General features: G+C 50.9%; 2 protein-coding genes across 3 annotated transcripts in view; both read right to left on the bottom strand.

Moving 5' to 3' along the window:
- Positions 1-23,558, bottom strand: part of ATP2C2 (ATPase secretory pathway Ca2+ transporting 2) — a 62,633-nt gene extending 39,075 nt beyond the window's left edge. Inside the window, exons 1-6 of the mRNA XM_079800161.1 lie at positions 23,348-23,558; positions 7,726-7,836; positions 5,478-5,594; positions 2,410-2,499; positions 1,042-1,077; positions 877-938 (exon numbers count right to left, since the gene is read on the bottom strand). Coding sequence (XP_079656287.1) covers positions 877-938; positions 1,042-1,077; positions 2,410-2,499; positions 5,478-5,594; positions 7,726-7,836; positions 23,348-23,446 — 515 coding nt within the window. The 5' untranslated portion in view covers positions 23,447-23,558. The remainder of the gene's footprint in view (positions 1-876; positions 939-1,041; positions 1,078-2,409; positions 2,500-5,477; positions 5,595-7,725; positions 7,837-23,347) is intronic.
- A 24,335-nt stretch (positions 23,559-47,893) lies between these two features.
- WFDC1 (WAP four-disulfide core domain 1) lies at positions 47,894-70,640 on the bottom strand. Of its 2 annotated transcripts, none has more exons than XM_079799575.1 (7): positions 70,397-70,640; positions 60,048-60,231; positions 56,235-56,318; positions 55,122-55,259; positions 51,576-51,614; positions 50,341-50,411; positions 47,894-48,313 (listed from the first exon to the last, which is right to left on the bottom strand). In XM_079799575.1, exons 1-6 carry the CDS (start codon positions 70,610-70,612, stop codon positions 50,353-50,355), a joined length of 720 nt encoding a protein of 239 aa, XP_079655701.1. In that variant the 5' UTR covers positions 70,613-70,640; the 3' UTR covers positions 47,894-48,313; positions 50,341-50,352. The 2 variants fall into 2 exon arrangements, with proteins under 2 accessions (XP_079655701.1, XP_079655700.1); XM_079799574.1 differs by having other exon boundaries at positions 51,576-51,617; positions 70,397-70,637.
- Positions 70,641-70,964: the final 324 nt, after the last annotated feature.

The raw sequence follows: 70,964 nt of genomic DNA, 5'->3' as shown, positions 1-70,964 counted from the left end.
ACACGCGCGCGCACTACTGGTTCCTTGAGAGGTGGAACTCTGTTTCACAAGATCTTTCTATCCGCCAGCCCTGTGGCTAATGGTGCCATATATACTCAAATATATGCTAAGGTTCTTTCCCCAGAATTATCCTTCAGAAAACAGGTACTGTATGCTGAAGTCCTTCTAAAATACCCCAGGTCATGTAATGCCTGCCCCTGCCACATTTTAAATCCTCAGTAACCATATTTGACTGGACATGTACTGGACAGCACAGGTTACAGAACATTCCAGAAAGTTCTACTGCCCAGCACTGTGCTAAGCAGAAATGCCCACGAGGTATTGACAGATATTTTTGTCGTTTTCCTGTTTAAATATCGTTGGTAAGGGCTGCGTGATCACAAGCAGCAACGTGGAAATGCCTGGACAGGAGAGAGGCTGGTGGGCTGCTAACCAAGTCCCTGGAATTCATTCTCATGTCGTCCGACCCTTCAACCAAGGTCCTGATGCCTCAGCTTGATAAAGCCCTGCATCTCAGCCTGAGTCCTCCCTTTGAGAATCCGGTGAAACCTCTGAACGCTCTCTTTTGGGAAAATGCACAGTTTTGCACAGCGTATGATGGGTTTCATGGGCACCCTCTTCCCGGGGCCATTTCCATCATCCGTGGCCCCCAGGCCAGGAACCCTGATTAGATGCTAATGACAGACTGGAAGCCCAGGGAAGCCGAATGATGCGCCCAAGGACTCAGATAACCCACTGGCAGGACGACCAGCCCAGAGCCCCAGTACGGCGTGGTTTTCCCATGTCACCCTACAAGGGATACAAATTGTGCCAAACTCACCACCAGCCCACCGGCTCCACTGATGAACCAGAAAGTCCCAGGGGTCTCTGACTTACCAGTTACATTCGGGAGGTACCAGCTTGGTCAGCTCTTCCAGAGATTTCTCCGACCTGTACTCCTGGCAGGAAGCACATCACACATGGTTTTCAAAGGTGGGGATTCCACAGAGCTCCCGCCACGCCCGGCCACCCCGCCCGGGACCTCGGGAAATAAATACACACCTGGATGAAGGCGACAGTGACCACGATCAGCACGGCCTAAGGAGCAAACGGAGGGGCGTTAACACCGGCGGCACAGCGCACGAGTCCATGGGAGTGAGGGGAGGTCATCGTCTTTCAAAATATATTTCTTTTTTGTTTGCAAAATAAGTGTACTGTGCAGAAACTCAGAAAAGAGATAAGCCAAAAAAGAGCAGCAAAACCACCCCAAGTCCTACCATGAGAGGTTCAGGTTGTGGGGTACCCCTTTAGATTTTCCTTCACAGACACACTTATCACACAGGGTCCTAGAGTGGAGACATGTTCTTTTACAAACTGCCTCTTCACTCAACAGCATCCTGTAAACACCATTCCACATCAGAAGGTGTGGCTCTAACCCCAGCCTTTTAAACAGAAGCAGCAAATTTCACGGTGTGGAATGAGTCCGTGTTTGTATTTTAGGAGTGCCTGACAGGTAGAGAAAGCCGGAATGACATCCATCACAAGGTGACCGGTAGAAGCCAGGCATAAGAGGTCACATATTGTGTGGTTACATTCGTATGAAATATCCAGGATTGGTGACTCCACAGAGACAGAAAGCAGACTGGTGATTGCCAGGGGCCGAGGAGGGGAGATGGGGGGCAACTATAATGGGCATGGGGTTCCCTTTTAGGACAAGGAAAATGTTTTAGAACTGGATAGAGGTGGTGGTCATACAACATTGTGCATGTACTACATGCCACTGCATTGTTCACTTTAAAATGGTTGGTTTTTTTATGTGACTTTTCACCTAAATTAAAACAAAATTTTTCTTAAGGCGCTCAGTGGTTCTCTCTAGGTAACAGATTACAAACAATTACTCTTTTAAAAAAATATATTTTTATTGACTTCAAAGACGAAGGGAGAGGGAGAGATAGAAACATCAATGATGAGAGAGAATCACTGATTGGCTGCCTCCTGAATGCCCCCTACTAGGGATCGAGCCCACAACCTGGGCATGTGCCCTTGACCGGAATTAAACCCGGGACCCTTCAGTCCTCAGGCCGATGCTCTTTCCACTGAGCCAAGCTGGCTACGGCTGCACGCACAGCCAGGATCGAGCAATTCCACCCGGGTCATGGGAGAGGAACTCCTTGCAACAGAGTTCCAAACGGCAAAGAACAGAAGCCACCTGGGCATCCACCAACGGAGGAATGGCCACATAGATCCCGACACCCCCTGGGGGCAGCGAAGGACATGGATTTGCTTCTCTTTCTTTCTGCTGCATTTTCCTTTTTTTCTCAACAGCCAAGCTCTTTTTTCCTTGCATAGTAAGTAAGCAAACCCCCGGCAATCCCCAGGGCAGCCGCGTCTGGGGGCTGGTGCTACCCCGGGCGGGCGCCGCGCACTCACCACGGTGATGCTGATGGCGTCCTCATAGTTCTTCGTGAGGATGCTCACCAAGGCAGAGGCCAGCAGCAGCAGGATCAGGGGGTTCTTAAACTGAAAAATGAAAGCAGGTGGGTGGGCTCTTCTCTGGGCTTCTAACCGTGCAGCAGCGCGTGTGACCCGGTTCCTCACTCAGAGCCAGGCTCCTAAGCCAACAACTGCAGAGACCCAGGGCTGGGGGAGAAAGACCACCGCCACCCAATGGTCCTCCTCCTGGAATGGCCCCCCTGCATTTTCATTGACATCGGCTTCCGAGGGCCACACAGCAAACAGGCAAGAGGCCCAACGGGAAGCACACACCACGTGCCCCCTGTGCCGCCCTGGCCGTGGACGATTGGGCTCTTCCTGGCTCCGGGAGCCCCTTCCAAGCCCACACGGTCAGGGAGAGGCAGCCAGGGGCTTGTGGGAACCTCCCTCTGCAGGGGAGCTGGTGATCCACTGGACAAACAGCAACAATAAAAACAACCACCATTGAGTGGGCACACGCACCTGTTGCTACTCCTGCTTGGTAAGTGAGCGACCAGAGGCTCTGAGAGGAACCGAATTTCCCCAGGGTCCAGTTAGGTCAGACGGACTCCTTCACCTGTGCACTTACCTGCTACGCTCCCATCAGGGCCAACTTATACAGGACAGCCGTTACTGAGCAACTCAGTATGTGCTAAGCTGCTGCTTATGTAAAACTCAGAACAGTGTTTATTAGTCCCATTTTCGAGATGGGAAAAATTGAGGCTCAAGGAAGTCCAATCCCTTGCTTAAAGTCACAAGGGGGGGAAAGTGGGATTTGAACCCTGAGAGCCTGACTCTAATACGCCTTCGCCTCATGATTCCAGGGCAGCGTGTCGTGGGTCACGCTCAGGTAGAGTTCTAATGGTGAGTCTCCTGAGTTGGAGAAGAGGGGCTGCCTTGTGAAGGGGTGAGTTCCCCGTTACTGGAGGAGACAGACAGGAGAAGCACAACGTCGGGCACACGGCAGGTGCTCGGCGAGTGTGAAGAGTTAATACGTGAGTGCAGATGGGCTTTCTGTACTCAGCAAGGGGGTGGGGGCGGGGCAGGGCCATCAGGAGCTGCTTTCCGGGGATTCCCACAGATGGGCCCGGGGACAGACAAGGCGGAGATGAATAAACATGTCCCCTCTTAGAACGTGAGCGATTTCATTTCTGGAAAGGCCCTGGCCGGAGGCTGGAGGCAGTGGTCGGCAAACTCATTAGTCCACAGAGCCAAATACCAACAGTACAACGATTGAAATTTCTTTGGAGAGTCACATTTTTAAAACTTAAACTTCTTCTAACGCCACTTCTTCAAAATAGACTCGCCCAGGCCGTGGTATTTTGTGGAAGAGCCACACTCCAGGGGCCAAAGAGCCGCCTGTGGCTGGCGAGCCGCGGTTTGCCGACCACGGGCTGGAGGAGAACCCTTGGTATGAGGTTGACAGGGCACAGGCAGGAAGGAGGATGGCTGGGGAACTATGGGCCGGAGGTTTGGGGGAGGGGGGGTCCTAGTGGAAGGGGCAGGCAGGGCAGAACTGAGGAGGCCCGACTGTAGGAGGAAAATGCCCCCCCGCAGCCAGTGTGTCCGCTTCCTTCCCTGAACTCCAACTTCTAGGAACCTCCGCTACCTCCTTCCAACACTGGGGTTCCAGGAAGCTTCTGGGCAGCCAGAGCCACCTGCACGCAGAAGACCCTTTTGCTGCCAACACGCACCAGTGAATGGCATCCCAGTGCACTGAGAACCAACCAATGAGCAGGGTGGGGACTGGAGGAGAGTGTGAGGATGCTGCAAGGAGTGCTGTGATTGGTCCCCGAACCAACCAATCAAGAAACCTTTAAATGCCGAGCCAATAGAACACGGCTGAAGCCTGGATGGGGGTGGGGTGGGGATTAGGGTTAGGAGAGGCAGGTGTCAGGGGTGGGAGAAGGGGTGCAAAAGGCCAGGGAGAAGAAACCAAGGCATCCTGAATGCCTTCAGGGATCTGGGGAAATCTGCCTGCTAATTGGGGCAGATTTCTGAGCTGGTACTGGGTGGGTGATGGGGATCTTAACTTCTAAACTTGGAACTTGCAGCCATGTCCATTTCCAATTTTTCTTTCCTCTTCCCAGTGGTTTCCAGGCATTTGATTTGTGCGCCCTCCATTCAGCACCCTGCCTGCACCAACGGCATCAGTTAAGGGGGCAGGGGCCCTGCAGCTAGGTGCCTGGCTCACTGCCCAGCATTGCCACTTACTGCTGTGTGACCTCAGGCTCCAGTTGCCAGATACACAATAAGGCACCGAGTAAGATCTGAATTTCAGATAAACAAAAAACTTTTTTTTTTTTGTAGACGTAGGTCCCATGCACCATTTGGGATCTACTTATACTAAAATATTGGTTTTTGCTCATCTGTCTAAAATTCAAATTTAGCAGGACATTCTGTGTCTCTGTTTGCTAAATCTGGCACCCTTACACAGTCTGGAAGATATTTCCATTTCTTTGTATTCACCCTCCTCATCTCAAAATGGAGGTTAGGAGGAAGATAAAGTAAGTTAATGTTGACTTACTCACTCAGCTAGCATGGGGCCTAGCCGGTGGGAAACCCTCTGTGAATGTAGCAACTGCTGTTCCTGATCACGGCTGCCTGGGGAGTTAGTGAAGTCTCGTGTCTGTCCCTCCTGCTGGCTGAGAGCAGCCTGAGTGTAGGAGAGCCTTTTTATTTTTGTCGTACAGATGCCCCATGCCCTGGGACTGGCCCAAGGACACCCTCGGTGAATATTTAAAGAGAGACTGCCCAGCCGGTGTTGCTCAGTGGTTGAGCATCGACCTATGAACCAGCACATGCCGGGTTGCGGGCTCAGTCCCCAGTGGGGGCATGCAGGGGGTAGCTGATAGATGTCTCCCTCATCAATGTTTCTTTCTCTCCATCCCTCTCCCTTCCTCTCTCTCTCTCAAATCAATAAAAAAAAACACACATAGTTTAAAAATTTTTTTTTTTTAAAAAAGGAAAGACTGCCCACCCTCCCCATTAGACATGCAGGGAAGGAATGACGCCTATGGTCCTACCTGATCAAGATATTTCTTCCACACGGGTTCAGTGTTGTCAGCGACAAACTCGTTCCAGCCGTGGACCAGCCTGCGCTGTGTCACCGAGAACTCTGACAGCCCATTCTGTAAGTCCACCTGCAGGGAGACGGTCCAGCCCCCGCTCACCGGTGGGCCAGGAAATGCCGAGGAGCCCAAGCCACAGAGTCCCCACTCTGCACCCAGCCACTTGCACCATCAAAGACCGCAAGCGCGTAAGGGCAGAGAGAAAAGGAAACCCACAGCCCCAATTCTTTTTCAATTAGACTGCACTCCTGCCCTACAATTACAGCACAAAACAACAACCCGGGGCCTAAATGTGTCACAGGGAAATGCAGAAACACATCTCCTTCTTGGAAAAAAAAATATAGGCCTTGGGAATGTAAAATGGTACAGCGACTGTAAAAAAAACAACAACACAATATGGAGTTTCCTCAAAATATTAAAATAGAACACCACACGATCCAGCAATTTCACTTCTGGGTGTGGCTATTCCAAAAGAGTTGGAAGAGGATCCTGAAGAGATATTTGTGACGTGTGTTCATAGCAGCATTATTCTTAATAGCCAAAAGGTAGGAAGCAGCAGAAACGGGGAGAGATTGTCCAATGAGTGCCGAGTGTTGCAAGATGAATGAGCTCTGGAGATAGGTTGCACAGCAATGTTAATGTACTCATCACCACTGAGCTGTACACTTGCAAATTCTTATGATGGGAAGGTTTATGTTGTGCATTCACCACAGTTAAACATAAAAGTAAAATAACAGAAAGAAGGCCTGTCCCTAAACACAATGCTAGCTAAAATTATTATACCATGCACGCATTGTGCCAGGCACAGCTTCAAGCTCTTTACACAAACTAACATTAAAATAGTTCATTTGAGTTGGTAATTGTGTAAGGAAACTGCACTGTTCTGGTTGCAGCAAAGGTACCCTTGTTTTTAAAAAGTTGACAAGACAGCTCTCCCAGGTGGTAGTGGTGGCAGGGAACGCTGAATTGGTTTCTAGATTCCTTTCAGTAAAGAAAATCAAGCTCATTTTCCAGGTGTTGTAAAAAGTCTAGGCAAGGAAAAAATATTTCCTTTCCTCTCTCCAAATACTAACAAGCAGAACTTGAATTTAAACAGACTTTTGAATTCTTCTCCAGGAAAGCCTGGCATGAAACACGGACATCCAACTTCCCTGAAATTGTGGCACATGCCATTTATTAGTAATTTTTTTTAACCAAGTGTGGTGGGTTATGAGTGAACAAACAAACACAACATGATATTTGCTCAGTTTTCTAGGTAAAGAAAATTAAACACATGGAGCAAGCCACATCCTTCAGCCTTAGAGAAGAGTTTCATAGAGTGGCGTGTTCCTTTTCATTTCTTTCTTTTAGTTTTGCAATGGCCAGGAATTCAAATTCACTTGAGAAATGTAAGAATTTGGTTTCTGGAATTGGCAACATCATAGATGATAAAAGATGAAGGGTGTGAAGAGGAGGTGGTTAAGAATTGAGCTTTGGCCCTAGCCGATTTTGCTCAGCAGATAGAGCATCGGCCTGTAGACTGAAGGGTCCTGGGTTTGATTCCAGTCAAGGGCATATGCCCGGGTTTCGGGCTCGATTCCCAGTAGGGGGCCTGCAGGAGGCAGCCAATCAATGATTCTCTCTCATCATTGATGTTTCTCTCTCTCTCTCCCCCACTCTCCTGTCCTCTCTGAAATCAATAATTTAAAAAAAAAAAAGAATTTGAACTTTGATGTCAAAGCACCTGGATTCACCACTGGCTGTGCTACTGTATAGCTGTGTGGATTATGACTTCTCTATGTCTGATCAAGAGAAACAAGTAATTGAGCATCTGGGAGAGGGGGGTGCCAGTCCTCTGGTAAGGGCCTCATGGGAAATCAGAACAGTTCAACTTGGAGGGAGAGAGGGAGATGGAGAAGGAGGGAGGGAAAGAGAAACATAGATGTAAGAGAGAAACATCAATGGGTTTCTCCCACATGTGCGCTGAGAATCGAACCAGAAACCTAGGTATGTGCCCTGACCAGGAATGGAACCCGAAACCCTGTGGTGCACGGGATGACGCTCCATCCAACTGAGCCACCCGGCCAGGGCAATAGCATTTTTAAACAATGATAACAAAAGTGTCAGCACAGAATTCTAGAGCAGCTTTCAGGACACCGTGTTCCTCTCTGCTTCATCTAAAACCTTTCCCACAACTGGCATCAAGTGCAAATCCAATGCTTACGGAAAATGCTTCGGCCAAATCTTCTCTGTGGCATTTGCTCGCCTCCTTGGGTGGCAGGGCGACCACTGTCTTCTCTTTCTCGATGGCTTTCAACTCACATTGTTCATCAAACTGTGAAAAAAGCAGATTGCTGCTAAGCAAGTTGAGGTTTTGTACTTACGCGTCTTTTGTTTGTTTTTGTTCATCCTCACCCGAGTATATTTTTCCATTGACTTTTATTTTTTTTAAATATATTTTATTGATTTTTTTACAGAGAGGAAGGGAGAGGGAAAGAGAGTCAGAAACATCGATGAGAGAGAAACATCCATCAGCTGCCTCCTGCACACCTCCTACTGGGGATGTGCCCGCAACCAAGGTACATGCCCTTGACCAGAATCGAACCCGGGACCCCTTAGTCCGCAGCCCGACGCTCTATCCACTGAGCCAAACCAGTTAGAGCTCCATTGACTTTTAGAGAGAGTGGAAGACAGAGGGAAAGACAGGGAGAAACATCGATGTGAGAGAAACGCATCGATTGGTTGCCTCCTGCACGTGCCCTGATCAGGGCCCGGGCCAGGGAGGAGTCTGCAACCGAGGTACGCAGGCCGACGCTCTATCTACTGAGCCAAACCGGCTAGGGCCTGATGCGTCTTTTTAAAGTATGACATACACATAGAGAGTGGGCGTATCTTAACTGCACAGATCAAAGTCTCACAGACGATCCAGATAACCAGCCTCCAAATCACGAAGCGGACAAGCCAGCCCAGGAGCTCCTGCAGGCAACCTAACCCCCTGGAGGGGAATGGCGCCATGGTCTCGCCACCATGGATCAGTTTTACTGGGGTTTGAACTTGATATAAATGGTTACGTGTAACACATACTCTTTCCCACCTGGTTCCCCTCTATTCAGTGTTGTTAGTGAGAGTCACAAAGGATGTTGCATGCAGCAATGGTTTGCTAATTCTCATGGTTGTATAATATTCCACTGAATAAGCATAGCAGCCTCGCCTCCCCATCCATGGTTTCAGTTATCCACTGTCAACTGTGGCCTGAAAATATTAAATAGCGAAGTCCAGAAATGAAAAATTTACAAGTTTCCAATTGCTCTCTGTTCTGAGCAGTGTCATGAAATCTTGCCCCCACCAATTCCATCCTGGCTGAGATGGGAACCATCCCTTTGTCCATGTACCCATGCTGTGCACACTCCTCGCTCGTCCGTCAGTTACCGCTGTCTTGGTTATCTGATCGACTGTCACCGTATGGCAGTGCTGTGTTCAAGTAACCTTTATTTTACTTGGGAATGGCCCCAATGCACAAGAGGAGTGATGCTGGCAACTCAGATATGCAAAAAAAAATTAAAATAAAAAGTCATGCCCGGCCGGCGTGGCTCAGCGGTTGAGCGTCAACCTCTGAACCAGGAGGTCATGGCTCAATTCCCCGTCAGGACATGCCCAGGATGTGGGCTCAATCCCCAGTGGGGGGTGTGCAGGAGGCAGCCAATCAATGATTGTCTCTCATCACTGATGTTTCTATCTCTCCATCTCCCTTCCTCTCTGAAATCAGTAAAAATATATATTTTTAAAAAGAGTCATAAAGTGCTTTCTTTAAGTAAAAAGGTATGTATGTACAGAACAAAACCCTATAGTATATTTAGGGTTCAGTACTATCTGACGTTTTAGGCATCCGCTGGGGGTCTTGGAACATATGCCCAGCAGATAAGGGGGACTACATACATCACGAGGCATGTATCTGTTCTGCTGTTGTTGGACATTTGGGCTGTTTCCCGTTGTTGGCTAATACTGACACATCTGTTTTTTAAAGCAACCATATTTAATAGAATTGGAACTCACAAGGCTGACAGAGCAGGGCCACAGTTTACATAGTTAGAACCCTGAACCTTGACCCTCCGGGATTCTCAATCCAGCTTGCAGCCTATTGTAGAGAGTGTCCCTGATGGAGACAGGGGTCTCACAGCCTGTGGAAGAGCCCAAGAAAGGGGGAGCCCCGCTGAGTCTGGGTGTCTGACAGGCCTGGGAAGAAGCACAGGAAACACCTGGAGGGCATGGGAGGCCATAACACAGGAAAACCTCAGACCCAGACAACATGAAGTGTCTGCAGAATTATTCTGAGAACTCCTGGGCCCAGGACATGATAACCATCTTTTCCTTCCCACCAGGTTGTCGGGCCCGGGAAGGAGGAAGGGGAGGCAGCACTGGCTCACCTCTTCCCTCTTCCTGCAGCTGGAACAGAGGAGCAAATGCCTCTTCTCCTTCTCGCCAGCCCCCCGGCAGCCCCCTCCCACACCCAGCACACCCCACCTGCCTGACTTGCTTAGAAATGTTCTACTAACCACATCGGTCCCCGGGGGGTGCTGCCCTCTTAGGCAGGGGCCAGGAAGCACGCAGTGATGGCACAGGCCACTCGGCAGGCTCCCCGGCCGTCGTGAGCTTTCCTTGGGCCACCGTCACGGTCGCTGTACGAGACTCACTAAGAAAACTGTGCCTCACAACATGACACAGAACGCTGCTTCTGTCCTCAAGAGCTGGCTCCACGGGCCGGGTAAAGGGCTCCATTCTGGCTCACACCACAGACAGAGGCGTGCTGGGGTTTTAGGGCCTGCTCCCCCGGCTGGGCTCGGTCTTGCCATTTCTTTCCGGCATGACCATACCTGATTCACTTCTTGTACCGCATCCCGAGTGGCCCTGGAAAATGTGAAGCCAGGCCTCCCCTCCAACCACCACCTCTCTGCCCTTCTCTCTCACACACACCATGCTTGGAACACCTGGGAGATTCCAGTTGCTCTGAGGAGGAAAACCCAACGGCCATCAGGGGGCTTCAGCAGACCCACATGCCCACCCCCAGAAGCCTGGTACTTTGGGGCAGCAGCACACCAGCAAACAGCCTGCTTCCGGGGCCCACGAGACACATGCTGTCCATGGAGGAGCCCCGTGTCCCCCAGGAATGGGCCTTGCCAGTGGCCCTAAAGGAGTCCCATGCACATTGTGTGGCCACCACACCAGACTCTAAAGCAGGATCCTCAGCCAGGAGCGGTTTGCCCCCAGGAGACTTGGGCAACATCTGGAGGCACGTTTGGTTATCATAACTGGGGGGCGAGGGTGCTGCTGGCGTCTGGTGGGTAGAGGCACACATGCTTCCAAGCACCCCCCAATGCACAGGACACACACACCCCCCAAAAAAAAAAGGAATGATCTGGAACAGAAAGGTCAGGAGTACTGAGAGTGAGAAACTCTGCTTTGAGATACAGGGATTATTCTGTCTTGACATCTTCCCAAATATATTAGTCAACCTGCTCTGCCCTCAGCATCCTGACTTTTTCGTGATGCCACCTACGCAATCACCAGCGAGTGGCTGTCATTAAACGCCTTCATCCGCTCACAGCGCAGCCACTCCAGAAGGCGGGACCAATGTCTGGTACCCCGGGCTGCTCCCCAAGTGTTTGTCAATCAGAGCTCAGGACACTACTGGAAATGTGCATGCAGTTAGTTCTCCTGGCTATGTGGAACGAATACAGGCTCTCAGCCACAAACCTCAGTTTACCCGGCTGTAATTTCCTCATCTTCAAAATGGGGTCAATGATGTCTTCCGGGTCATGCTGTTGCAGAGTCAAGCAAGCGCATGCGTATCGATGGCTTAATGCAGCCCAGACCCACTGCGCGCTCCCAGGAAGTGCCGGCTCAGTGCCTGCTGTGGGGACCAGGCCTCCAGCACTTGGCGGGAAACACGGCGATGGGGCATGGCCTGGTGGCTCAGCTATGTTTAGGAAACTCAAGAACAGGAAGGAGCAGAGGGCAACAAAAGGAGCACAGCGGTTGGAATGGCACAGACCGGGTTTCCATCCCGCTCTGTCACTGGCCAGCCCTGTAGGGATGAAACAAATTCATGGAGACAGGAAGGAGCATGGTGGCTGCCAAGGGCTGGGGAGGGGAAGGGCAGTTAATATTTAACGGGGACAGAGTTTCAGTTAGGGACAATGAAAAAGTTCTGGATGCCGACAGTAGTGATGGTTGCGCAACAATGTGAATGTACCTAATGCTGCTGAACTGTACGTTTAAAAATGGTTAAGCCCAGCAGGCATGGCTTGGTGGTTGAGTGTTGACCTTTGAACCAGGAGGTCAGTGTTCAATTCCTGGTCAGGGCACATACCTGGGTTGTGGGCTCGATCCCCAGTGTAGATTGTGCAGGAGACTAATCAATGATGCTTTCTCATCATTGATGTTCTATTTCTCTCTCCCTCTCCTTTCCTCTCTGAAATCAATATATATATATATATATATATATATATATGTATATATATATATATATATATATATATATATATATATATATATATTAAGTGGTTAAGATAGTAAATGTTATCTATATTTTACCACAATAAAAAAAATCCAGAAAAACAACAAAACAACTCCCCTGCCTTTGTGGGTCAAGGTTAGCAGGAGTCACCCTAGCCCAGTGGTCGGCAAACTGCGGCTCGCGAGCCACATGCGGCTCTTTGGCCCCTTGAGTGTGGCTCTTCCACAAAATACCACGTGTGGGCGCGCATGTACAGTGCGATTGAAACTTCATGGCCCGTGCGCAGAAGTCGGTTTTCGGCTCTCCAAAGAAATTTCAATCGTTGTACTGTTGATATTTGGCTCTGTTGACTAATGAGTTTGCCAACCACTGCCCTGGCCAGGGCTGCTCAATGACTGGAGCATTGGCCTGCAAACCAAGGGGCTCAGGTTTGATTTCTGGTCAAGGGCACGTACCTGGGTTGCAGGTTTGATCCCCTGCCCCAAGGAGTGCGTGGGGGAGGCAACCAACTCTGACATCAAAGTTTCTCTCTCTTCTCTCTCCCTCCCTTCCTTCCCCCCCACTCTCTCTCTCCCTCCCTTCCCCCCACTCTCTCTCCCTCCCTTCCTTCCCTCTCTATCTCTCCCTCCCTTCCTTCCCCCCCACTCTCTCTCTCCCTTCCATTCCCTCTAAAAATCAATGGAAAAATTATCCTTGGGTGAGGATTAACAAAAAGGCTAGCAGGAGTGCCCACCGTTTCTCAGGAATTGGGGGGCTCTGACAGGTGCAGGGCAGGGCTGCCCAAGCTCTGAGAACCAGGCAAGTGGCTGAAAGAGGCCTGTGGGGCTAAGGGGGGGGGGGGGGAGGGGGGCAGGGACAGGCAGCCTGGAGGGGAGGTCTGGCTGAGGACACGCCTATCAGGGGGCAGAGTCTGAGACCCAGTGGGAGGGCACCCGGCCTTCAAAGTAAAAGCCATCCACACACTCCCAGGTACGTGACCACGGGAACGGAAAGCAAGGACTCACATGAAGGCATGTTCATGGGTGACCACAGCCGCACCATCCACAACAGCTGGTGCCCAACCACGAGTGGGGGACAAACACAATGGCTCCAGCCACACAGCGGGACCTTAGTCAGCCACACAAAGGCAGGGGGTGCTGACACATGCTATGCTGTGGGGTTGAATCGTTTCCCCTCAAAACAACGTATCTTGAAGTCCTAACCCCCAGGGGAGAGGGGTGGGCGTGACTGCTAATGGGGTGAGGCTTCCTTTAGGGGGTGACACAAATGTTCTGGAACCCTCTATTGGGGTCCCACTAGAAGTCGTGGTCACACAGTGTTGTGATTGTCCTAAATGCCACTGAAAATGGTTAATTTTATATTATGTGAATTTCACCTCCATAAAATGAAAAAAAGAGGAAGCCATTATAGGTCACAGATAGGAACTCCCTCCACAATCTGGAACCACCTGGAGGTCTCAGACCTCCGCCCCGCCACCCCCTCGGCCTCTCATTTCCGCTGTCCCCACTCTCTCCCCAGAAGCATTTCAATACACTTTTAGGTTTTTCACCTGAATCAGCGCCTCCTGCCTGGGCTCACAATGGAGATGTCCACACTTCCTTCTCTCATTTGCCACACTCAGGCTCGGTAACAAGTTGTCTACACTCGCTGTCTCCAAGTTTTCACCTCCCATCCACTTCTCAACCCACTTGGGGGGTCTCCCAGGTCCCTCCTGTGGTCCGAGGCTGCTAGGATGTGGCCCGGGACCCGAAACATCACCCGTGAAGGCTCACTCCGTCTCATCCGCAGAGAGCGGAGCCCTTGGGCTCGGGACTGAGCACGCGGCCCCGGCCCCTGCCCGCATGGGGGTGACTTCTGCACAGGGTCACGTGTGGCCTCCTCGCTCCCTTAAGGACACACATACTTTGTCGGCGTCTGTCCAGCTTGAGTCAGGACATGTTCCATTGGTAACGAGAGTGGCACGTCCTGATCGAGGTCAGACGCCCTGTGGGGCACCCCTGATTCTCGCTTCCTGTCAGACCTGATTCTGGGGGAGCCACCCCTTCCTTCTCCTTTGTGTCTCCTTTTTTTTTTTAAGTTCCTTTTTATTAAGGTGAGATCCACATAACGTAAAATTAACCATTTTAAAGCGTTCAGTGACATTTAGCACATTCCCAATGTTGCCCAACCACCACCTGTATCTAGTTCTGAGACATTTCCATCACCTCAAAAGGAGACCCCATCCCATTATCAGTCACTCCCCATTCTCTCCCCGCCCCCCCCCCCCCCCCCCCCCCAGCTCCTGGCAACCACCAATGTGCTGTCTGTCTCTATGGAAAGACCTACTCTGCACATTTCGTATACATGGAATCACACAGTGTGTGACCTTTTGTGCCAGCTTTGTGACCCCCAAAGTATTGTTTGCCCACAGCCAACAGATCCATGCTGGCATCCCAGGGCAGGCGATGGTGAGTGGGGCCGTCCTGAGCCCCAAGGAAATAGTCTGGAACGAGGATGTTGAGTGTTTTCCCAAGCAAAGACAGCTCAGCGCCCATATTTAACCTAGCGGAGCTTCCGGAGGGAACCGCACAGGGCAAACATGACATTGCTGAGCGATGAGCTGGCTGAGGGAGCGAGCACGTGGCACCCGGGGGTGGACCAGCCTCCCGAGCCAGAACGGGGCTCTCTCTGCCCTTCCTCCCGGCTCAGAGTCAGTTCATGTCAAGCACCGACTGGCTTAGACCCCAAGGATTGCTTCCCTGTCCAAGGACTGATGCGAACACTTATTTCTTCAACGTATTTGTCAAATCCACCCCTTGGCTGCCTCCGTTTCCCCTCCTGAAAGCGGGGGTTATAACAGCAGCGACTCCAAAGTTGAGGAGCCTCTGGGATCTTGTAAAAATATACCTGCCACGGCCTATCCTGATGGCTAGGTCAACAGAGTGGGGCCTGCTTTTCAGGGTTCCTAAAAGCTCAGGTGATTCTAATTTGCAGCCAGAGCTAAGCTGAGGCTACCTGGCTGGAGAGGCATTCAAAGACCAATTCCATAGGGTCCTGTTCTTAAGAGGCCACCACGTTGGAGGACCGAAAAGCCCATGGCTCGCAGGCCAAACACCAGGTGGGGAGTGCCTGGGCCCTGGAGAGCCATGGGAGTCCAAGCCGGGAAGGGTCCTGCCGCTTCCTGGGGGAGAGGGGAGGGCAAGGCCCAGGGCAGCAGGTGCCCCCAAGACTTTCTAGAAGTTGGACAGTCAAGGGAAGGAGCTGGACAATAAAGGGGTGTCCAAGGACAGCTAACAGGCCATAATGATGACAGGACAATACAGCCCATCTGAGGTGTGTACCTGGGTGCCGTTCTGCACATGTGCACCTGAGGAGCCCCACCAAGACGCAGCCTGGAACCTCTCCAGCTCCCGGAAGTTTCTCTCGTGCCCTTTCACCCTGCGAAAGCTGACCAACGTTTGGACTTCTATCAACACGGATGTGTTCTGCCTATTTTGGGACCCCACATACATAAAATCGTATTAGGTACTCTTACGTCTGGCTTCTCTCAATCAATGTCATTTTGCTGAGATTCATCTGTGTTATTCCATGAACATGGTTTCATAGCTGTGATTCATTCTCTTTCGTTGCTGTGTAGTATTTCAAGTATCCCATTGCATGGATATGCCATAATTTATTTTACTACTGGAGGCCCGATGCACAAAATTCGTGCAAGAATAGGCCTTCCTTCCCCCAGCTGCCGGCACCGGCTTCCCTCTGGCACCCAGGACCCGGTTTTCCCTGGCAGCCCCAGCTTCATCCGGAAGGTTGTCTGGAAGGATGTCCGGTCTAATTAGCATATTATGCTTTTATTATTATAGTTAGATTTGCATGTGATTGGGCACTTAGTCCAGTTTGGCCTATCAGACATGTCACTGCTTTGAGCAGATTTAAGCCCTCATTTCTCCTGGGCACATCCCCAGAAGTGGAACCGCTGGGCTGCAGGTATACACCCCTTTGGTTATAGTAGACACTGCCCATCAGTTTTCCCAGGAGCGGTACCAGTAGCAATAGATTGGGAAGAAAAAGACGTACAATATTGTAACACATTAGCCTATGTAACACAGAAAGGAGAATGCGTATTTGCTTGTTTATTAGGCACAGCTCACACCAGGCTGGGAGACAGAGGCAGTGAGAGGCTCCTAAGGACACCCTTTTGTACCTTTTTGAATCCTGCACCACCATAAGAATTGATGATTCAAAGAGGGAAAACCCCGTCCTGACCAAGCGTGGGGGCAGAGCCCGTGCAGGAGGGAGCGTCCTAGTAAAGGGATGCTCAGAAAATGGAAGACAGAGCAGATGAGCAGATGTTAACTCAGGAAGGTGGGGGAAGAGAGCCCCAGGCAGGGCACAGTGTGGGCAAAGCTGTGCACAGAGGAGGCACGAGGAGGCCGGCTCTCTGCGGAGCACAGGAAACAGGAGGCTGGATCCTCGGGCAAGAATCACAAATGAACTCAAGAGGACCTGCCCAACACCTTTCAATGTTAGGGGGGAACCCCTAAATGTAGCAAGCTGGGGGAGGGAGCATCACTAGGCCCACATCTCACGAATCTCGGCTTTAAATCTAGTCCCCCTGGCTACCAGCTGTGTGACCCTCAGCAAGTCCCCCACCTTCTATGAGCCTCAGTTTTCTCCTCTGTCAAATGGGAATAAGGTGATCCATACGGAGGATTGCTGAGGCAGGGCTTCTTCAACTCCAGTCTCAGGTCAAGATGGGTTCAGAGGTGTTTCCCAGTCCTTGAAATTATAGCTAGGTACTGGGTGTGAGAGTGTGTGTGTGTGTGTGTGTGTGTGTGTGTGTGTGTGTAATGGTGGTGTGGCCCCAGTATCAAAGAGCTACAATAGGATGAAATGTGACATCCAGAGTACATATCTTGTTTACAGGCAGTCAGTGCAGTCAAGGCCCAAGTGAGGAGATGGCCAAGCTAGGTGGTGGCCAGTTCGACCTGGAGCCAACAATTGGCTGGCAAGGTAAGGAGACTGCTTACAGACAGGGAGGTTGTGCAATAAGTAAATATACTGCGGATAATGGGAGCTGCTGTTGGTGAAGGGAGTTACACATATAGAGAGCTGGCACTGACCCTGTGGAATTTATTGATTGCAATCTATGGTTTCACACACACACACACACACACACACACACACACACACACACACACCCTCCTCTGAGAGGGCCTAGAAGCTACGACATCCACTAGCATGCGCACACCTGGCCCCAGATCTGGTTCTCCATACCACTCTTCCAGCAAACAGAGCCGAGAATCCTGGGAGAATTGGCTGATCCAGGGCTGGGGCAGGGAAGGTACCGAACGAGGCTGGAATTTCTTATTGTGCCAGAAAGTAGGAATGTGCTCAAAGAATGATGAAAAAAATGTCCAAGATTCAAGATGTCACCATGGAGGGGCTCTTGTTGGCCAAATCTGGGACGATCTGAGCATCAAAGTGAGAGATACTAACAAAATTTCACACCCTTAATAAAATAGGAATCCATGAGTTGACAATGTTACATGAATGAGTAAATAAATGACCAAATACGCAGAGGAAAGGGGAAGCTCTTCCTCATGCCAGAATGCCAGGTAACCCAGTGGGGAGGAATGACAGAATTAGAAAACCGCCGTTTCTCAGATGCTCTAAGAGCAATTGATTCGGGCAAAGATCATCAACGGATGCTAAAACTAAAGAGTGAAAACGGTCTGAGGAACAGGCTACTGACAACCTCAACACGTCTCTCCATAAAATACTTATTAATGACAGTGGGGGAAACAGCAACGTATAGAGAGAAACGAGGCCAGGAGAGAGAAAACTCCAGCACAGAATCCAGGCAGCCCTGGGTTCCAACCCTGGACAGGTCACTGCACCCTCAAATCCTTACAGCGGGGACGTTTGTAAGGATTCAAAATAACATGGTGCCTCCACAGATGTCCATTGGGACTCTGTTCTAATCATTAAAACAGGAAACCATCTGAATGCCCATCCACAGAGGTGGGTTAAATAAAAACGCCTACACAGCAAGAACCCTCTCCTGAACTGTATAAACTTCAGAAATGGGGAGGGTGCAGGTGCACAGAATTACCCTATGTATATTTTTAAAAATATAAGTTTTTTTTAAAAAACATAGGTTTGCTCCATGGTAGGAGTGTCGGCCTGGTCAAGGGCATGTTCTTCGGTTGCAAGTTTGATCCCAGGTCCCAGTTGGAGTACGTGCAGAAGGCAACCAGTCGATGTGTCTCTCTCACATCAATGTTTCTCTCTCTCTCTCTCTCTCTCTCTCTCTCTCTCTTCCTTCCTCCTCCCTCCCTTTATCCTTCCCTCCCTCCTCTCTCCCTTCCACTCTCTCTAAAGATCAATTGTGAAAATATCCTTGGGTGAAAATTAAAAAAGAAAAGAAAAGAAAAGAAAAGAAAAGAAAAGAAAAGAAAAGAAAAGAAAAGAAAAGAAAAAGCATGAGTTGGGTGTGAATAATAAATACTGTGGTCAGGTGCTGCCCTAAAAGCTTTCCGCGACCATTCCGCTCCACAACAGATCTCTGCCGTGTGTGCAGTCATGACCTCACATCCAGAAGGAAAACCAGGGGCATGGCAGACTGAGGAATGTGCTCCAGGTCTCACTGCTGGCAAGCGGCAGGACCAGAATGCGCATCTAGGGAGCCTGGACCACAGGCTCCGGTGCTGCTAACCACAGCCTTTCAGGAACGGCAAGGACAGGGGCCAGGGCCGCCCATGCAAACAGCCATCTGATTACTGCACACCGATTTGGTGCAGACAGTGCGCACAACCTCCACGCACACCAAGGAGGAAAGTGGGAGCACAGTGGGGCCGTGAAGGAGAATTCCACATTGTGCACGTGTTTCTTGTGGTTTTTGAAAATAACCACGACAGGTTGAGAAAAGAAAAAGAAAGGGAGGAAAAATATATATAGTTCCTGGTTCATAAAAAATAGTAGATTAAAAAACAACTACTAATAGGAGCATAATTCAATGAAGGCAAAACTGTCCCTCAAATGTCAATATGCTGGTATTTGGGGGGGTGGGGGGACAGTCACAATTGCACTAGGGACAATAATCATGACACGCTGAAGGGATGAGAGTTTCTCAGTGGCTCGGAGAGAAAACCAATGGAGTCCTCATGCAGCAGGTGCTCGAGGCATCGGGGAGTTAACCCTAAAGTGTCGAACCATTGAGAAGTGCCATCGCAGTGCTAGTGGGGCTTCGTGTGAATCCAGTCTTTGTACACAGCTGCCTGCCTGCCACAGTGGATGAGCGGCAAGTACGGTAATCAAGCCCAAGTGAAGAAATATTCTTTCCACAATGGCCGCCGCTCACCTCTTCGTCCAGCGACTCAGCCAGTTCTACAGTTACCCACTGACAGCCTTCCAAGTGGACGCTCACAGGCTGCTGGTCCCACACTACACTAGCAAACACATTTCTGAGACATTTAAATGCCATTTTGTACAGGTAAGTAGACATTCTCAGCCTGAGCATTATCAAAATCAAATTTAAAAGAGTCTAAATAAATAGAGCTCAAGACTAATAAAAACACTAACAGAACTAGCTAACTCTGAAACACACCATGCAGGTGGTTTTTATGTGAATGATCTCATTAAAAAAACAAGTTCTTCCTACCACTTGTAGACAGAGGCCTCTAAGACAGCCCCCAACCATCCCAGCCTCCCCGTATTCACACCCTAGTAATCCTGCCCCCTTGAGAGTAGGCTAGCCGCTAGACCATTCATCCTTGGGGAAGCATTCCTGAGGCAGCCCTGGGGAGAGGACCATCGTGCCTGGCTCAGAGACCTGCAAAGCAACCACGGGAGTGAGCCTGGGAGCCGATCTTCCTCCTGCCGTTACACGAGTCTGCTGGAACCCAGCCTTCCCCCTGCAGAGTCCCAGGAGGAAAAATCCGCTCACCAACCAGAAGGCAGTGCAGGTGGAGCCACGCAGTCTCAGTTAAGAGGTGGGAGCCCTGAGGGTCCAAGACAACTTTCACAGAGTCATCCTGGAAGCAGGTATTTCTGGTCCAACATTCTCCTTACCCAACCATCAGGTCAGCAGAGAGAAGCTTTTTTCCCCAGTAATTAAGGGGGTTTCTCTTATACTTTTTTTTTTTTTTCATTACAATAGAAATACAGCCAGAGTGAGATGTCCTAGGAGCCATGAGAACTGTGTTTAGTTCCTGCCTCTGATGCGTCTAACTTGCTCCACGCTAGTCCCATCTCAACCACTTGTCCCCCACCCAGTCACTCTGTTCTTTATTCGCCGTCATACCCGAGACCTCTGGATGTTAAACATCTTGGTTTCTCTGTTGGCTGTCAGCCTCCCCCAAGAACTCTGTTTTGTACAGAAGTATCGTTAGCACCTGGCCCCACTGTGAGCCTTAACACCCTCATCTCTCACGGTTACAATAAAACTTCTCTTTTCCTCCTGAAGAGACCCAGGAGGAAATGCAGCAAGTTCTTAACAGTAACCATTATAACTGGGTGACTGGGCAAAGTGGTTGGGAGGGCCAGAGACTGCCCAGCATGCCGCATACAACAGCCTATCTAATAAAAGAGTAATATGCAAATTGACTGTCACTCCAACACACAAGATGGCCACCCCCATGTGGTCAAAGATGGCTGCCCCGATGTGGACACAAGATGGCTACCACAAGATGGCCGGCAGGGGAGGGCAGTTGTGGGTGATCAGGCCAGCAGGGGAGGGCAGTTAGGGGCAACCAGGCCTGCAGGGGAGGGCAGTTGGGGGCAACCAGGCTGGCAGGGGAGGGTAGTTAAGGGTGACCAGGCCAGCAGGGGAGGGCAGTTAGGGGCAATCGGGCTGGCAGGGGAGCAGTTAGGCATTGATCAGGCTGGCAGGGAAGTGGTTAGGGGCAATCAGGCAGGCGAGCAGTTGGGAGCCAGCAGTCCTGGATTGTGAGAGGGATGTCTGACTGCCCGTTTAGGCCCGATCCCATGGGATTGGACCTAAACAGGCAGTTGGATATCCCTTGAGGGGTTCCCAGATTGGAGAGGGTGCAGGCTGGGCTGAGGGACACACACACACACACACACACAGACACCGTGCATGAATTTCGTGCACCGGGCCTATAGTGTGCTCATAAGAGTTAGGACTATTGTGGAAACATGGCTTCTTTTTTCAAAATTTCTTGAGAGAAAAAGAGTTCCAACTGGAGGGCATAAATGTGAGAGCAAAGGAGCTGTTCGGGCTCTGAGCTGAGCTGGCAGTAAGCAGGTCGCCTCACGGGGGTGGGCTGGCCTCCCTCCCTCATCACACTCCCCATTTGCCTTTACACTGTGTTTCTCAGCCTGCCTTTGATGCTGGCTGCCTGGGTCACGCTACACTGACAATCATCCCTTCAGGGTGCAGCTGAGAACACAGGTCCACAGCCCAGAGGGTGAGCCCCTGCCCCTCCACACCTACAGACAGGCAGAAGCCCTGAGGCCCCTTTAAAAATTTGGGGGGGTGGGAATGAAGTCCACTTTGGTGCAGAGATCAAGCTCACCCCAGCAGCTCTATTCATGCTATTTCATCCCCATGCCTGGCACACCTGGATCATACTTGGGGCACCTGGACATCTCATAAAATCTGATAACCAACTACATACACATCAGGAGGGTTTGAAAAATACCAAGCGTAATGCAAAAATCAAACAGTGGAAAGAAAAAGAACATAGAAAAGGCAACCATGTTGGCAAACCAACTTCAAACTTCTTTAACAAAACGCATCACATGGCATATAAGTAGAGAAATGGATTTTGGCAAAATAATGGAACTCTTTACCCCAGGGGTCCTCAAACTTTTTAAACAGGGGGCCCGTTCACTGTCTCTCAGACCGTTGGAGGGCCGGACTATAGTTTAAAAAAAACTATGAACAAATTCCTATGCACACTGCACAGATCTTATTTTGAAGTAAAAAAACAAAACGGCAAAATCACCCGCATGTGGCCCGTGGGCTGTAGTTTGAGGACGCCTGCTTTACCCAATCCATGTTTAACACACACAGTGCTTCAGAAAAATAAATGTGAGAACTGCTAGTTACACAGCCCTGTGGTCCACCACCCTAGTGCCAGAATATTCACGTGCTAATATCCTATATAATAAAAGGCTACTGTGCAAATTGTCCCCTCAACTGGGAGTTGGGGGAGGAGGGGCAACCGCCTCCAGTCCCTCCCTCTCAGCTGGCCCCGCCCCAATCACTCCCCCCATGGGGGGGGGCTGCCTGCATCCCTTTCCCTCCCGCCACCACCAGGGGCCTGATGGCCCGGATGGGGGCTGGCCGGACCCCACCAGCGCATGAATTCCAGCACCGGGCCTCTAGTCCATTTATAAAATGCCATTTTAATATGCACCAATATTTAGGAATCCTACAACCAAACTGTTTGACTACTTTCATTCTTTGGGAGGAAATTAAATATTTTAAATCAAGTATTTCCAGCTGATCTCTTTCGTTACAAAGTAAACAACTTTCAGGTTTCCCTTCACCTGTGGAAAGGCAGGGTTGTAGTCTCATGAGCGCCCCCCAGGGGACTATTTCAGGATTTTACTTTTCAATGACTGGTGAAGCTTAGAAATCGGGTGCCCTCTGCTCTGGTATCCTGCTGTGAGTTCTGATTACAAGCTCAGGAGAAAGTAGTAAAGCCACCGGTCACCACTGTCACCTCTGGCTCCTCCAAGTGGAAGGGCTTTTTGGGGGACAGCTCTGTCTCAGTGTGTGGGCTAGCAAACACTCCCCTCCCTCAGAATCCTGTTGGTTTATTCTAGAGAGTCTCCTGAAGGTTGCAAAGTCAACATACAAACCTGAGTGGTTTTTTTTACAAGGGCACTGGAGACAAGGGGAGCAAAGCTGGGAGGCCTGGCTCCTACTACCTTGATTTTCACCATTATTTCTATGATTGCTAAAACAGGTGCGCAGTTTTCTGTTGTGGTTGGTTTTACATCACTCCTCCCCCACCCCCCAATTCAAGCAGCTTTTAAAAATCCATAGAGCAGCCTAGGTGTGGAGACCCGGGGATTTCATTTCTCCGGAGTCGGAGAAACCTAGGCTAAGTTCCCAGCGAGGTGGTTTTCTGGGCGGGTGCCCTTTGAGGGACGTCTTTGCCGTGCCCCGCGCTCAGTTTCGCATCCGCAAAGTGGGGTTACGCGGCAGGAGCGCTGGGCCAGCGCAGAAACGCGAGCTGGCGTTGCTACGAAGACGCTTTTCTCCAGAACCCGGCGGTGGAGGGCGGGTTGGAGGAGCGCACCACGCGGACGGGATCGGGGCGTGGGGTGCGGAGGGTGGAGGGTCAGGTCCCACGCTCCGCGCCCGGGCGTCCAAACTCACCGAGGTTTCCAACTCGCCCCTCTCCAGCCGCTCGTACTGATGGCCCGCGCCGGAGAAGCCGAGTTTCTGCAGGAACCTGGAGAAGCGTGTCTTGACCATGGTGAGCGGGCGGGGGCCCCTCGCCCAGCCTCCTGTCCCGCCGCCGGCGGCCCCTGTGTGCGTGTCCGGATCCCCGGGGAGGCCGAGGCTGGCTGCGCGCGCCCGAGCCTCCTGGGCCGGGGCCAGGTTACCGGGGAGCCGCCTACCTGCGGCCGCAGGTGAGGCCCCGCCCCGGGGCGGAGCTGCGCACCGGGCGGCTCGGGGCGCACCTGGCTCCACCCGCCCCGCGAGCTCCCGGGACTTTCAGGAGAGGCCCGGGGGCTGCAGCTGCGCCTCAGCATCCCGGCTGTTTCCTAAACTTGCCAGATCTGAGAGCCACCTGGAGCAGGGGACGGGGAGCGAGAGGGCGAGCAAACGCTTGTTTAAAGTGCGCATTCTCTAACCTTGAGTTCTCGGGTCTGGAGCGGCCCCAAAGCCGGACTTGAACAAGCCCAGGTGACTCGCCTGCGGGCAGTGGTTAACCCCAAGGTGCCAAGAGCACGTGGACAGGAGCCGAGTGAGGCTCCTGCCGCTGCCGTGGCCCCTGGACCAGCCACGGGGCCTCTCTGAGCAGAGGCTCCCCGGTCTGGGGTGGGAAAAGGCCAAGACCTCACCTCGAGGGAGGGCCTTGAGGCCCCCACAGCCTTTGTGCTGTGTGTGGTCTTGGGTGACCTCTGAGCCTTTTAGTCTCATCTGCAGGATGGGTTTCTGCACTTGCCCATTGAGGGATCTCGGGCAGTTTTCTTAAAATTTCAGAGCCTTAGTTTTACTGCTCTGTAAAATGGTCACCGTGATAGTGCCTCCTTTTAAAAATCCATATAGCAGCCTGGGTGTGGATGTATGAAAAAGTGTAAGGGCTTTGGCTTCATATGGGACTGGAATCCATAACAAGGCGCACCACCTAGCGGGGTGGCTTTGGGGAAGGCTGTGCCACGCCTCTATGCCTCCGTTTTCTGTTTTATAGAGTGGGGTTACTTAAGGAATGTAGGACATGGCATGTGTATGTGTCCATTACATCGGGCTGCCCCTTTTGAGCAAATATTTGCCACCTACCTCAACTGCAGGGAGTGGCCACCTCAGCCCCATTCGACCTGCCGGGAAGTTCTGGTGGCCCTTCGTGTTTATCCTGACTCCCTCCCCTTTACAGAAATAAAAGAGCCTACCAAGACTGTACTGTCTGGCTCCACCCATTTCAACAAAGGCCCAAGGATAATGGAAAAAGCAGAACTCTGGTGTGAGTCCGTCCAGATTTGAATCCAAGGCCTGTTCCTTTCAGATGTGTGACCTTAAGCAAGTTTCTTCACCTCTCTCCACCTCAGTTTACTCATCCACAAAATGGGGATGACACAACCTACCTGGCCACGATCCCAAGAGAAACAGATGCCACCCTCAAACTTAGTGTTCCGGGGAGAGTTGGATAAACAGGATATTTACAAAGGGGTGGGCAGGGTATAGAGAAACCAGAGGGATTCTGCAATTTCCCAAGGTTAGCAGCCGTGAAAAAAATGCTACCATCCAAGGCCTGGGTGGAAAGGGGAGAAAGCAGTGACTTGGAGGAGGTATCTGTGTGGAGCTGAGAACGTAGGAGAGGGAAATGGCTCTGAAAGGAAGCCAGGGGTGCAGCCTCCTGGACCAAAAACCCGAAGAAGCAGGGAGGAGAGTGAGGAGTGGGTCTGCAGGAGCCCAGGGGGGATATCGGAGCCTACTTCACAGCCCTGTGTATACGGGTCTGAGCTAATGTTTGTGTAGGTAGAGTAGCTAGTTAGGTCTGACACTAGTAGCTCCTCAGGAAATTCCATCTCTATATATAAAAGGCTAAGTGATCAACCGTTCATCCGACTGACCGACTGACTGACCGGCCGGCCAGTACATATGACACGCACTGGCAATTTAGAAATAAACGTGGATTCACGTGATACATGTAAAGGTCTCGCTGGCACCAATCGCACGCATGTGTTTCCATCTGCCATTGTCGATCGTGAATTTGGTTGACACTTCTATTACGGAGAAAGGGTGAATAGCGATATTAAAATATTTCTTCTAGTTAATTTCCTTTCAATGTGCACGAATCCATGCACCGGGCCATGAGTTATTAATATCAAAGATTCATGGGACCTTGGCTTAGTTATTCCTCAGGTTCTTTCCAACTGAATTCTGTTATTTTAAGATAGTGATGGATCCAGGGAAGGAAAATGTCTTGTTGGCATAGAACTTCATGCTTCCCCAAGGGTGCTATCAGGTATCCTTTCTTCAGGTGGTGCAACACATCCAGGGAGGGATGTGTTGGTCCAACGCCTTTCTCTTGAAAGCCTGGCCTCTTGGATCCCATCACCATGGCCTCTGCTCCCACTCAGAGATGTCAGGCTGGAATTCATAGATCAAGTTGGATAATGCCCAGGGTGTTCAGGAGGAAAACTCTAGGTAGTGGATATTGTGAAACACCTGGACCTGTTGGAATGGAGAAGAATACGGAGTAGACCAGCGGTGGCCAACCGGAGGTCCGCAGACCACTGGTGGTCCGTGAGGTCCCAAAGGTTGGCGACCACTGGAGTAGACCACAGCGAATGCACTTAAAGAGATAAGCTGTGTGACTGGAAGCAGCTGAATGGGCACTCTTAGGCTTAAGTTTATTTAAATTTTGTGTTCTTGTTGCATTGTGATCAGAAAATGTAGCCTGCACACATGTCTACTAAATTTTCTTAATTTATTGAGACTTTGTGTCTGGTTTGTATGCACTATTTTGTAAGTATCTAATGGCACGAGAAAAGTTGGTATATTCTTCATAAGGGTACTGGTAAGCTGCACTATTTTTGTAAATTAGTTCTGTAGCTATTCATTCTTACTTTTTAGTTATATTGTATGTCCTTTCCTTTCTTTTTTTTTTTTTTTTTTGACTAGTGGATCTGACACAGGAAAATAATGAAGTTTAACACTTACCAGTCTAATTGCTTTCCTGTCCATTTTTCTTTTTTCTGTCTGAACTTTTACTTCTTGTATTATGCTTCTTTGTTGGTTAGTGCATATGATTTACGTGTTTGTTATAACTCTTGTAACTGTGTAATATCATCTGTAACCCATTAAAATATATTCCTTAAATTCTACTTTGTAGAGTTAATATTGCCACTGTTTCTTCCCTGTGGCTTAAATTTGTGTGATCTATACTTGATCTTTTTTTGGCCATCTCGTTTCATTCTCCACAGACTGCAAGCTCTGTGAGAGCAGGAACTCTTCCTCATTGTGTGTCCACTCAGTGTCTGGCATGGTAGACAAAAATATTTATTGACCACGTCTCTCATAAACAGCAGATTATTGAAATTTGCTTATAAAAGAGATATGTATTGTGTCTACCTTGCCATAGTTGTTACCATTAAATTGACTTCTATCATCCTCATTTACATTTTATTCCTATGCTTTTGAAGGCATATGATGCAATTTACTGTCATCTTTTACTTTGATTTCAGGATAAGCATTCCATTGAAAATTTCATAAGGAACTATCTGAAAGCATTTCAGAAATGTCTTTTGATTTCCTCTTACAGATTTAAAGGACTTTTGTTTGTGATTTTTTTCTTTTTCTAACTTTTGTTTCTTTTTCTATTTTTAGTAATTTGATGTCACTACCCAAGTTATTATTATTTGTTAGTCTTTTTGTTGTGTGTTCTCCACTTTCTCCCCAGAATTACACCTGCTATTTATATTTGTTTTCAACATCCTTTCTGAGCTCTGTCACTTTGTTTAAATCCCGTGGTCATCACCACTGACTTCAAGATATTTTTCCTCCTAGAGTTTTTTTCCCTGCCTTTAAACTGCAGAATGGTAGAGTCTATGCTGAATGAATCAATTCCAACAAGACAGTTTTCTGGGAAACTTCCTGAGGTTTGACTCAGAGCGATCCTGATGTCTTGGCCAGCACTAAGTCAAGGGCGGGACTCGGCAAAAGCAGTCTTTCTTGAATATCTGCTCTGGGCACCTTGAGCAATGAGGTCACGCTCTCCAACTCCCATTCACTCTTTACAGGAAAATGGTGTCATTTCCCTTCCCATAAATCATCTCTCCAAAATACACCTGTTGGGAAGCCTTGATGCAATCCCAACACACCTGAAATTTATAATAAACCTCACAAATTATAAGGTTGGCATTTGAAGGCATTAAGGGGTATAATACAAAGGGCATATTTTGCACACATATATGTCTTTAATTTTAGGACTTAGTATAAAGTTATGTCTTTTTACATAAACCCTCAATTCTGTTTTTTTATTTTTTATTTTTAATACTTTTTTTATTGATTTCAGAGGGCAAGAGAGAGAGAGATAGAAACATCAATGGTGAGAGAGAATCATTGATTGATTGCCTCCTGCAAGCCCCACACTGGGGATCGGAGTCTGAAACGCAGGAATGTGCCCTGACCGGGAATTAAACCATGACCTCCTGGTTCATAAGTCGACACTCAACCACTGAGCCATACCGGCCGGGCTCTGTTTGTTTTTTAAATGGCACACAGGGAATAATCATTTCATAGATAAAAATTTGTAGTTTAAGAAAGTAAGCCCCTTGCGTTCACTCAGCAAATATTCTTAAGCACCTGCTACGTGGCATTGGCGATAGACCCCTGAACACAACAGACTTTATTCTGCACTCTTGTATCTTATTTCCTAGTGGCTGCCATAGGCTGCAAACAAGTCAATGTGTAATGCAATGCCGGGCAGTGAATGTAGTGGGTTGAGCAATGGCCCCCAAAAGCATATGCTCACATTCTAATCCTCAGACACTGGGAATGCAACTTTATTTGGAAAGACAATCTTTGAAGATGTAATTAAATCAAGAATCTTGAGATGATCATCTTAGATTAACTGGTTGGGCCCTAAGTGCAATGACTGGAGTCCTTATAAGAGATGGAAGAGGAGACACACACACATAGGGAGAAGGCCATGTGAAGATGGAGACAGAAATTGGAGTGATGAGGTCACAAGCCAAGGACCCCTGAGGCCACCAGGAGCTGGGAGGGGTAAGAAAGGATCCTCCCCTAGAGTCTTCAGAGGGAGGGTGGCCCTGGCGACACCTTGATTTCAGACTTTTGGGCTCCAGAACTGGGAGAGAATAGATTTAAGCCAGCCGGTGTGTGTGTGTGGTCACTGCTGCCCCAGTCCCAGGCCACTCGTAGAGTGAACAGTGCTATGAGGAAAGTCCAGACTCGAACAAGCCAGAGCCACCAAGCCCTGGCCCCCGACTCCCTCCCCACCTGCCCACTCCACCCATGCCAAACCCCTTCTCTTCCCGAAGGCACCCCAGTGCAAGCTCTCTGCCCTCGCCCTTTGCTTGAGCTGTCCCCTCTGCCTGCATTCCTCCGTAGGGTCCCCTCACCCAAACTCTTTTCCCTCATAAGTCCTGCTCACTCGTCAGGTTTTATCTGAATTGTCCCTTCTTCTGAGAGATGGACCGAGTGAGATGTCCTGCAAAGGGATCCCTACCATCCCTGTGGTTTCCACAGTCTTGGCACTTTATTACACTCACAAGTTTAAACAAAGGTGCTCAAGACAAACAGCTCAGATGCCTATCGGCAGGGCGTGGCCCATCCATGTGGTGGAATAAAAATGAAGTACTGATCATGCTGCAACATGGATGAACCTTGGAAGAAGCATGCTAAGTAAAGACACTAGATACAAAAGGCCACATATTGTATGATTCCATTCATATGAAACTAGAGGCCCAGTGCACAAATTTGTGCACGGGTAGGATCCCTAGGGCCATGTGTGGGGCAACCAGCGGGGTGACCAGTGGGGCAATCGGGGTGCCCCTGCTGGAACCCACCTTGGCCAGCCTGGCGCCAGCCCCGCCCCCCACTGCCGCCTCCGGTGGCCTCCTTCTGCGGGGCAACCGGTGGGGTGATCAGGGGGCCCCCTGCTGGCACCCGCCTTGGCTGGCCTGCATTGAACATCTGCCCCCTGGTGGTCAGTGTGCATCATAGCAACTGGCCGTTCCGCCGATTTGCATATTAGGCTTTTATTATATAGATGTCCAGACTAGACACCTCCATAAAGACAGAAAGCAGCTTAGTGGTTGCCAGGGCCTCAGGGAGGGGGGAACTTGGAGGTATGGATTTTTTTGGGGGGTGGGGTGGGGTGGGGGAGGTAATGACAACATTCTGGAATTAGAGGGGATGGCGGCAGGACCTCGTGAATATAGTAAAACCCCTCTGAGTGGCACACTTCAAAATGGTCAAAAATGGTAAATTTTATCTCAACAGAGATATATTTTAAAAGGAGGCCCTGAATACATATTTGTTAAATGGGGAATGAATGAGTTACTATTTTAGTGAACCAGGAAGCTGAGTGTATGATTTCTGCTGGCTTTTTAATATAATCAATATCAAAGTTCCTAGTTACCCACTCTGGAAGCTGCGAGAGCCCAAAGGCTCCCAGGTCGGCTTGTGCCTGAAGGGGCGGTGAGTTCTCAGGGAGGGAGCTGGTGGAAGGGGCATGACCATTTCCTGGGTTTGGTGAAGCCATTTCCAGACTCATCTCTCTGGGGCTGAGGTCTCCTGAAGGGGCTTGGAATCCCTTCCAGGTGAGGAAGCAAAGAGGTGGGGTCTCCCTCCACCCTCCCGGCTCCCCCTGCCGTCAATCCTCCATGAAGCATGAGCAAGCTCATAGCCCCCCATGCTTCCCACAGCAGGTGCCACTGGGCACATCCCATCCGTCCGCACTCACCTCGAAGGGGAGGCTTTTTGCTTGAAGGGTTTTATTTTGGCGCCATGGGCCAGACATGGAGTTAATAGCCTGAGGCACTGTCTCCACGGTGTCCCAGCACCCTCCCAAAGGATCGGGATCCAGTCCCCCACAGAGGTAATCATCGGGAGAACACACCCTTTATTCCTCCTGTCTCACTTCCCCCCTCTGCTACTTTTGTTTCCTGGGATCTCACCCTGGGAACTGGGAGCCCGTGCCATAAAGCCAGGCTCCTCATACTGGCCCACAGGGTCCCCGTTATCTGCCCCATCGGCCCACTCCACTCCTCCTGCCCCAGCCCCACCCCGCCAGTCTCTTGGCTGTTTGTCAAACAACTGAGCGTGGTCCGGCCTCCCGGTCCCTCCACCGGACTGTTCACCCCCAGCAACTCGCAGGGCCCAACCCCCATCCCTCCAGGCCTGGACGTCAGTGTCCCTCCCCAGGGAAGCCTTCCCTTCCCACGGATTAAAGCACAGCCTCCCGCTGCCCGGCGGGGCGCCCACTCTGTTCTAGTTCATTGAGTGGAACTTGTACTGGGTGTACTTTCCTGTAGGCAAACTTTGCTTCAATAAGAAATTCTGTCCCATTTGTTTTTATAAAGCAGGTGGAAGTTTATTAACACCGTCTTAGAGTGTGTCCCACGAAACAATTACTAATTACGAAGGGAAAACGGTCGCTTTCCAGTGGAGAAACGTGGCAGACCCCACATTAACCAAGGAGGCAGCTCCATGACCAGTGAGGCAGCGAATGACCCCGTGTGGCTCAGAGAGATGGGCCAAGAGCAGTGTCACCGCTGGGCGCTCCTGGTAAAGGGCTTACACATCTCATCACCAGGAAGCACCACATCCACCCTGGGGGCTTCCGAGGAACTCAACGGGCCGTGCTCTTCAAAACTGTCATCGTTAGGGAAATCAAGGCATGTTCCAGATCAAAAGAGACTGAAGAATCATAACAATTAAATGCAACCTGTGATCCTGGGCCCAGAAAAAATATCTTTATCTTTTGCCCTGAAGAACATTAGTGGGGCAATTGGTGAATTTTGGGTGAGGTCTGTCGATAATAGTATTATACAGTGGTAGGCAAAAATAAGTTTACAGTTGTTTGTAGGGAAAATAATACAATAACTAATAAATAATCCTCCTATATAATAAAAGGCTAATATGCAAATTGTCCCCTTGGGAGTTCGACCACCCGTGAGTTCGGCCGCTCGCTATGACATGTGCTGACCACCAGGGGCAGCGCGGAATGAAAGAAGGTCCCGGCTGGCAGCCGGGGGAAGGAAGGCCCCTATCGGCCCTGATTGCCGGCCAGGTCTAGGGACCCTACCTGTGCACAAATTTCGTGCACCGGGCCTCTAGTACAAGAATAAACCGTTTTGCAGACTCCCAACTGTAAACCTACTTTTGTCCCACCAGGAATTAATATGAATTCTCTGATTTTGATCATGGTACTCTAGTTATGTAAGGGAATGTCCCTTTTTGAAAGTACACCCTAAAGTTTTGGGGAGTAAGAAAGGGAGGGGAGGAGAAAGAGTGTACACCTGTGCAGGGACTTTGAGAACTGGATGAAGAACACAAGCAAATCTGAAAAGGTCACATGTTGTAGGATTCCACTCTCTGACATTCTTGACGTGACAACAATATACAGCTGGAGAGCAGGCTATTGCTCGGCAGAGGTTAGGGGTGGTGTGGGGAGGAGGGCGGCTGAGCTGTGAAGGCATGAGAAGAGCTATGGGTGATGGGACAGTTCTGTATCTTGATGGAGGTGGTGCTCGCATGAATCTAAACAAGCAACCAAATGCCAGAAACCACAGGCACACTGTGCCCATCAGTCCCCTGGCTGTGATAAGGCACTGAGGAATGCAAGGTGGAGCCGTCGGGGGAACCTGAGCGAAGGCTGCACAGGGCCTCTCTGTGAATCTATAACTATTCAAAATAAAAAGTTGGAAAAGTAAAAAGAAATAGTGTTTCTCTGCCACCTTACATTCCCCTACCCTGATTTATTTTTCTCCCTAGCTTTTATTCATGGATTTCACCCATTTGTTTATGGGTACCATCAGAGCCCCCTGCTGGCCTGTCACACGTGCCCTTTCCTGCTTTATTCCCAACACCTACAAGAGTGCCTGGCACATCGTAGGCAAATTGATAAACAAATAAGAGCCATAGCTAGAAGCAACTGAGTGTCCTGGCCACAGTGAAACTGAAGGGAGGCAAGCTCAGGGCAACGGCCATCTGAAAGCACATCAGGCCCCGCTGGGAAGATGGGGGCCCCAGGGGGGCAGGCCTAGATGCTGCCGCTGTAATTGCTTCCTCCTGGCTGTGGGTCTCCTACCACTTGTACCGTGTAGCCTGGAAACAAAGAGACGTCTGATAACCAGTTTGGGTGGTAACTGCGAACCCAGTTAAACCAGTAGGAAAGCTGGTTTATTCATTCAACAAATATTTGTTGAGAGCCAGCAGAGAGGAGAGAGGCTGTTTGCAGCAGGTGATAACAATACGAGCACACAATACTGCTGACTGGGCGGCGAGCGCTACCTTCCCTTACATAACCAGGTTTCTGCCCTCACTTCCGCCACGTGCCATGTTCACGGTCAGCGCCCCGTTTCGCTGGGGAGGGAATGTATGTGGTCTTCCGCCCAGGTCCCTGGGACCTCTTCTTGGGGGGCTCCCTCTTCTAAAATCCAACACCGGTGCATCTTTGGAGGCCAGATCTGGCAGTGCCCAAGACCAAAGTGCCTGGACGTGTTCTCATCCCCAGGACTTCCCTTGACCATGACTGGCAAGCCCACGGCAGAAGCCCAGCTCCTGGCCCCCAGGAGGGACAACTCAGGTCAGGTCAAGCTCACCCTCCAGAGCTCCCTGCTGGCCAGGCCAAGCTGGGGCCTGACCTGAAACCACACCCTTGCCTCTCCTATTCCCTTCGCGTCCTTCTAGTTGCTGCTGGAATGACGTCCTTATCTCAGGGTCTGCTTCTGGGGAACCCGGCCCAGGACAGAATTGGAGGCACAGAGTGGTTGAGTAACTGGACCACAGCCACACAGCTAAGAGAAGAGGGAAAGCCAGAGGTTGTGTCCCTGGAGTCAGATTCCAGAACCTGCACCCCTACCCACCATGCCGCACTGCCTCCCCGGAGGGACTCATTCATTCACTCACAATCCTGTTGTGACCATCCCCGCTGCCAGGCTCAGAGCAGAGGGGATTCTCAGGCCCCTCTGCAGAAGCTCTCAGCCTCTTCAGGAAGGCAGACTCAACCCCATCCATTCGATCATTCACCAATTCAATAATCCAGTGTCGAGGACCTACTATGTGCCTGCACCATGCTAGGTGTTGAGAGGGAAAGGACTTGGACATGGTCCCTGCCCTGCAAGAACTCTAGGTCCAGTGGAGAAGGAGCAAACACGTGGCGAGTGTCGCAATGTTTCTGCACGCAGGACCCGCAGGGGCACAACAAAGCACGTGTCAGTCTGCAGGGAGCTGATACACATCTGGATCTAAACAGAACAGAGAGACAGGTTGAGGGGGGCGGGGGGACGGGTGGAGATGCACTATCTAGGAGAGGAGCAGTTGCATAACATCTGAGGCCCTTGGCTGGGCTGAGAGGAGGACGTGAAATCACAGCAGGTGTGCTGTTGCTTGGGATCTGGAGGAAACACCGGAGGTGGCTCAGGCATCACGCCCTCATGTGGCCCGGCACCCAGGCTCCACTTCTTTGGGACCTTGAACCACGTATCTCACCCCTCAGCCTGGGCCTCCCTAAAAGGGGAACACTCACACACACCTTGCAGGTGGTCACGAAGGTTACCTGAGGATGACCTCGCCCTGAGTAAGCCCTGGATGGAGCCCACAGGGCTTGGGCAGGGGTCAAGGGGCACCAATCACATCCCTGCAGGTGCTCATCATAGAGGATGGGCGCCCTTTTTGAAACCTGCAAAGCCTGCAGGTGGACTAGCAGCAGTGCCGCCTACGGGGGCTGTCATTGCTGAGACCTGCCGGGGGTGTGTGTGTGTGGGGTCTTTGGTGCCCACACGTGAGCCCAACCTGAGCACTGTTCATCGGAGCCTGGAGCTTCACAGGCTTCCATGGGTCTTTGGGCCACGCCGGCAGCGCCAAGGACCTGGGGGCCACTGGGCGGGGTTTCAGTAGACAGGATTGGCATAGACGCTTAGGGGACAAGTCCACTCTGGGCCAGTTCTCACTCTACCACCGACTTCCGGAATCCTCCACAAACTGCCCCACTTTCCGAGCCTCACTTCTTACAAGCAAGAACAGAAGAATGCCCACCACCGGGCTGTTAAGGATGGACCGACACGAGCTTACATGAGGTGAGGCTAAATTACTCGGCCAGTTCGTTCAGCTATCTGCCTCAGTTTCCCCATTCCACTGGTCAAGGAATTTCCCTAGCTTCTTACTGTCCTGCCTCAGCAGGACATCAGGTTCGCCAAGACTAAGCCAGGGGAGGGAGGGAGAAGATCTGTCCTTCTCAACTTCCCTCAGGGGAGGTGGGGCATGGTTCCCGGCCGCCCACCTATCCATACAACACGCAGTTATCAAGTGCCTTTTATGTGCCAGAGATTATGTGGGACGCTGGGGGTGGGTGAGGGGGGTGGTAGAAACTGCAGGTAAACTAGCACAGGTACTCTCTCCAACCCATGTGTAGATGAGCCATTGCCTCCCACCTCATTGCACGTTTTCTTAGTGTCTTGCTTTGGGGTCCCCCAGAAGCAAACTCTGAAAAAAAAGATTGGAATGCAAGTGGTTTTCAAGAAACTGGCAGTGGCCACGCCCATTCTGGCCAACCATCTCTGTCCCCAGGGGTGATTGACAGGCAAGTATCTTCCCTATGTCACCCCAACTTTACTGGGCATGCGTCTGTCTTTCCCATGTGCTCCCCCCGCCCCCCGTGTTTTGCAGGGAACATGCCCATAATGTCCGGCGTTTCCCTTTGCTTCTTTCCTGTTGTTAATAACTAGCTAATTACAACGGTATCAGAATCAGCTATTTTTCCAAGAAAACCTGCTTTGAAATTTTTAAGAAAGGGAAATGGCATTTTAAGACCACACCTGTGTATTAGGCTCCAAAAGTGACCTCTTTTTCTAGGTCTTTACAGGGGGGTAGCGCTAGCTAATATGAGTGGGGTCTTTTTACGTGAAATTCGTGGTGAGTTCACACCATGAACCTCCACAATGTCTACACGTGATGGCTGCTCATCCCACTGCGAAGCTTGTTCCTGATCTGCTATTTGATTGGCATCTCTGTCCTTTCGAAGGTGTCAATCCTATGAGCTTCTCTCACATGCTCGGAGGTAAATGAAACAAGGTTTCTGTCTCCCTGTTAGAGTTCTCGTGTTTCCCCAGCCTTGGCGACAAGCAAACCCGGGGCAAGTCACCTCGATGCTAGCTCAGAGCCCGGCCCCAGCCTCCTCGCCTTCCGCTGTCCAGCTCCTCCACGCCTTGTTCTCCCTGTGGGCCCCAGGGGACAAGGACTTCCTTTCTTTTCTTTTTTTTTAAAATATATTTTTATTGACTTCAGAGAGGAAGGGAGAGGGAGAGAGAGATAGAAACATCAATGATGAGAGAGAATCATTGATCGGCTGCCTCCTGCACGCCCCACAATGTGGATAGCGCCTGCAACCTGGGCATGTGCCCTGACCAGGAATCGAACCGTGACCTCCTGGTTCATAGGTCAACGCTCAACCACTGAGCCATGGCGGCTGGGCAAAAACTTTCTTGAGGCTCCCTGAGGCACCACAGCTCTTGCAGCTCAGAGGCCCCCTTGGACAAGGCCCCCTTTCTGGGACTTGGGGAGCCCTGGGCTACTACAAGCTCCACCCTCACTATCTCTTGCCAGGTCACTTGCCTTGCAGCCTCCCCACCTGGTCTGGGTGGGGGGCTCCCTGCTCTTCCCAGCAGCCCCCAAATCTCCTTCCCCCTCTCCCTCAGGAGCCCCCCCCCCTCAGAATCAGGCCCCTGGTGACGTCCTGGAGCTTACTCTCAGGAGTCCTACGACGGCATGCGGATTAAGCCACTAGCTTGGCCCTGCCATCCCTGTTTTGGTAAAGAACAGCTGGTCCTTTCCTAACACTTGATAGGTCCCAGGAGGCATTCTACGCGCTTTGTATACCTTAACCAGTTTCCACCTTAAGGCCAGCGTCGGAGGCAGGTGCTATCACCTGCATTTCATGGGTGAGGAGCCTTTGGTTCAGGGTCACCTAGGACATGAGAGAAGGAGCCAGTTCCCACCCACTGACCATGGGGCTCCAGACGTGGTGCTTCTAACCAGAAGACAATGCAGTGCCACTGAAGACCAGTCCTCCGCATCCTTTGGGGAAGGAGCCAGAACCTGCATAAATAAATGGACTTAATGTAAGAATGGGACCTCTCCTAGGCCAACTGTCTTTCTCTAGGACAGTAGTCCCTGAGCTTGAGCGAGCATCAGAACCCCTGGGGGTGAGGGGTGTTAAAACACAGATTGCTGGGCCCAACCTAGAGTTTCTGATTCAGTAGAGCTGGGGTGGGCCAGGGAACCTGCATTTCTAATAAGTGTTAACAGTGGTGCTGATACTGATGCTGCTGGTCCGGGGACCCCACTTTGGGAACCACTGCCCACCCTGGAAGAATAGGACGTGGCTCTTTGCTCCCTCCCAGGACACAGTGTGGCGGTTCCAATGTGATTCTTCTCGTCCAGGTGGTCCTATGCTAACTTACCATCGCGTTAAAAAAATATTAACCCTCCTTGCCGAAACCAGTTTGGCTCAGTGGATAGAGCATCGGCCTGTGGACTGAAAGGTCCCAGGTTCGATTCCGGTCAAAGGCATGTACCTTGGTTGTGGGCACATTCCCAGTAGGGGGTGTGCAGGAGGCAGCTGATCGATGTTTCTCTCTCATCGATGTTTCTAACTCTCTATCCCTCTCTCTTCCTCTCTGTAGAAAATCAATAAAATATATTTAAAAAAATATTAACCCTCCTCTGGCAGAGATGCATTCTGAAGCAATCACAGGGGATGTATGTCATGTCTGGGATTTACTTTAAAATATGCCAACCTCTCCCCTTACAACAAGTTGAGGGTATAAATGAGACAACGGTAGCTGGCTAATGAGTCCAAAAAGGTTATACCACTTCCTATACCTAGTTTATATTTGCAAGTGTTAATAATCAACCTTGTTTATTTTGTGGAGATAAAAAAAGCTCTGGCTCCCTCACCTAGTAACTACATGAACATGAGCCAGAAGTTGCACTATTTGAGGCGCAGTTCTTTCTGCTATTGAGCAGATGATGGCGTCTTTCCATTGTTGAGGGGACAGTGGTGTTCGACCCGGAACACCCACCCTGGCACATAACTCATGAACTTGTAATTGCTCCCATTTATTCCGCTCTCCACATCCTCCGGCCCAGGCCTGGCCAGGGCAGTGCCTCATGGGCAGGCGACTCACTCATCTCAAGGCACCTGCTCAACGGGTTCCTGGGTGGAGAGTGGAGCAAGCCAGGAGCCTGCCTGTCTGGCAGCAGGGGGTTGGTGTGGAATGTGGAGCAGATAGGTCATGCGTGCGCCCTGAGCGTGAGGCCTCCGGGCAGTCATGGGCAGGATGGCGGCTGAGGAACTCCGCTGGTCGCCACGCACAGTGGCTTGGACCTGTGGGGCGTCTCTTGGCCTGGTAATCAAGTCTGGGGCAGGAACCCTGGCATCCAGTTCAAAGGTGGTTGCCAAACTGTCCCCATCCAGGTGTTTTTTGCTTGGTTTTGATTGCAGCTAACAGAAACTCATTTATGTTTGCCTAAGCCCGTGGTCGGCAAACTGTGGCTCGCGAGCCACATGCGGCTCTTTGGCCCCTTGAGTGTGGCTCTTCCACAAAATACCATGGCCTGGGCGAGTCTATTTTGAAGAAGTGGCATTAGAAGAAGTTTAAGTTTAAAAAAATTTGGCTCTCAAAAGAAATTTCAATCGTTGTACTGTTGATATTTGGCTCTGTTGACTAATGAGTTTGCCAACCACTGGCCTAAGCCAAAGTCAGGGGCACTGGCGACTGGGGACCATGAAGTTGTAAGTCGTTTCCTTGAACTTCACTATAAGGAGGGCAGCCAAATCTCTTATCAACTGGAAGCAAGTCCTGGAAAGCTGTCAAGAGCCCCAGTGGTTTCTCTCTCTCTCTCTCTCTCTCTCTCATTCTTTCTCCTCCTCCCCTCCTCTTCCTCCTCCTCCCCCTCTTCCTCCTCCTCCTCCCCCTCCTCCTCCTCCTGCTTCTTCATATACACAGCAGGAAGTAGCCTCCACACAGTTTGAGTCCATCACTTCTGTTCATTCAAACAGCAGAGCCTGCTAATGTCTGCCCAGTACTTCCTGTGTGCCAGGCCTTACCAGGGGTGGGGAACCGTTTTTCTGCCAAGGGCCATTTGGATGCTTATAACATCATTCATGGGCCATACAAAATTACCAATTTAAAAATTAGCCTGCTATATTTGGTCAAACATTTAATTAACTCACCCCAGACCAAATGATTTTGCGGGCCTTATACAGCCCTCGGGCCGAATGTTCCCCACCCTCGAAGCTTAGGCACAAGGCTTCACCACCAGGATTTCATGTCATCCCTCGGCAGCCATGGAGGAAGAGCTGTTTTCATCATTCCAAATTCCAGAGAAGAAAACCGAAGCATTGAGGTTTCAAGAAACTGCCTGAAACCACACATTTGAAGTAAGAGTCAGAGCAGGATTTGAAGGGTATTCTAGTCCCCTATCACATTAACTTCTCAAGTCAAAAAGACTCAGGAGCACATTCCTGGCGGGGGTGGGGGGGGGTGGGGGGGAGGGGGCGGGATTCTGCTGATTGGCCTAGCCTGAGGCAGGTGTCTGTTTCTGGACCAATCAACTTTGGCCAAGAGCACCAACGTGGGACTCCCAGGCCCAGCATTAGGGAGCCATACTCAGATGGGGCAGTGAGCTGGCACATGGTCTCAGCAAGATTCCACGAATGTCCCCTCCCTCCTTCCTAGATATACCATTTCCTGTCTTCCTCAGGCACACAAAACCCTGCTGCATTCATCTGTCCACTAAGAATTTAGAAGTGGCCTGAGTTCAAATCCTGCCTCTGCCATTTTCCTAATGGTCTGCTCTTGGGCAAAGTCTTCATCTGGATCACAATACTGGCCTCTCAGGGATGTGGGGAGGATCAGATAATAACCCAGGTAAACTCTTCAGTGTTTCCATATTGGTTTCAGGGTCAAGTTCAAACTCAAGATGTGAGTTGGCCGGCACCTGCTTAACTTTCTACCCTTTATGTCCCTACTCCCAGAGTGGCCCCCTCCTCCAGCCATGCTCAACTACTTGTATGTAGTTCCTTGAACTTCTCTGGTCTGTGCCTTTGCACATACTGTGCCCTCAGCCTGGGATGCCCTTCCTCTTCTCACACCATCTAACTTAGCTAACTGGCTCCCTGTTGTGGATTGATTTGTGTCTCCCAAAGGATATGTCCGCATCCTCACCCTCAGAGCCCAGAACCTGTGAGTGTGACCTTATTTGGAAGTTGGGTCTTTGCAGATGTATCTCAATTAAGGCTCTTGAGATGAGATCAGCCTGGATTTGGGATGGGCCCTAAATCCAACAACAAGTATCCTTAGAAAAGCAAGGAGAGGGGAATTTAGAACACAGACTCGGAGGGAAAGGCCGTGGGAAGATGGTGGTGGAAATTGGAGTGATGCATCTACAAACCAAGCAATGCCATGGGTTGCTGGTAGCCACCCAGGAGCTGGGACAGAGGCACGGACAGCTTCTCCCTCAGAGGCCTCAGAAGGAGCTAACCCTGGCGACACCTTGATTTTGGACCTCTGGCCTCCAGAGCTGTGGGAGAATAAGTTCGTCCCTGTTGTTTAAAACCACCCAGTTATGGTCATTCGTATGGCAGCCACTGGGAAACTCACGCTCAGAAACTTACCTCAGACAGCGCCTCCCCTGAGAAGCCCTCCCTGACTTCTCACCCTGACTAGGTGCCCAGGGCCCGTGAATGGCTTTCCCCTAGCACTTCCCAGGGTGCCTGCGATGGCCCACACACCGGTGTGTCTCCTCCGGACAGCAGGTATCTTTGTCTCCAGTGGCTTAGACGACAGCAGCCTCTCCCAGGGGAAAGGAGTCCACAGTCCAGCAGGCCTCAACACTCAACCCAGCTGAATTTCAAGCAGACAGGTGCTTGCAGGGAGGAGTCTGTTTGGGGGCTGGGCACCTCCCACCCCAGGGCCTATTCCCCTCCTCCCAGGTGGAAGCAAGGGACCCTCCCTGGGGTTATAAGATCGGATTTATCCTGCACTTTCATCTTTGCACTTTCCCTTTAGACGACCTTGCTGACCTGTGTGGGAATGTTCTAGAAAAAGACTTGGGATCAGGCACTTAGTTAATCCTGGCAGCTCAGATGGAAAATGGCCCCAGGAAAGACTGTCACTGTCCCTTTACCCAAGGAACACAGAGGAATTTGGGACAATTGTGTCATTGTTCCTTCCTGCAGAAAAGCTGCTTCAGTGGGGGCGGCCCCAGGCAGGCCCTGCCTTTAGCCAAGTGCCTGGGGGGCCAGTCACTTTTCAGTGGCCTCAGAGAAGCCCTTTGTCTCTGCAGGCAGGGCCGGAGCAGCCCAGGGGCCTGTCCATTATTTCCCCGTCTTCCTGGTGCCCCTGCTCCTGGGCCCTGTTAGGGGGGACCACGCCCTCTCAAAGGCTGAGTCCCCCCCACCTTCCGCCCCTATGGCTGGGACACAGGCCTCAGACAGCCTCAGAGGTGGTGGTCATGGCTTCTCTTGTCTCCTCAATATGGGAGGTCTCGTGGGGCAAGAAAGAAAACTCCAGATGGGGGACTGGGAGCAGTGGGACTGGCCTCCTGCAGTTCATGAGACAATGGGAGGTGGGGCCCTGGCGTGTCAGGGGCCCGCTCTGCCAACTCCATGTTGGGTGGCCTTGGAGAACTGCTTCACCCCTCAGCTCCCTCGGTGGGACCGGAGGAAACCGAACACGCTCTGTGACGGTGCTGGTGCCAGCTTCCTGGTGTGATACTGTCCTGTGGTTACGCAAGGTGTCACCGTGGGGGATGGACTCCCTGTTTGTTTCCTTGCCTGTCTCATAAGGGTTCCATTGTTTCAAATAAAAGGTTTTGAAAAATTGGTTTTTAAAAAGAAAAGAATACAGGTGGATGACCTGAGTATGAGACGCAACCTGACCGTGACAATTAATGGCTCCCCCAAAAGTGTTTTTTTTTTTTTCTTCCTACAATCTTTCCCAAAGGGCTTCCTGTAATTTGCGCTTCCTAGGAGATAAACCGTAACATCTCTACTCCTATGCTGCCGATAAAAGAATTTCAAGATGCAGCCAACATTTCATCAAGAACTCAAACAATACCTATGTGTATTCATGTAACTACACAAATTGAACGCTTTTTCTCGCTGTTTAGTAAAAGAAAAAGAACCCTGGCCAGTGTGGCTCAGTTGGTTGGGCATCATCCTGTGCACCAAGGGTTGCAGGCTCCATCTCTGGGAGGAGGCGTGCAGGTGGCGGCCGATAGATGTTCCACTCTCACGTTGATGTTTCTCTTTCTCTCTCCTTCTCCCTTCCTCTCTAAAAATCAATAAAAATGTTTTTAAGGAAAGTTCCTGCCTCCCAAGGACGCTGGGATGGGGTTACTTAGGTCTGTGTCCTCACTCTGCCACGTACTAGTGGGTGACCCTGGCCAAGTGACCTGATTGCTCTGAGCTTCAGGCTCCCTCACCTGTAAGATGGATGTTTGTAGTTCTTCCTCGTGGGCTGGGAGAGCTCAGATGAGTTGTTAGTTTCTGTAAAGGGCTTACAGGGCACCTGGCACATGGCCTGTGCTCAGAAGGTGCTGGCTACTGGGTTAGGATTGCCACGAGAGGCAACGAAATAACACAGGCTGAGTGGGTACGAACAGACGGAGTCCCCGTAATGCTTACTTGCCCACCTACTGCTGCCTGGCTGTGGGTGACTTGGGCAAGTCACAATACGTTCTGTCTTCCCTTGTGAAATGAGGTCTCTGGAGTGGCCATCTAGGAGACAGTCTGCCCACCCCCCCAGGTGTGCATTTTCCCCGAAACGCCTCCAGGTGCGCCATCCCCACCCCCACCCCATTGTGGTTGTGATGGGGGAGCGGCCAGTTCCTTTTCACCCTTCCTGGGGCCTCAGCGGATGGGCCCAGATCTGGGCGCCTTCCTAGCAGTTGGAGGGGCAGCAGACAGTTGTTCATCCTATTCAGGGTGTGGCTGTGCAGTGTGAGAGTCTGAGCTGCCAGGGCCACGTTCCACACCGCAAGGGGACAGAGAGACTGGGGGACTCCGACCCTGGTTCTCACTGTCCCTGAAGCCCAGGTGAGGCCCTGTCTTCCCAGCTGTGATCGGTCAGTTCTTCCTCAGAGGTGATAATAACCACAAGAACAATAGCAGTAAGGGCTTACATTAATATATACTACTAGTGGCCCAGTGCACGAATTTGTGCACATTGAAAGGAAATTAATTAGAAGAAATATTTTAATATTGCTATTCGCCCTTTCTCTATAATAGAAGTGTCAACCAAATTCACGATCAACAATGACAGATAGAAACACATGCGTGCAATTGGCGCCAATAAGAACTTTATATGAATGGCACATGCACAAGTCAACTTAGCCTTTTATATGTATAGAATAAACTTGCTTAATTAGATCTGCTTTCTGATTTAGCTAAACTTTTTCCAGCCCAGTGAAGCACCCCAACTTCTCTTTCAGGTAATTCAGCAACACAGCAATAAATATCAACACGAAGCAGATTATTATTGTAGATCACGCAGGGGGAACAAAGGGTAAAATATTTAACTGCAGCAGTGTTTGACTATATTCTGCACAGTGAGAAAACCTAAAGTCATTTTCAAGGTCAACATTTCTTACTTCTTTTCAGTTGGGTCAAGTTTCTAAGCTTTCTAAATCTCCATTTTCCGGCTAATCCAGGACTTCTGTGAGGATCAAATGAGATGAGGCATGGAAAAAATGCTTCATAGACATTTGGTGAAAGTGTAGAATGTTTCTACCTGGCTATAAAGCAAGTCGTATTCCTGGGCTAAAGAATTTCTAAGGAGGCTAGTCACTAGGGAAAGAAAGCCAGGCATTGCTATGTGATGGCATTACCCAAATGGACACTTAGCATATTGGCCTTTTATATATATAGACTAGGGGCCCAGTGAATGAATTCATTCACCTTGAAAGGAACTGTGAGCCATGAGGCTGCAGTGGGCACAGGGGCAGGTCTCAACCCATCCTCCACACTCCCACCCAGCCCCTCCCACCGCGACCCCCAGTCCCCTGTCTGCTGGCAGCCCCGCTCCTGCTGCCACCACTCCCATGTGCTAATAGTGCCGGCCCACTTACATCCGATGACAGCGCAGAGTGATTGGGGCCAGCAGCGGGTTTGAACAACAGCTGCTGCCCCAATTGCCCTTCAGGAGAAGGGGGAGGTGGAGAAGCCCTCAGGGGTGATCAGGGCTGGCAGCCGCTGCTTGCACGCACTGATGGCACCAAGCGATTGGGACTGGCGCCAGGCCCCGGCAGTGGGTGCTAGCAGGGCTGTTGCTGGCAGCGGATGTGAGAGGCAGCTGTTAGCCCTGATCACCCCTCAGGAGCAGGGAGAGGGGGAGAAGCCCTGAGGGACAAGTGGGCCGGTGCCAGCAGCAGGTGCAAGTGCTGGGCGGGATCATGGCTCACAGGAGCAAAGAATTTTCAGTAACCACCAGAGGCTCACCCAAGATGACAGTGACTACTGCCCTGCCTTGGTCTGGTGCCCCCGCTCACCTGTTCCACCATCCCGCCATGGCCGATGCCCGCCATGTTCTGTGCATGCCCCCTGGTGGTCAGCACACGTCATAGCAATCGGTTGTTCGGTTGTTTGGTTGTTTCACCGTTCGGTCTATTTGCATATTAGGGTTTTATATATATAGATGAGCCAGGCATTGTTCTGAGAACTGCATATATTTTAACACTTTTACTTCTCATAACAGCCCTGCAGTATCATCACCCCCTTTTACAGTTGGGGAAATGGAGGCACGATGAATAACTTATGCAAGGTCACACACTAGCAAGTATCAGAGCCAGGATCTGAACCCCATCTGCCCAGCACCAAAGCCATACCTCTGACCACTCCTTCACCTGCCCTTCCCTGAAGCCCCATTTGCCCAGCTGGTTGGAGTCGGGACTCTGCCACCACCACCAGCCCCTGGGGCCCCTCCATCCCAGGCCGGGCCTCCAGTGTACCCTCCGTCTTCCTCTGCCTCTTAGACCTGGAAGACCCTGGACAGGCTCTTCTGGGTGTCCTGCCGATTTCACACCCCTCATCTCATTTGGTCCTGGGGAAGGTATGCCAGGTCCTATTCTCCGTTCCATCCTGGCAGAAACTGGGCCAGTTCCAAGCCCAAAGCTGTCATTCCCGGGCAGCTGGACCTCTGCTCAGACCTTCACTCAGGCGACAAGCACCGTCACGTGGCTCCCAAACCGATCAGGTCCAAGGAAGGGCTGTGCCAGCTCCCAAAGGGACCCTGCTCTCAGCTCAAACCAGGAAACACAGCCACTTCCCAGATGGGCCCTGAGCACTTACCTCACGGCCCGAGATCACGGATTCATCCGTGTGTCCCCTCCGGACTGAGAACCCGGGGCAGGGACACAGCAAGGGGGCAGGCAGGGGAGGGCAGGGAGGGGCGGTGGGACGGCGGGCGGAGCCCCTGCGGCCAGCAGGCCCGGTTGAAGTCCCCGCTAGAATGTGAGCGCAGTGCAGACGGGGACCGTTTCTGGGCTGTTCCTCTCCACGTCTCAGCATGACAAGCAGCACTTACCGTAGTTCAAGCATCACTTTGTATTTGGCCAAAGAAAAAGCACCGCCAACTACACTTTTGGGCAGGGATTGGGTGCTTCCACCTTTCTATTGCAAACCTATTAGAAGCCTGATGTAGACGTAGATTTCAAGCATGTACCATTCTGTACAAACCTCAGAAGAAAACACCAGTGAAATAAATGGGAGAAGGTTGTCACTTTATAAATGGGAGAAGGTCTTTCCTAGGTTGTCACTTTGGCACCCCACCCTTCCGAATCCCTTTTCGACACAGAGTTGCCAGTATCGGAGTTTTTCTGCTAATGGGGCTCTCTGACCCCCCCAAAGCTCTGGTGACACAGAATTTCCTGGAAGATGGTTCCTCCGTTGTCCCTGGACATTTCCAGCAAGTTGCTGACACCCAACCCGCACATTTCCACGTGCTCAGATGCAGGCCGTGGGCCCTGCTGGCTGCTGCCGTGCCTGAGACACATCCCAGCATCAGGGATGTGGACAGGTGAGAAGGCACGCATCTTGGATTTACCAAGAAATGGTGGTTAGTGCCTGGTAAATACGTATTAACAGAATGAATGTATGAATGCATGAATGAACAGGTGATGAGTGAGTGGGAAAGTTAATTCGTCCTGAACCTAGGAGAAATGCTCCAGTGGGAGTCACTGATGGATGAAGCGATAGCAATCATTTGGGCTTCAACCAGAGGTTCTCAGCGGGGGCAGTTGTGCCCCCAGAAGATGACTGAGCCAGGAAAATAATAATAATAATAAGGAATTATAACCATGCCCATCGAGCACTTACCATCCATCCATCATCTCACACAATCCTCCCCAGCAACGCTGAAAGGCAGCCACTCTTATCACAACCCATTTCACAGAGGAGGAAACCGAGGTCAGAGAAGGTAAGCACCTGGCGCAGGATTGGAACCCAGACTGACCGGTCTGTGCTCGCTCCGCCCCATCTGATGGGCAGCCCCCTAAGTGGGGATGAGCTCAGCCCTGTCCCCAGCGCCGTGTGTGGGACGACACACCAGCAGCCCCGCTCTGGGCCTCGGGGGCTGGAGGGATGCGCTCGATAGGCCAGAACTAGCAGAGCAGCTGGGCCCCTGGAGCCCGAGCTGTGGGCAGGACAGGCCCGGCTGGAATCCGGGACCCGGCACTTACTGGCTGTGTGACTTTGGGTGAGTCCTTTCAGATTCCTGACCCTCCAGTCTCGGCTGGCTGTAATTGTCTGCTTCCACCGTGTGTGGCCAGCCCTGAGCGGACAGTCCCTTAGACCAGTGGTCAGCAAACCGTGGCTCGCGAGCCACATGCGGCTCTTTGGCCCCTTGAGTGTGGCTCGGCGTTAAAACCACTTCTTCAAAATAGACTCGCCCCGGCCGAAAACCGACTTCGGCGCATGGGCCACGAAGTTTCAATCGCACTGTACGTGCGCGCCCGCATGTGGTATTTTGTGGAAGAGCCACACTCAAGGGGCCAAAGAGCCGCATGCGGCTCGCGAGCCGCGGTTTGCCGACCACGGCCTTAGACCACGGTCCTCAGCCCCAATGAGCCCTGTTCCTTACAGACCCCTCTCTCTCTCTGCCAGGAGCTACCGCCACCCCAGCCCCAGGTCCCTTCCAGACCAGTGAGATCCCCCCTCCTGGACATGTGGGAGACTGGGCAGGTCTTGGGTCACCCAAGCGGTGACCCCTGGCTTGCCCCACAGGAAGCGTGTGAGTAAGTTCCACTCTGAGGCTTGTGCCTGGAGTGAACAGACATAACCTCATTCTCTGAAATGTCTCCTGACTGGACGTTCGTGGGCAAAGTCGTCCTTCTTTTCCATCAACGTGAAGGTCCAGTCCTCCCCAGGCGGCGTGACGGATGCCCACTTCGTGCCCCGTTTACAGGAGTCACTCGGCTGCTTCTCACTCGTGTTCTACACACGAAAGCAGTAAGACAAGAATCCCTTTGAACGCACTGACGCTCAGAAATGACACACACACCAAGGCCATCCATCTCCACGTTAAGCGGGACGTGGACTATTTTCCAAGAGAACGTGTATAGTGTGCATGGGGTGGGGACGTGCAGGGGGACAGGGGACAGGAGCGTGGCTTGTTTTTAAAATATGGGTACTCAGGCGTTGCCTCCACATTTGGAATGCAAAAGGTTGAAGCCTGCCAAACAATTCATTGATACCAATCACCACAATCTGTTTTTAGAGCAGGTTGTGGGCTGACCTGAATCAGTTCCCCCACAAACCTATGAGCATCTGTGTCCCTTTTTCGTGCAGACGCTGTCGAGATTTGAATTGTGTAACAGATGCCCTCCGGGCTCTGCCCAGGCCCCTGTGGGCCCTGTGTGCCCAGGAGGGGGGCTCCCCTGGAATGGACGGCCCCTCCCCAAGGGTGGCCCTGCCCCCTCATGGAGGTGCTGGGAGCCTGACACACACTCGGCACCCCTTCCCCCGATGGGCGGATTCCACAGATCGCTTGCAGAATGAACACGTAGGCTTCAGGCTCAACCATCGCTGAGAATTCATTATGCCAAGCGCAGGGCCTCTGAGTGACCACACGGGTTCCTGCCCTGGAGCTGGCCTGGTGGGACTCAGGCTGCCTCGAGGACGCCCAGGGGTGGCACCAGTGACCCTCTGCAGCACCCTGACACCTCCCCTCGTCTGACCTTTTCCCCTCCTGTCCCACTTCTCCACCTGCCGCCTGTTCTTCCCAGAAACTTCCATAATACGTCACTTTCACCAAATCCTCCTCCCAGGACCCAGTTCAGAGGGATCTTAACTAAAACAGCCCACACGTGGCCGGAAAGCAGGGCTGAGCTGACTCCCCAGCAACACCCACCCTCCCTCTCACCCCCAGGAGCCCGTGGCCTCAGCCCTGGTCCGACTTAAGGCCGTCCGGTGGTTAAAGCTATGAATCACGCATGGATAGGTACGTTCATCTTCATTTTATGATGAGCGAATGTATTGGGAGAACGTGGCTATATTTTGAGACTCTGGGAGGGCTGGGTGCGTGCCCACCAGAGTCGGGCCTGGACGAAGACTGTAAATGACATGAAAAGGCACTCTGACTTAGGGAGGAGCTTCGCCCGTGCTCACAAGGCAGTGCCTTCTTCCCAGGTAGCGTCTGTGAGATCCAGGCATTTCCAAGGCGACAGAGCAGGACCCGGCGCCGGTCAGCGGCTCCCACCGTCACCCAGCCAGGAGGGCACTGGGGATGAAGCCGGTGTCCTGTCTCTCGGCATCTCTGAGGTGATGCTCTCTGAGCTGGGCATGACCTCTGAGGGTCAAAGCATTCTTATACAACGGTGTCCAAGGCTTAGCAGAAAGTGAGGAATGTCCTTTCAAATTAGCTAAGAAGAAAGCAAAGAAGAAATGAATATGAGCCATTGCTTAGGCAATACGTGGGGTCACAAATCTGTGTCATCCTCTTCCTTCTTCCCCACCAGACACCAGAAAGGTGCCAGTTCTGCAGAGACTAAATTCTTAACGCACTGTGACATCCCTGGAGGTACCACCTTACTTACTTCCTAACACCTCCCTCCCATCATTCCCATTTTATAGGTGAGGAAACTGAGGCTGGAGAGTTGAAGTCATTGCCTAGGTCATGTGGTGGCAGAGCAAGAATTTGAGGCCAGGTCTGTTGGCTCCCAGAAGCCATCCAAGAGGCCTCTCACAGTCTGTCCTTCCCTCCTGGCCCCCGGCACGTGCACGTTTAAGGCTCACAGCCCGCGGTGGGTCAGACCCGCTGCAAGGACGGTTCCTGTCATCAGCAGGTAATAGACTTGCCGCGTCAGTCCCCACTGGCTCGAGATTTCCCAGGAGGTCTCACACCAGAACGTTCTGGAATCTGAAACCTGATGCCTTTCAAGGACATCCTGGGGAAACTGCCCGTTTCCAAGGGCTTTTGTTGACCATGTGTCGACGTTCAGCTTTCCCAGGGGATGGTGGGTATGAGGCTTTACCTGCTAAGACCCCTCCAGTTGCTGGGGTCCCAGAACCCTTGTGTTCACCTGCATCTGAGAGCAGAGCCTGTGCCTCACCATACCTCCTCCGGGGCCGGCCTCCCCAGCACCATTCTGTCCCCGGGGCTTCCCTGGGGCTCCTCTAAGCCAGTGATTTCTAACCACTGTGCTGTGGCACTCTGGGGTGCCAGGAGAATTTTTAAAACATGCAATACCTAACTGTTTAGGCACAGGCCCTGACCACCTTTCCCTTCGATTGCCAAATAAAAAAATAACTACAGCCCAACCGGTGTGGCTCAGTGGTTGAGCGTTGACCCAAGAACCAAGAGGTCACCAGTTCGATTCCTGATCAGGGCATATGCCCGGGTTGTGGGCTCGATCCCCAGTGGGGCTGTGCAGGAGGCAGCCGATTCATGTTTCCCTCCCATCAATGCTTCTATCTCTCTCTCCCTCGCCCTTCCTCTTTCTCTAAAAATCAATAAAACATATATATTTTTTAAAATGACTACAGCCAACACAACAATAACCATCTGGTGTGAATGAATCAACATGATACCAGGTGTGTGTTTTTCTTTGTCAGATGGGCAAACTTAATATATATTTTTGGTGTGCCACAGAATTTTAGTGATTAGTGTGTGTGTGTGCTCTGGGATGAAAAAGGCTGTAAATCGCTGCTTAAGCCAAGATCTTTCCCGCATCAGGACGTTTCTTCTTCCGGCTCTATTTGCCTGGGTGCTCATTCTCCAGGTCTTCCGACGGCAGCACCTCCTCATCTCAAGTCTTGGCTCCTCCCCCAGCTTTCCGTGACCCCTGACCCCGTCTGAAGCTGCTCCCAGCCCAGGCTCGGCTACTCCGCACCACATCGCCTGTCCGCTTCCTTCCCACTACTCGCTGCAGCCTGTCCCTTTCTTGCTGGCTTACTTGTTGACTTGTTCAGTCTCCTACTAAAGGATGTAGGAGATGCACCCCCCCCGCCCCCACAGCAAGAACTCTGTCTGCTCTCTTCACTGCGTCACCCCCACAGCTCCCAGCCCACTGCGGTGCCGTGCGTGACTGTTGAGCACCTGCCTATCATAGAGCTGGCCCTCGAAAGAATCGTGTGACAGAGGGAGGGACAGATGTCATGGGACAATGGAGGGCTTGTCTGCCTGTTCACGGATGCATTAAGGCAAGGACTGGAAAGTTAAGTTACAACTTAGTTGAGTCTTTGGATGTAGGTCTGGAGGGTATAGAAACGCCCACTCTAACAACACAAAGAGTTCTCATCTGTTCACTCTGAAATGATGAGGGAGTTTAAAATTCTACCCGCAGGTGAAGCCCCATTCTCACCCTCCCACCGGTCAACTTTGTGGTGAAAGCCTCCTCGGATAGCTGGCTGCACAAATCCCCCCTCCCTGCCATCGACTCCCACCTACCCCGTGGCCGCTTTATTCAATGTGCCTCTGTCGTCCTTTTCCATGTTCCGCCACGTTCTTGGTGTCACCCTCTGCAAAAAGAACAGGGCTCTGTCGGGACCGGCATGTCGATTCCTGCTCAAAGCCTCACCAATCACTGCTAAGTTAAGTCCAAATACATCAGCCTGGCCCTGTCTCCCCGTTTCCCACAAACGAGGTACACAGTCCCCCCCTGCAGTCCCTCCCCTTTCCTCGCCAGGCCCCATCACCTGTGTGTCCTGGCCCTGCCCACAATTCTGGCCTCATCTGCTGCCACTCTCCCCCTCGCTCACTAAACGCTCCAGCTGCACTGATGGCTTAGTTGCTGCCAGGATTTTCACACCTGCTGTTACTAAAAACCCACTTGGCTTATTGTTTGAATTTCCGGTTTGACATTAGCTGCATGATGGCAGGGACTGGTCTGCCATGTTCACAGACGTAGCCCAACTTCCAGCACAGAATGAAGAATAGAATAAAGAACGAATAAGCATAGAATGCTTGATAAATGCTTAATCAAGATATGATAGATGCGTGGGATGATTAAATCAATTATTGGATGAAAAGATGGCTGGCTGGATATAGATAAATGGATGCATGATTGAATAAATTATTAAATGGATGATGAATGGATAGATGATTGAATTATTGGGTGGACGGAGCAATGGATAACTGAATGGAATGATGGTGTCAGCCATATTTTCCAATTCTGTGAATGAAAGTCTCTCCAATCCCAGGTTCTGATGTTTGATGTTTACCATGAAACCACATTTGCTGTGAATGCCTCTCGACTCATACCTCCTCCGCCCCGCATCAGACAACAGCCCTTTTACGTTGTTGACCAATCCCGGCTTCTATTTTGTCTCCTATGAGACATCCCTGAGCTGCTGCCGCAGGCCCTCTCAGCCACCAGTCTAGCGGCTCCTCCACCCTCCAGCCTGCAGCCTGAAAGGGCTCCCGTCCGTGTCAGATGCCACCTGGAGGACTGCCCAGGTTGGAGAGACTTTCAGAACAGAAATATCTTGGCGTCCCACCCCCGCAACCCCAGAGTGTCATCTGATGACATAAAAGCACCTGGGGAGGTTATGGCCATTTCCCTTCTCAGCAGCTTCAAACGATAGTTCTCCTGAGAGTCCCTGGGCCTTTCTTTTTCTTCTCCACCCAAGAATGCTCACTGTCCTTTTTAGGACTCTGTCAAGCAAAAATGCTTCTTCTCTTACCTGGATACTTTTTGTGAACTGTATGTCTTTGGAATGGCTCTTCTGGAAAACAAGTGAGAGGATTAAACACCTTGCCGGAATTTTAGAAGGCCCAAACCACTCTCATGCGAATACTAAAGAACTGCTTGTGTTTTTCATTCTCATTCTAACAAGAGTGTACAGTAGACTTTGCCAGAGGCTACATGGCTTTGGTATCGCAGCTGATCCAATGCAGAAGCAGATGTGAGAATCCAGTCCTCTTAATTCATATACAGAATTGTAAAAATGTAGAACCACACCATTCCTCTCACTGGTATTTTTTCTGTTGAAATATGTTATTTTTTAAAGAAAAATGTTACTTCTGTTTACTACATAATGAATTTATCATTGTTATTTTAATGAATTAATGCATAAATACTTTTAGTGTCTCAGCTTTAGTTTCTAATATGGTAAATATCACAGTCATACAGAGAAGTGCTCTGTGGGGGGGTCCTCATTATTTTTTTAGTATAAAGGGGTCCTGAGACCAATGATGAACTGGATGCAAAATTTCAGCATATTGTTTAGCAAATGTTATTACAAAATATGTTCACCTGGGGAGTAAATAGTATTGTTTTAGTCCTTTCAAAAGAGATTCAAATGTCATTACTGCAAATGACAAAGTAACTCGAGACTGAATCTTCACTTAACTGCTTCACCAATCCTCTCTGAGCCTCAGTTTTCTCACATGGAAATGGGCATAAAATCAGTACCTCTTCAGTTATTGTGAGGATGAAAAGAAATAATTTCATTTACAACACATGTATGCAAATATTAGAAGAAACCATATGAAATTGACATTTTTGTGTGTTAAAAAGTGGTCAACCCTTGGCAATTTCATGTCTCAAATGGCTTCTCCCTGTTGAGTGCCATTAACCCCACCTCTTCCCTCAGCCCCCACAGCAGGAAAACATTTGGGAGAGAGTGGAAATCTGGTCAGAACACAATATTTCACATGCCAATGCCAATATTGGGCAGCTCACATCTCCCCTGCAGCGGCTCAGCCATGTCTGACAGCTGCAACACTAACAGATCACGTTTGGGCACCTGAAACTCATACCATGCTATATGTCAATTATGTCTCAATTAAAAAATCACCTTATGCCTCGCTGAACCTTTTGTTTCCTTTTGTGCTGTGGTCACCCTTAAAATCATCTGGGTGTTTGGGACCAGCACTGACAGTTACTGTACAGGCAACAGGGGCCAAGGGGGGCAACCCGCATGCTGGGGTGGATAGCTTATCTGCAATAAGCCAGGTTCAGGACCTTTTCCAGGCCCGAGGCTCTCTGAAACATTCCTGCTCCTGCCTCTCCCTGGGATGAGTTTTGGCTGGTCATGCCTGCTCACGACACAGCCGGCCAAGTCACCTGTCAGAGGGCCCAAGGTACTATTCTTCTCACTTTCTGTTCGTCTAAAATATGTAGTTTAAAAAATAAATAAATAAAAGGCTTCTTCCCTGATCGCTCTGGTTCAACAGTGCCCCTCTCCCCCCTGAGACCTTTGCTCCAGGGAAAGTTGTTGGAATTCAGGGTGGTTTCAAACTCCCTAAAAGTACCAACAATTCTAGTTAAGTGGAAATCCCCCTGGGGCCAAGGGTAGAAGTTTCATTTGCATTCCTATCTGCAAGGCTCAGATCTTCCTGTGGAGGGGAGGACACACACACACACACACCACACACACACACACACACCACAGTTCTTTGGAGCAGGTGAACAGGCTCCAAATTCCCATTCTGCTCCTTGTTAGCTGTATGCACTGTCTGGGCAAGGTCTTGAACTTGTCCTCCCTTTTCCATAAGACAGAGAGATAGTGGCATACATTCCCTGAGGACCTACTACGTGTCAGGCGCTGCTCTAGGGGCCTTTCAGGTGCTCTCTCATTCAAGCCTTGTCACTACCCCAGGAAGCAATTACTATCATGACCATCACTAGCTCCTTTTACCAATGAAAAAACGGAGGCTAGGAAAGGTTAGGTGACCTGCCCAAGGTCACCAGAGAAGAAAGCCGTAGGATTCGAACCCGTTTCAGTGGCTCTGAGCCTGCACTCTAAGCATACATGACACTGCCTTCTGGTCATACCCCGCCTTCTGCAGGCTTGAGCTAAAGCGTAAAGGCGGTGTCTCTGAGGCACTCCATCAACAGCAGGCATCACTTCATCGATCTCTTTGCTTATCTCTGGCCTTGAAGTGGCTTTCATATAACGAAATGAGCAAGATCAGGGGATGATAAAGGTGGAGTGGTTCCAGGCCTTTCCAGTTATGAAAAATGACACTACAGTCCAAAGGACGCCTGACTCGCCCGCAGCTCGCTTTTGATAAAGGCTGCTCCTCTCATACTCCAGCGTGTTCCTGCAGGCTGGCCTGCCCTCGGGGGTTTGCATTTGGTGGACCGCATACCCCATCTTCCTAAGGTTTGATTTTGGCGTCTAAAGTTTCTCTTCTGTGCTTTGAAGCACGAGGCATGGCCGCTTAGCCATTAAAGCCCATTGTACAGATAAGGAAAATGGGGCCTGGGAAGGTTCTACTATTTGGGACACACAGCCATGAGGGGCCGGTGGCCATTGGAATCCCAGGCTGTCAGGCTGGAGAACCTGCTAGTAACCCAAACAGCAAGTGAAATGTTGGAGAAGTCACAATTATGCCTAATCGGTTCAATTTGTTTCAAAGCTCAGAATTCCAGCGATCAGGGTTCTCAAAAACAGTTCTAATGTCTCATAATTTTCTTATTTGCAGTTACAATGATGCTAAATGTACAACTGATTTAATGTGTATGTCTTTCTCGAAACACTTGAGAGAAATAAATTTATCAAATCGGGGGGGGGGGGCGGAAGCTTTGGCCGACCATGCACTCTGACGTGTCCTTTTGGCCAGGAGGGTCACTGTAATTATCCTTGATCTTGACTCAGAGGGCAGAAGTGGGGACGTGGGCCTTGGAGTATGTGGACTCGAAGCTCCAATGAGCTCACCTTTGATAAGCTGCCCTACATCTCCCCAAAGTTCCAGATTCTTCACTTGCCACACATTTCTTCCAAATCCACACCAAACCTCTCAACCTTACGTCTTGCATGAGGCACATGTGGGTTTTAGGTACCACCATCCAGTCCTTCCACTCTTGGGAAAATTATGCAAACTAAAGTGATGCTATTCATACTCCCCAAAGACAGACTAATTAAGCCACATTGAATGAGGGTTCTCAGATAATTCAAAACATAGATACACAGGTGGATATAAAATCTCAGATGTTTACTGAGGCCTTTATGTAGGATTTAAATGAACCCTCATAATAGCATGAAGTGTCCCCATTTTACAGACAAGAAACCCGAGGCTCAGAGACTGAAGCACTTGACCCCAAGGTCAGCCAGCTAGGAGGCGGCAGGGCTGGCGCGGGGGAAAGGATGGAAGATTTGAAAGAGGGTCATGGTGGTAGGACAGAAAGCCCGCAGCCAGGCTCCGGGGGCCAGTGGTTTCATCTCGACATGTGGGGGTTACAGGAGGGTGAGTTTGGGCGGGGCTTGGGCACCCACACTCACCTGCTGGGCCCTGCTTGACGCACTGCCCGCGGTTGGGGATGCCCTTGGCCATGTCACCCGGGCTCAGGATGTGGCACTCGTAGCCTGAGGGACAGAGGAGTGGCTCCGCCCCGTCCTCTGTGGTGCTGCAGGTCTCTGCTGTGGGAAGGACACATGCCATGGAGACAGTGAGCGCAGTGAACACGTTATCCAGAGGGGCCACCTCTCGACTGTGCCCCCAGGTTCCAGGCTGAGCCTTGGTTTTCACTCAGTGTCATGTGTGCACATGCACATATGCACACATGAACACATACACACACAGGGAGCAGTTCAAAGTCATATCACGTGCCCTCAGATGCATAGTGCTATGCAAACATATGTTCACTCACACACTCTGAAACACATATGCTCATGCTTATAGTCACATGTGTACACACATATTCACACACAAAAATCCTGAAACATACACACACACTCACACATCACACACACACATTTTCACCACCCCCACAAGTCCTAACACATATATACACTACACATACAACCATCCACACACATGTTCACATGCACACAAATCCTGCGCACACACACACATCCACACTTATAGTTACACACATTTACATGAACACAGATGCACAAATATTCAGACATACACAGCCAGTTTCTTTCACAGCTGTACACTCTCATGGACATAGTCACACACACAGAAGTGTGCAGAATCACAAGCACATGACATACATGAAGGGTGCACAGTTGAACCCTACAGTTCTCTAGGTCCCGGGCCCACATGTGGTTCCCATCACCATTGCTCCCATCATCAGGAGGCAGCAATCCCCTTACTAGGATTTTAGGGATCTGCAAACCAGCCCCAAGCACCCTCCCTCTCAATTCTCCACCAGGAAGGGGGCCCCATTCCCAGGGAGAGTCAAACTCTGTATTGTCCTGGGGATGCTGAGAGCCTGGCCAGGCCCCCCTCCCTCTGTGTTGGGGTGGGGGAGGCTATAAGAGGTCTGAGTATTTGGGGGCAGGCAGTGTGCTGGAGCAGAGGAAGCCCCTATTATCAGTATTCTGGTGGCAGCTTGAAAAGGGGGATCCTGGCTATGACGTCAAGTCTGGGCTTGATCCTGTAGGTACCTTGTAACACCTCCTCAGGGCCATCTAGGAGCCAGCCGTTGCCACCAAGCCATCGAGGTTTCGGCTCTACCAGCCAATCTACAACTAACAAAATAACACATGGTTAAATTGAGGCCGCCCTCAGGCAGCTGAGAAATGCCCCAGCCTCTGGGGGAGAAACCATGGTGGTTCTCCAGCATACACTTGCCCTTCCCTTTTAGTAATAAAACTTTGCGTTTCGGCTGGCCACTGTGTGGCCAAGCTGGAGACTACATTTCCCAGCCTCTCTTGCAACTAGGTTTGGCCGTGTGACTGAGTTCTGGCCAATGGAATGTGAGCAGAAGTGATGGTGTAACTTCTGGTCTTGCTCTTGCATCAATGCCTGTTTTCTCCCCTTTGTTTCTCTCTCCCTCTTCCCACAGGCTGGGAGCCACTATGATCTTGTGGAACAACAAGATGGAGGGAACCTGGGTCCTTGGATGACTGTGGATCAGAGCCACCTGGCTGCCATGAACCATCTGTCTACCTCTGGCCTATTAACTGAGGGAGAAGTAAACGCCTCATAGGTTGGGCCCCTGAGTTTATGGGTCTTTTTGTTACAGTAGCACAGCTTGTTCTATAACCAGCACATTTTTAACCAGAAGAGTGACCCACTTAGACTGAAAGGTCTTCAAAAATCCAAAGCAGGGGTTGAAAGCCCAAATACTTCCCGGAGGCAGATAGATAATATAAAGGAGAGAATCGGGCCAGGTGGGACAAACAGATATGGCAAACTAGAGCGGGTTTCTGCCTCAGTGGGTCAGCTGTTGGTCAGCTTTGGTCAGCCGTTCCCAGTGTTTCCAGAGCTGATTTTTGATTTAAGCTATAAATCTAACTAATATAAATCTTCTGGTATTTAAATGTTTGGCATCTAGTAATTTAAAAATTTTAAAGCACTTTGGAGATCAAATGAAATTGGTCTGAGATTACATTTGCTTCTGACCTCTGCTTTAGTCGGAATCAGAAACATGATAAAATTGAAGAGGTTCATGTGCTGTCTAGTGCCTTTGAAAGTACATAGATGGGTATTGGTAAAAATGCTGGATCATCTCACAGCGTGGAAATTGAAACAGCAGGGGAACAAACAAATAATTTGCAATTTCCAAACAAGAGGGATGGCATGATGACGCTCCGCAGCCACTATTTCCAATCTTGTGGTTTTTCCCTTCTTCTTCCCACCACACAATAGAAAATGTTTTCAGTGCTATCTTTTACCGATAGGAAACCTATCAATATTTATCATTTGTATTCTCCTCTGCATTGGTCAAAGGTTTCTGAGCAGCAGGGAACTGTACACATTTTGCTATACTTTTTGGAATACTGAAACTTGGTTAAGACCTGCCATCAGTTTGCAGACTCCTAAAGGCCTGAAGGCCCACAGGCTCACCTCTCTGCTCCTTCACTAGAACTTCCTGGGGTCACCTGCTACCTAAACTCCCTGTACCCCAGCCCTTATCTCAAGATTCACTTTTTTGAAAACAGTCTCTCCACCCCCCCGGGGAATGCAATGAAGTGTGTAGGGCCTGATGCACTCCAAGTCATCTGCTCATATAAGATCATGGTTCTCAGTCCGAAGCAATTTTGTTCTCCACGGAACATTTAGCAAAGTCTGGAGATATTTTTGGTTGTCACAATGTGGAGTGGGGGTGGTATTGGCATCTAATGGATAGAGGCCAGGAATGCTGCTCAATATCCTACAATGCCCAGGTCAGCCCCGCAACACAACCTCAAGTAGAATTATCTAACCCCCAAGAGTGCCAAGGGTGAGGAACCTTGTGTTAAATATCATTACCATTGTTATTATGACTAACTAATGTCTCTTTCTGCTGGCCAGTGAAAACTAGTCATTTTATTATTTTATGAATCATTGATTCATTGAATAACTTTTAGGGGCCCAGAGACTGTTCTAGATGGTGGGGATATAGCAGTGAATAAAATAGACCAAATTCTCCTTGTGGGGCTGACCTTCACGTGGGGGGAAATAGTCAGTGAACACACAAATAAAACACAATATTCGGAGTGGACTATAAGGGAAACTGAAGCAGGTAAAGAGGGTAAGGGATGGCTGGAGGAGGGACTGCCATGCAGAAAGGGGAATCTTCCCCGAGAAAGTGGCCACCTCCGGACAAGGATCTGAAGGAGAGGAGGAAGTGAGCCGTGTGGGTGTCTGGGATTGGGATGTTTCAGGCAGTGAGGGGCCCTGTATACGGCAGGTACTGAAGCAGGGGCCCCACAACCCTGCACTCGGGGCCTGAGGCAGTGGACACCTCACAGATGACTGGCTGAAACTCTAGCTCTGCCTGCTGTATGACCTCTGCAGGTGGCTCGGCTCCTCTGAGCTTCAGTGTCTTCGACAGTAAACTAGGGCCGACAACAGTCTCTCCACCTCCTGGGACTGCGTGAGCATAAAATGAGATGATGTATGGAAAGGCCGCCAGGAATGTCAGGGACAGCTGGCCAGCTGTGCACTGCTAGGAGCAGCTGGCCTGGACGGCAGTGAGGCTACAGTCCCTGTGCCGTGTCGCAATCCCCAATCCGCAATCCGCAATCCCAAGGAAGGGGCAGCGTTTTTTACTTGCACACCTGGAGGGAAGCGCCCAATTGCTTCTTCCACCAGGAGGGGGCGCCATGTCGTCTTTCTTATAAAGGGCCTTGGAGGAGCCGCCTGGTCCTGAGTGCCAGCCCAGTCTCTGAACAAGAGGCAGTGCTCAAACGCCCCGGAGACTGTGATTCTGAGCAGCTTTAAGGGCTGTGATCTCACTCCAAAGGAAAAAAACTGTGGTCGCTCTAGCTTTGGCCTCGGGAGGAGAGGAGAGGGGCTAACCTCTGAGCCACCTTCAGTAACTGAAGCCCATGGAACCCTCAGGTGCAGTCCAAGCAGGACTGAGAGTGGAGACTTTGCTGCCCCCTTAACCAATTAGGGACACGTTTTCTCCATCCAGAGGGAGGTAGCTGTCCATCTCCCCTTCCCTCCTTTCCTCCTTCCCGCCACCCCCCCCCTCAGTGTTCCCCACGGGCTCCCTTCCATCCTGTCCTAAATCTTCTCTCCAGAAGGAATCTGAAATTCCTTCCTTTCAAAGATGAATCTCTGAGAACTGTTTCTCCCAAAGTCCTCCTTAAGATTATACATGTTATTGATGACCTGCTCCTAGCCCTGCGGGGGCCCAAGCGCGTCGGAAGGATCAGGCCCGCCGTAAGCTGCACTTTCTCATTTCCGCCCCGTTCTACTTGTGTTTGGGGGAGGGGGGGAGGTCTAAGGAGGCCACCAGCGAGCCGGCGAATTTGAACCCGGGGGTCTGCATCCCCCTGCCTCTCTGGGCACACCCCACCTGGACTGCTAAGGTCCCAGGTCTCCATCTCAAATGCCCCCGGGGCCAGGCATCGTGAGTGAAAGGGACCTGGACCCTGGTGGAGTCCGTGCAGAACTGGAGGCCCCCTTGCCACCCATGGGCACATGAGGCTCCAGCAGACGGTGGCCCAGGGAATGGGGTCCGGTCTTTTAATGAGAAATCTCCCCCATCTTCACAGGAGGGGTCACCACCCCCCCACCACCCCCGGAGCGCACGTTTCCTGCCCTGGAGCTCCCTGAGGGCAGCGCGCTCAGTACACCCAGCTTGGAGCTGGCTCAGCGAGCCGCAACCTTCCCGTTTCACAGACGGGCACGCCCACCTGCATTCCTCCCAGCCCACACCTCTGGGCAGGGCCCGGCAGGACAGTTCACCTGGGTCCTCCTCCCCCCTCCCTCGCCCACCCGCACCCGCCGCCTCCCCATTTCCCCAGCCCCGGGGCGCCTACCTGGAGGGGGCGGCATGGCCTCCAGGCAGGCGTAGGCGCAGCCGTTGTAGCAGCAGCGCCGGCGCTGCGGGCACTCGGAGTGGGCTTGGCAGGGCTCCGCCTCGCAGGCTCCGGGGGGCAGCGAGCGCGGGGGCGGCGGGCAGCGGTCCGCGCGGGGCTGCCAGGGGCTGGCCGCCTCCTCGGCCTGCGGGGGGAGGGCAGTGTCAATGGCGCCCAGGGCTGCTTGGAGCTGTGCGCAGTGGGCCAGTCGCTGGGCCCCTCTGAGCTTCTGAGTCTTCGTGTACGCACAGCAGAAGCAGCCTGGGCGGGTTGCTCTGAGGATTAACGAGGTTTCTCTGTGTAATAGCCTCCAACTGAGATGAGGGCAAGCCGATTGGGCAGCAAAAAGGATAAACGAATGTGACCAGTTTGTATGTTAAGCGTCTATCCTGATATATATACACAAATACATCACATGTATTTTATACATGTATCTATAACAGGCTAGATATGTGTGTCTATATGTATATATAAAAACGTGCATATGTGTGTACATGCACATATATATCTATATGCATATATATTTTATAATCCATATGGGGCTTTAAGAATTACAATTCATACATAGAATGGATAAATCCATACAACTTGGGTAAATCTCACAAACATAATATTGATTTTTTTAAAAAAGCCAGCTCACAAGAGAACACACAATCTGTTTATATTCTAGTTCAAGAAGAGGCAAAAGTGTTGTCTGGTGAGAGAAGTTAGGACAGTGGCCACTTCGTGGTTGGTGGCTGGGAGAGCAAGGGGATCCCTGGAGGCCGGCCCTGCTCTGCTTCTTGCTGGTTCACCTGGTGCAGATTTGTGGAGTTGGGCACACGATTCTTTGGGCCTTTTGGTATTATGTTTCAATAAAAGTTAAAAGACACAGTGCTTAACATATAGGACTTGCAGGCACGTGACTAATACAATAAGCATGTTAGAGGGGAGGTTGGGGGAGTTGGTCACACCAGGCAATTCACCCTTGGCCTCTCTGACCCCATCCATACCAGGAACACTGTCCTGCTCCTGGATATGAAAGTGGGGTGTGTGGAGGGCAGATCTTATACATCCATACACACACACACACACACACACACACACACCACAATTAGATATAGGACAGGTTCATTGAGAAGAAACACGGTGTCTTGCCCTACCCCCTGGCCTATGCCAAAACTGCTCCTGTCATCTACATTCCTATTTATAAACCCCCTCATTCCCCTGCACACATATTTCAAAATCCCACCCACTGTACTGTCCAAGTAAATAATGTCTGTCTGCAGACTGAAGTAGGATGTAGCCGTCAAAACCTACCCCTAACCTGCTTATGAAAGATCACCATGACATTGTGGTTCATGAAGAAATTAAGGTAAAGAACAGTTTGTTTGTTATGCACCTAACTATGTTTTCAAAGATACATATGCACACATGTAATATGTATATATTTGTACTAGAAGCCTTGTGCATGAAATTTGCACACTGGTAGGGTGCCTAGGCCTGGCTGGCAATCAGAGCTGATCAGGGCCTTCCGGCTGCTGGCCGGGGCCTCCCTTCCCCAGCTGCTGGCTGCTGGCTGCTGGCCGGGGCCTTCCTTCATTCCATGCCGCTCCCTGGTGGTCAGCACACATCATAGCAAGCAATTGAACTCCCAGTCTCCGGGTCTAAATCCCAAGGGAACACTTTGCATATTACCCTTTTATATATATTTTTTGGAAGGAGATACAAGAATACACAATCAAGGATTGCCTTTAGAGAGAAGAATTAGGTTCTGAAGCCAAGAGAGATTTCTCCTCATTGCTCACTATTTTATTATGTATATAACTAGTGCAAAAGAGTTTTGCCATGAACATGTTAAATTTTTCAATTTAAAGAAGACAATTAAACCTTTAGAAGTACTTACGAAGAATTTTTAATGACAGGAAAAACACTTATGTTAGTAAAAAAAATAGAGAAGGCAAGATACAAAATGGCATATGCCATCTGATCTGGACTAAAAAGACAGAAGGTCAAGGATGCCTAAACATCCTTCCCACACAGCTATTGCGGTGGCTGCAAACTCCATGCGCTACTCCTAATGTCCTATAGAGGGCGTCAGGCCACCGAGAGTAGGTCCAGAGGAGGAGCATCTTGGAATTGGTGTAATTACAAGGACTAGTGTTTTTCAAACTTCCTCCCAGGACTCCTCACCCCCACCCCAAGTCCCTACCCCCACCCCCACTCTCCAAAGAGCTTGGGCAGGTTGGTCTCTGGTCCCCACCCCAGCTTCATCCAGAGAATTCATCTTTTCTTCCTAATATAGGTTATTAAATTTGTGAAAAGTAAAAATGAGCACAAAGCCAACACGTGCAGGTAAGGAATGGAAGGTTTCAGGAAATTGGTGGTTCTTTCCCAAAACAAAGGGGAGATGGGAGCATGGAACTTCTGTCTCCTGGTTCAGCCTTTTCAATCTGCCCTGCTCAGCCCAGGCCCCCTAATTCCAAGTGCCATTATGAATAATTTCCAAGCTGCAAGCAGGGGGCATAATCCTACACCATTAGCTCTTAATTCATTTTCTTCAGAATTAACGACATTGGACTCATGTCGGGGTCCCACCTTTTAAATCCTGATTGAATGTGACAACGGCCCCGGCCTCCTTCAGGGGGTGGTGGGAATGCGTGGTCTGGAGGAGCCGGTTGGTTTTTCCACTTAGCCTGTTTTTATATCACGCCTCATTTATGAAATTTAACAGAAACTGGAGATAAGAAATGAAATACTTTTCACCACCTTCGACGCCTCCCAGGCAAGTACTCCCCTAATGGCACCCCCAACTTAAGGGGTATAGAGAGAGATCAATTTTAGATGTGCCACTACTCTCAGAGGAAAGTTCAAACGTTTCACAGAATTCAGAGAGAACAAAAGAGATAAGCGCCTTAGAAGTCAAATCTCCCGGAGTTATTTAGATGGGGCCTTGGAGACAACAGATGGTGATGGGTGGTAAAGGACTGATTTCCCCAAGGGGCCCAGGTGAAAGGATGAAATGCTTGGGGAAATATTTCATGTTCTGCAAGGTGATATTCAAAGAAGGTCCTAAACAAAGGATGTTTTCTGGAGTTCTGAGAAAGAATGGACTTTCATCAAAGAGATAAATAGATCACCCTTCAATGGCTTCCCAGCCACCAGGGGAGGGTGGTGTTGAAGGGCTAAAGGCCAAAGTCCTGGGCCTAAAGATCAGACCTGAGCTACGCCCAACCCTTCCATGTCTCTGACCTCCCTCCCACCACTCTGCCCTTGCTCATTCCTGTCCAGTGCCCTGGCCTCCGTGAGCCCCCTGGAACACAATAAGCCCATCCCACAGCTGGGCCTTTGCATGGGCTGGGCCTCTCAGCCAAGATCCCTGCCTGGCTCTGGCCTTTAAGTAGCTCCAAACCCCTGCTCACCATGGGAGCACTGTGTTTGACAGACTCATCAGTTTCTTGTTTTTCTCCCCTTACATAGGACTTGGTTTTGTTCCCACCTGTGTCCCAAGCACCTACACTCTCTGCAGCCCCAGCCCGCCCACCCCTCCACTGCCACTGAGCCTAAATAAAATAACGGCAGGTCAAATCCCCCTGGTCAAATGGCAGCTCACCTTTGGCTGACAGCATCCTTCATGAAAACCCAGAGGAACCTGGGATCTTCATCTGTTATTTCCATTCCTGCTAAGGGACTGTATAGCAGGTCTATTATCAAGCAGCTGCGGGACACATTTACAGTGGGCGCTTTCCAGTACTGCATGCCTTCCTTGGATATAAATGACTCTCTTCAATGAGAGTCATTGGCCTGGGGGCTACTTTCCCCTCCTTGGAGGCCTCTGTAGATGTGCCAAGCCATTCTGCTGCTATTAGGCAAGCAGGTTAGGAAAATGTCAGTTCTGGCTCCATGGTAGGAAGCCCAATGCTGCTAGTCTAAGTCTGATTCCTGGATGTCCAACCAAAGGAGGCTGGATAAATAGATAATGGCTCATCTGTACCTTGGAGCACCATAGCAGCCTTTGAAAGGGGCCACAGATCTACCATATTAACATACGCACCATATATGTTCAATGAAACACACAAGGTACAAAACAGTAAGAATAAGCCAGACACAATTCCATGCACTACATGATTCCCTTTATATGAAACGAGAGGCCTGGTGCACAAATTCGTGCACGGGTGGGGTCTCCCGGGATGGCCTGCGAGGATCGGGCTGAAACCCACAGTCCAATGCTTCCTACAGCTTCTACCTGCTGCTCCCGCTCGTTCCAGCCCCCCTGTCCCAATCAGTCCCAATTAGACGAGGCTTGCCACTGCAGCAGTGCTCGCCAGCCTTGAGCCCTGCGTCTGGCGCCCTCCTGAGGGAAGTGGTCTGCGGGATCGGGCTGAAACCAACTCTCTGACATCCCCCAAGGGGTCCTGGATTGCGAGAGGGCACAGGCCAGGCTGAGGGACCCCACCGGTGCACAATCAGGGCTGGGGAGGGACCGTAGGAGGGCTCCAGGGCGTGTCTGGCCCATTGCGCTCAGTCCCGATGGGCCAGACCCCAGCAGCAAGCTAACCTACCAGTCGGAGCAGCTGCCCCCTGGTGGTCAGTGCACATCATAGCAACTGGTCGACTGCCCCCTGGTCTTCAGTGCACGTCATAGTGAGCAGTTGAGTGGCCTTAGCATATCATTAGCATATTATGCTTTGATTGGTTGAACAGTTGACCGGTCACCGGACGACTGGACACTTAGCATATTAGGCTTTTATTATATAGTATGTCTCAAACAGACAAATGCAGAGAGACGGAAAGCAGATAGGTGGTTGCCAGGGGAGTGGGGAGTGACTGCTTAATGGGCCTGGGATCTCCCTTTGGGGTGATGGAAATGTCTTGGAACTAGAGAAAGGTGTTGGCTGCACAATATCGTGAATGTCCTAAATGTCAGTGAATTATTCATTTTAAAATGGCTATGTGAATTTTATCCTAATGAAAATTTCTAAAAAACAATACGAGTAAAATCCTATTAAGAAAAAAAAAATGCATGCAGAGTACAACGGCTTCAGTAAAGTCTAGGCAAACACACCCTAAAATGTCAACAGAGCTTATGTCAGAGGAAGAGTTTAAGTTATTTTTACTTAGGACAGTCTATCTGTACTTCTTTACAATAAACATCATTTTTATAATCAGGAAAAAGTTTGAAACCATTTCCATTTAAGGAGAAAGAATCCAGTCTCCAGACCCCTCCCAATTTCCCCGAGTCCCTCCCGCAGCCCTCCCCACCCCATTCATTCCATTAGCAAGAGCTTTCCCTTTCTTTGGAATGTTCCAGCAACTTAACCGTCAGGCCAATAAAAGCGCACCCCAGGACTCGTTTGTGTGGTACAGGAAGAAGGCCAATGTTCCTCTAAGCATTATGCACTCTTCCTTAGGAATTTGGACGTCACAGATCTAAAAATATGCCTCTCCCTAGAACAGAGGACATAGGGTTCCGTGTGCACTGGCGAATGCCATTTCCGGATGCCCTGGGACCGCAGCACTGGGCTCTGAGAGCAGGATTTGGTGCACGGCTAAAGGGACTTCCTGGGAGAGGTGCCCCCAAACTGGGACCTCACCCTGGGGACAAGCCCAGCTCATGCAGGCTGAGAGCAAGACTGCAAACTCGACCAATCCTTGGGTGATCCTTGGGTGTCTGCTGAGCCCTGCTGTGCACCTGGACGCCTTCTAGAACGTTCCATCCCCTCTATCCTGTTCTGGAAGGTTTTCATGTAATTTATTCATCCCTTTAATGGTAACTTCATAGTTCCCAGGCCAACTACATGCCAGGCCCGGGGGCTGGGAACAAGGAGAGCTGAGCTGAACCCGATGATGCTGTTCTTGCCTTCATGTGCCCCGGCTCCAGGACAAGGGACAAACACCAAACAAAAGGTCACACCGATAAAGCAAAGTAATTGCTTTCCTTGGTCATCTGCCAAAGTGGTTCCTGAAAACTAAACCGAGCCACACGGGAGAGAAGGACCAGCTCGGGAGCCTGAGGGACATGCACGGGCTGCCAGGTCCTACAGGGCTTTTGTGCTCGTCCCCAAAAGACAGTTACTGTGGATGCAAACAGGCAACAGACAGGCCCAGTTCAGGTAAAGAGCGGTTGAATGGCCTTAGCATATCATTAGCACTTTATCAGGGAAGACGCCAGCCCAGGACATGACTACCCACCCTAAACCGCTGTTCAGCTCCGGGTGGACGAAGCGCGAAGGGCGGGCGCCCGGGGAGCAGGATGCATGACAAAGAGCACCCTTGCTCCTGGCTGCTGCAGGCCCTCCCTGTCCCCTCCCCGGGGCAGGCACCTCTGGGCAGGGTGCACACTGCGCAGCCACTTGCCGCTGCCCTGGATGGGAGCTTAGGGGCAAAACAGACCCACAGCACAGCGCCGCGCTGGGATGGCGGGGCCATCCAATCTGCGGGCTGGCATGGCAGTGGCAATGGGCGCCACCCGGCAGATGCGATGCGTTGAGAGGCTCCTGCGAGTTAACGCGTGGCCAGCGCTTGGCCTGACGCAGAGGAAGTGTTCTTACGTGTTTCAGTCAATGCCAGGAAAGAGGCCCCGAACACCAGCTCCCCGGAACTGACCCTGAGCTCCCAGAACAGGCCACTAGGCTACTAACGAACATTCCACTTCTGTCTTATCTAGCCTCCTAAACGTTTGGCTCTGCGTTCTGTTTTGTTTTGTTTTGCTTTGCTTTGCTTTGTTTTGAATAGTGCAGATGTGGAGAAGGTGGCTCTTTGCCAGGCACAGAGCTCAAGGCTCTCCACGGTCTTCTCATTGGACTGCACAGCAGGCGCCCAGTGCTGCAGAGGAGGAAACTGAGGCCCAGAGGGGAGAGGCCTTCTCCTTACAGGCCTCCATAGGGGTCCTGTGGGAACAGAAGGCACGCCGTCCTCTCTGGCGCTGTCTGAGTCCCGGGCTGTAACGTACACAGTGTTCAGGAAATTCCTCGGGCCCGTTGCCCACTCTGCCGAGGGACGGGGCTTTGAGAAGGTGAGAGAGGGTGCCTGCGGCAGCGGGCAGACGGCCAACAGTTGGTCAGCGTCAACAACCAGCTCTCAGGTGCAGCCTTGGCCAATGTCCATAGGCTGAGACTCCCACCGTGGCTGGTTTTAGCCACCTGCAGAGGGTGCTGAATGAGGAGAAGCAATAGTTCCCCAATATCTACTATTTCCACCATACGGATACCATCGGCATTAGCAATCTTGAGAGCAGAGGGGATAGTGAGATGTAGTGGAATACGTAGGAAGTGATTCATTTCTAATGAGTGCTTCCTTCCTTTTTACAATTTAAATCGTATGATTTAATCTTTAGTAAGGGCTCTGGTTAACTCTCCAAGTGGGTCCAACCTGGCTTCAGCGTGCTACTGGGTCCCTGGCCTTGCCCCCGACCTTGGCCTGCCTTCAGGGCTGAAGGTCTGACTCAGCTCGGGGTGGGGGCAGCGGGGGCCACATGGGAAAGTCCTGTCTGAGTGTGTGGGCTCTGCTTCCTAGGACTCCTAACTCCCCTGTTGAACATTTGCTTGGGAGTTAGAATCAGAAAGAAAAGAGTCCTGGAAGCCATCTGGTCCTCTGCCTTCATTTCCCAGGCAACAACCTGAGGCTCAGAGAGGGGCAGGGAGTAGCCCAAGGCTGCACAGCTGGCGAGATGAATTCCTGGGCCTGGACCCTTTCCAGCCTCCCTGTCCTCTGAGCCACACTTCAACAGGCTGTCGTTCCCCAGGGGCTTGCTCTGAGGCAGTGCTTGCACTAACCTCTCCTGTGTCAGCACTGGGCTCGGGGGAGGGTGCTGGTGCTGGAGATCACCAGGGAGACTTCCGACCCAGCGAGGGCACACTTCAGGTGCTTGCTCCTGACAAAGGATGGCTAGACGCAACTCACTCAGTGTCTGAGGCCCACCCCGGCCTGTGTTGTTGTTTTTTTTTAAATTGATTTTTAGAGAGACAGAAAGGGAGAGAGGGAAAGAGGGAGAGAGGATTGATGTAAGAGAGAAACATCAATTGGTTGCCTCTCGTACACCCCAACCAGGGATCAAAACCGCAACCTAGGTGCCCCTGATTGGGAATCGAACCCACTACCTCTTGGTGTACAGGATGATGCTCCAGCCAACGGACCCATCTGGCCAGGGCCAGGCCTGTGTTTTAAGGAGACTACCTCATCCCCTGAGTCCATCACCCTCAACACCCCAGACTTGCCATTCCTCCCAGGGAGATGTCTGCTCCTAGGGCACCCCCCAACTAGGTGGCGATAAGACCAGGTGATGTACCAGAAACCCCTCTGTGGTACCAAGTGCCAATACCTAGGAGGATGCAGTCATCCTTTAGGCCAGCAAAAAGCACGGAGCAGTGAAACCTGGGAGGCTCCCTCTCCCTCCTTCCACACACACAGCCCTCTCCTGTAGGAAGGACGGCCCCTCGGGGCTCTGACACACCAGTTCTGCCCCCAACCCTCAGCCACATGGAGTCTTCTTCCGGGAATGGCCTTTCTCAGCTTCTTTGTTTTTCCTTTCTCCAAATGGTTGTGTGTTGTTGTTTTTTTAATATATTTTTATTGATTTCAGAGAGGAAGGGAGAAAGAGAGATAGAAACATCAATGATGAGAGAGAATCATTGATTGGCTGCCTCCTGCACGTTCCACATTGGGAATTGTGCCCTGAGTGGGAATCAAACCATGACCTCCTGGTTCATAGGTCAATGCTCAGCTGCTAAGCCACGCCAGCCGGGGCTCTCCAAATTCTTAATAATTCTTCAAGATCTGGCCAGGGTCTCGCCTCCTCCAGGAAGCCTTCTGTGACTATACCATCTCACATGAGCTTTTCTTCTTCCAAACACCTATCCTCATTCCAGCCACTACTACTTTTTTCCACTCCCAGTGACCTCCTGCATGGCCTATAAAATGTAAGCCCTGGAGGCTGAGATTAGCCTCAATATAGTTTAGTACACCTCATAGTACCAAGGTTCATTAAACAGTCTTTCTCCCATGTCTCTACCTGGCAAACTCCTATTCATCCTTCAAAGCCCCAGATTGAATGCCCCCAACCCTGGAAAATTCTCCCTAACTATCCTGGGGCAGAGCTGCATAAGTTCTCCTGTGCTTCCATTGTATTTGCCCATAATTTCCCCACAAGAATGTATTGGGCACCAACTTAGTGACAGCCACCTGGCAAGACATCAGGAACTACAAAAAATGAGACAGAATTAGGCTGTACCCTGAGGAACCTATATTCCACCTGGGGAGGCAAGCATCAACTTCTTTCACCATTATTTAATTGAATGTCACCCACATGCACTGACCACTTGCTATGTGCTAAGTAAGCACTTTTTGCATATTGAGTCACTTGATGCTCACACCTATGCTGAGCGCTGGTGTTATCTCCTTGACCTTCTATGCTTCTGTGCTCCGGGGTGGGGAGGATCTAAGATTGCACCTTCCTCCCCCCTCCCACCCTCTCTCCTAGTCCCCTTCCTGCTTTATTTCTCCCCTCAGCATTTGTCACCAAACCCACTACGTTTTCCTTTTATTTCTCACTTATTTTCTGCCTCTCCTACTGTAACGTGGACTCCTGAAGACAGGGATCTGATGGCTGTGTCCCCACAGCCAAGGACAGTGCCTGGTAAACAGTGGTGAGCAAACACCTTTGTTGAAAGAAACGTATCATTCTGTCTTTTTCAAATGAGCAGATGAGATCATGGGTGCTCAGAGAGGCCAAGCGATTTGCCTGACGTCACACAGCTGGTGCGCAGCAGAGCCTGAATTCAAACCCAGACACCTGGCTCCAGGGCACGTGCTTCTTGTCACTTGTTATGTCAGGCCATCCCTTTGTTCTGCCGTCACCTGTCACCTGACTGCCGCCCCCACTTGCCTCTGCTGCCCTGAAGGGTGGGAGCTGGTATTGCCATTTTGTACCCACTGGACCCCCCACAGTGCCTGGCCCAGAGCAGTTTCCAGTAAACATTTACTGAATTAGTAAATAACTGCATGAATGCATAAGCACATTGTATAAAACTTTGGTTGAGAGACAGCGCTCAGCCTTAAGTCCTTGGACCGAGGGGCTGCTTGCCAGGAGAAAGGAGACTCGGTAGGCAAAAGCACATCACAGGCCCCATGCACACTTCTGATGTTCTCTTTGCTTCTTTGCTTCCAGGCAAGGAGCCTTTTGAAGACGGGAGTTCCATCTGCCCACTACCCGACTTGGACACTCACAGAGAAAGAAAGACACCTGCCCTGCCTGAGTTTGGGGGAGCGCCTACAGAACAAACAGCGTCTGGGGATGGGCCACCTCCTCCCGGCCTCCCCATCCAGGTACTTACGTGGGATTTCTCAGCCAGCCTCGCATGCAATGCCCGTTTCCAAATACTCTTGGCAGAACTGGCTTCAAGGAGCAGCAGCAGCGAGCACAGAACCCAGATGACCTTCCTTCTGCTGCTGCCCATCCTGCAGCTGGTAGAGGGGTTTCTTCCCAGATGTTCACAGAAGAGGGCCCTGTTGCCAGGTGGGTCCTTTGAATGGGGAGCAGAAGTGTGCATGGTCTGCCAGACTCTCTTAGCTCCCCCTCCGATCATTTGTCCACGCCCAGCACATGCCCCCACCCCCAACCGCCCCCCCCCCCCCCCCCCCCCCCCCGGTGGTGGCCCGCCGCCTGGTTATTTTTAGCTTGCCCTATAACATCTGGCCCCAGAGACTCCAACCAGGCAGTTCAGATGGCAGTGGTCAGCTAGCCAGCAGCAGGGGGAGGCACACTCCCACACTCCCCCCCCCCCGCCCCTCCCGCTACTGACTTGCTTGGAGACGTGGCTGGGAGTGGCCCTGTCACTCTTGGAATATGAGCACTTCCTTGCAGTCTGGGGCGGTCTCTCCCAGAGGTGGTATGCTGGCTCC

This window comes from Cnephaeus nilssonii, assembly GCF_951640355.1.
Source record: "Cnephaeus nilssonii genome assembly, chromosome: 20".
Classification (NCBI taxonomy): domain Eukaryota; kingdom Metazoa; phylum Chordata; class Mammalia; order Chiroptera; family Vespertilionidae; genus Cnephaeus; species Cnephaeus nilssonii.
The sequence above is the reverse complement of the archived record's forward strand: the minus strand, read 5'-3'. Positions and strand labels throughout refer to the sequence as shown.

Coding starts and splice junctions, on each gene's coding strand:
- WFDC1 (XM_079799574.1), bottom strand. CDS start 70,612: ATGCACACTTCTGCTCCCCATTCAAAGGACCCACCTGGCAACAGGGCC. Junction 51,618..55,121: donor CGTCAAGCAGGGCCCAGCAG/GTGAGTGTGGGT, acceptor CTTGTTTTCCAG/AAGAGCCATTCCAAAGACAT. Junction 50,412..51,575: donor AGTTCACAAAAAGTATCCAG/GTAAGAGAAGAA, acceptor TTCTTTTTGCAG/AGGGTGACACCAAGAACGTG.